The 70752-nt window shown below is 53.2% G+C and overlaps 2 protein-coding genes across 5 annotated transcripts; one reads left to right on the forward strand and one right to left on the reverse strand.

The window, feature by feature from the left end:
- Window positions 1-1344: 1344 nt before the first annotated feature.
- Window positions 1345-38385, reverse strand: SAMD4B (sterile alpha motif domain containing 4B). 3 transcript variants are annotated; one of them, XM_075917227.2, is made up of 13 exons: window positions 38262-38385; window positions 20648-21101; window positions 14174-14656; window positions 11826-12065; window positions 11242-11351; window positions 10694-10780; window positions 9591-9897; window positions 8707-8792; window positions 8296-8414; window positions 6848-7046; window positions 5726-5849; window positions 4205-4288; window positions 1345-3723 (listed from the first exon to the last, which is right to left on the reverse strand). In XM_075917227.2, exons 2-13 carry the CDS (start codon window positions 20841-20843, stop codon window positions 3695-3697), a joined length of 2064 nt encoding a protein of 687 aa, XP_075773342.1. In that variant the 5' UTR covers window positions 20844-21101; window positions 38262-38385; the 3' UTR covers window positions 1345-3694. The 3 variants fall into 3 exon arrangements, with proteins under 3 accessions (XP_075773342.1, XP_075773344.1, XP_075773343.1); XM_075917229.2 differs by lacking the exon at window positions 38262-38385 and adding an exon at window positions 32337-32403; XM_075917228.2 differs by lacking the exon at window positions 38262-38385 and adding an exon at window positions 30300-32296.
- On the forward strand, window positions 38348-48759 carry GMFG (glia maturation factor gamma). Of its 2 annotated transcripts, none has more exons than XM_025179981.2 (7): window positions 38348-38584; window positions 41117-41213; window positions 41720-41769; window positions 47140-47189; window positions 47736-47818; window positions 48023-48096; window positions 48575-48759. In XM_025179981.2, the coding sequence occupies exons 1-7, from the start codon at window positions 38363-38365 to the stop codon at window positions 48644-48646; spliced, it is 648 nt and encodes a 215-aa protein (XP_025035766.2). In that variant the 5' UTR covers window positions 38348-38362; the 3' UTR covers window positions 48647-48759. The 2 variants fall into 2 exon arrangements, with proteins under 2 accessions (XP_025035766.2, XP_075773347.1); XM_075917232.1 differs by lacking the exon at window positions 38348-38584 and adding an exon at window positions 39626-39679.
- The last annotated feature ends 21993 nt before the right edge of the window (window positions 48760-70752 follow it).

Here is a 70752-nt window from a genome sequence, read left to right on the forward strand (position 1 = left end):
GCTAGGGAGAGGCAACCAGAGTTGACATATGGTTCAACATGCCAGCCAGCAGCTCTCCACCCTCAGGTGGGCACGAGGCAGCACAACAGAGCCCTGCTGGAGGCAGAAACAAGAGGTTGAGTCTCAGTCTACGGGAAAAGAGCAGAGGGGTTACAGCCAAACTTCACTGATCCCTACTTGGACACACAGCCTGTTTGGCAAAAAGCAGCTGGCTAGGCTGTGGGAGAGACTTTTGGTCTGTATGCCAAGCTGGACTGTTGGCTTGGACTACATCTCCCACAATGCACCATGGAATCCAGCAATGCATGATGGGAAATGTAGTTCAGCTGGGGCGAACAGTGACATAGCTGACCTCTCAAAGTTGAGTTCTGCCTGCACACCTAACGGAGGGGGGAATCATTGTTGAAAACCATGTTATGCCCCCGCTGGCAGTGGAGATGCATGGCAGTGGCTACTGCAGAGAAACAAAACACAATTATGCCTCACAAACAGCTGAGCTGCTGCTACCTGAAGTGACTGACCCTGTCTCCCCTTGGAAAACCAAGCCAGCCCTCAGCATGCTTACGGGTTAGAGAGCACAGCCTCTGGCATGAAGGGGCAGGTGCTAGAGTGGGGGAGTGTGCTGAAGTGGCCCAGCAGAGTAGATTCACCTAAAGAGCTGTACTGCCTCTGGGTCCCTCCTACCGCTTCCCCAGTGCTTGCCCTGCATTGGGGAGGAACAAAATACAATCAAACACTGCCCTCCCTGCTTCTGGTTAGCAAAGGCCTCAAAATCTTGGTCTTAAAAATACCAGATGCCTGCCACCACCCAAAGTTCCCTCTACTTTTTTGCCATCCATGTTCAAAATAAACTTTGTTCTGTGCATCGAGGCATGTATGGATGTGCACCACTAGTAGAAACACATGCTGCCAGCTGCGAGCACCCTGCTAATCAACTGGGCAACACCTCAATCTCTCTTGGGTGGCTGCCCAAGCATTCAGGTTATGGGGAATACTACCCCCACCCCATCCAGCTCCACCTGGCCATGCCTGCAGGGGTGGAGGCATTAGACCTGCCAGCCCACAGTGTTCCTCTCTAGTGCAGCAGGCATTTACAGCAAAACCGCAGTTCGCCAACACTAACCACTGGGCCAGCCATCCCATCTTGGCCCTAACCTTTGTCCACCCAAGCCCCTCAAACAAATCAAGAATAAAAGCAGGGTTACAAAATAAGTACAGCTTTATCAGAGAGGGTATTTGGGGTTTCCATAGGGAGGTCTTGGACTTTGTTCAGGGGCACATTCTTTCACACAGACAGCAAGAGCCAGGGGTGAGCAAGACAAAGAGCCAGCTAACACGGGCTGATGGGGTTTTTGTGGTTTTTTTGTAAAATTTTTTCCGTTTTGTTTTTTAATAACGTATTCATGGTTACCAGCCATAGTCATAACAAAAGTTATCCATAATAAAATGTATCTAAAATAACATTTCTATCTGAAACAGGAATCTTGGCTCTCTACTGTAGAAATAGGTTTGGGGAGGTTGCCCCCTGAAAGGAGGGTGTTTTTGTACACACTACTATTCAGTATATACTTTGGAAAGGCCTTTAAAATTTAAACAGCTAGGGGTTTTTTTTTGTACCAAAGAGAGGGGCTCAGATGGTGGGAGTCATCCACTTTGGGGCATGCTCCTCTCCCCACACTGCAGAGGTCTGGGGAGACATCAGACTTTTTTGTCTTGGGGCAGCTCTCTGGAAAGAGACAAAATTGTACCTAGGTTTGGGTAGAACCCTGCTCCCCCCAAAACAAATCAATGGGGATCTTGCAAACCCCACTTCTCCCCCAGATTCCCTGCTGCCCCCTCAAATCCCCAGTGGGAACCCCACCCCGCTGCCCCTGGACATCTGAGGATTCTGCAAGCCTCTGGGTAACCCCAATTCTCTGCCCAGCTGTTGACTGCACAAGGTGGTAGAGATGGGGGGTCCCTTCCCTCAAGCCCAGCCAAGCTTTGGTGCCTTGTAGGAGCAGAATTTGGGGAAGGGAAAATTTGTAAGTTTTTAAATCTCTTTGTTTTGAAGAGTTGCAAATCAGAAGGAAATAAATAGGTTAATCCAATCAAAAGGGGGTTGGGATGGGTAAAAGCCACCCCCACTCCCCAGTCTCCATTCCCTGCCTACAGGCTCCTCCCACCCCCAGCCCATGTAGTGTTTTTGTTTGTTTGTTTCTCTCTCTCTCACACACACACACACACACACTCACACACACACACACACACCTTGGGGGTTAAGGGAAGGCTTGCTCCTACCTGATTTCCCCCCCAGCTCAGCAGGGCTCAATCCTTATCTCCCTCTATATCCCCATCAAGGCATTTAAGGAACAGCTCTGTCCCTCTCTGCCCCCCCCCCCAAGGGGTGTGTATGCATTCCAGACCACCCCAAAGGAGCTTGCAAACAACTCCCTGCTTCACAGCCCTTTCTCAGCCCCCCAGCAAGTTCATTAGCATCACGAGCCCCCACCCCAGTGCACTGCCACACAGACGCGGGCATTGCGGCTCCCTGGCCAGGACGGGGTGCTCTAATCCAGCTACCTGAGCTCAGCCTGACGGCACTGCCAACACAGACGAGCTGCAGGTGACTTGTGCATTCAGGGCCCAACAGGGATGAGCCGCCAATTCATCTGGGCGGGTCTGCCCTGTGCGGGAACAGCCTCTGCCAGGGGCTCACATGCGGGAGCTGGGGGGGAGGAACATACCCCTCAACCAAACTGACCTTGAAGGCCTCAGACACAGCTAAACCAACACCCACCAGCCTCCTGTTAAAATCCCTCCAATGCTCCAACCCCTCCCCCAGGTATCCCCCCCATCCCTCCTTTTCAGCCCCAACCCAACACCCCTTCTCTGGGGCATGGCTTCTCTCCCTGAATCCACTGCTTGTCCCATGGGGGAGGGCAGGGTGCCCCCAAAGGCCATGCCCCAAACCCTGCTCTTATAGGGAAGTGTGTGGACCCTCTAAAGCCACACCCCCAGCCTCCTTTCTTACGGAGGATGGCATGGCCCCGCCCCCAAGCAATCACGGAAGGGAGGGTGGGGATGGGAAGTTACAGGCACTTAACAGGTCCAGAAAAGTTACTGGCCCTATCCATGGAGGGGGTCTCTCCCCAATCTGCCCTCCATCACATGTATTGGGTGCAAAAAGCAGGCGGGTGGCTAACCCAGAAGAAACCAGCTCGCCAGGTTAGCCTCCCGGTGCCTTACACGGCAACCAGCATTGGCCAAAAACATCCACCCTGCCCCAGGATGCAGAGAAAAGTGAATGAGAGGTGTGCTTTATCCCTCCTTCCCCACTCCTCCCTCGGGCGCTTTCTTCTTCCCCATGCTGAGAAAGGATGGGCAGGAGAGATTGGGGGAGGACACACACATACGCATGACCCAAGATCCTGCTGCTTCTGGCTTCAACGGTACCCTGGGTGTTACAGGGCGCAGCTCAGTATTAAACCATAGTTAAAGTAATAATAAAGTAGAAAAATATTAGAACGTATAAGATGGTAAGATTGTAGTGAGAGCTTCTTCCAACCCCTTGCTGTGGCAGAGTTGATGGCAAATGCCAGGGAAGGATATGAGGGGGGTGGGGTGGAAGATTCAACCGCCCCTTTAAGCACCCCCCCCAAAAATAAAGATAAACCCCTAAAGCATGTCAGGAATCGCAGGTCCTCGAGGCTGGTCAGATGGTGGAGGTCTTGTCGGTGCCATCTGTTAGAAGAGAAAACAGGACCAGAGCATTGAATGCAGCTGCTGGCAGAAGTGGACAATTTGTTGTCCCATGGCTGGGTTGGGGCCAAATGGCCAGCAATTCTGCATGCCTGGATAACAAAGCCCCTTTAAGGCCGTGACTGCAGCTAAGCACAAGAGATGCCTTCTTAAAGGAATTTGCCAGGCCCCCTTCATTGCCAAGCACCATAGGAGGTCATGGCCTAGGGTCAGACTGCCGACTATGCCCAGCTGCAAACCCCATTCCACCACGCAAGCCCCAGTGCAGACAAGGACACTATTGGACTCTCACACCCCATGCATCTGGCTGTGACCCAGGTCTGTGGGAACTCACTCCGGCATGGAGTCAAGGGGACCAAGAAAAGGCTTGGGACCCATCTTGGTCTCCTATGAACCTGCGGTTTTGTATCTTCCTTGAACATTCCCCCCTCCCCACAACCCCAGGGCTAACCCTGTATCTCACCGCCCAGTGCATGCTCTGTCATGCTCAAGCATAGTGACTCCAGCGTGGGGTTGATCTCCAGGTCTGTTCCAGGGATCTGGCAATCTACAGAGGGGGGCAGGAGGAGGGGATCAGTCATGTGGACCCAAACTCCCTTCTGGGTGACAGACACTGGGGTAACACAGCACTCACACAATTGCTGTGGCAGCTCAGAACCTCAGCTGGTGGCTCATTGCATTAATCCCTGTACTCCCACTGTCTCCACTGAAAAACAGCCAGTGACTGGGCCGGGGAGAGAACCCAGGAGTTGTGGCTCCCAGCACCCCATTTTAACCCACTGGACCCTGTGCCCATCAGAGAGATGGGGGTAGAACTCAGGAGTCCAAGCTCCCAGTCCTCACTGTTCAACCCACTATATCCTGCGCCCCTCCCACAGCTGGGGGTAGAAGCCAGGAGTCCGGACTTGCAGCAGGTCGACACTGCTTGCCAACACATTCAGCATGCTCTGGGGAGGAACAATGCAGGCTTACACAGAGCAGCTGAAAGAGCCAGAGAGGAGGAGAGCGAGTTGATGGCACAGACCTCAGCAGGTCATCAAATCCAACCCCCTACCACAAGCAGGACCACGCCCAACTAAATCATCCCAGCCAGGGCTTTGTCAAGCAGGAACTTATAGCCTCTACGGATAGATATTCTACCACTTCCCTAGGGAACCCATTCCAGTGCTTCACCACTCTCCTAAGGTCTAGAATACCAGCCTCTTTTGAAAGAGATAGTCTTGACAGCCACAAGGGTTTCAAAAAAGAGATCCGCTTTTTCAAAAGAGAGCACACAGGCAATCTGGACGCTCTCTTTTGAAAAAGCCCTGTTTGCATTCAAGAAAGCCTTCTTTCGAAGAGCTCTTTTAATTAAAAAAAAAAAAAAAAAAACACACACACAAAAACGTTCTTCCTGGTAAAAGTAGGTTTACCAATCTCAAAAAACCTGCATCCTTTCAATTTAATTTAGAAAGAATGTAACGGCAGTCTAGATGCAGGTGACTTTTTTTTCCAAAAAAATGCCACTTTTTTTGGAGAAAACAAACCCAAAAAAACTCAGTAGTCTAGACACACCCCTAGTGAAATAGTTTTTCCTAATATTCTATCTAGACCTCCACCACTAACGAGACAATTGCTCTTTGTTCAGCTTTCTGTCTCCACTGAGAACAGCCTCTCTCCATCTTCTTTGAAACCCCCTTCAGGTAGTTGAAGGCTGCTAGCAAATGCCCCCTCATTTTTCTCTTCTGTAGACTAAAGAAGCCCAAATCCCTCAACCTCTCTTCATAAGTCATGTGTTCAAGCCCACTAATCATCTTTGTTGCCCTCCGCTGGATTCTCACCAATTTGTCCACATTCTTTCTGTACTGGAGGGCCCAAAATTGGATGCAATATTCCAGATGCCCTCCTGCAGGCCTGAGCTGGGCAAAAGAGACTCCCCAAGATCACATGCTGCCCAAAGCCTGCCAAGAACTGGCTCTGGAAGGAGAGCGACCTGGCTACTCACCCTGGGGGAACATGATAATGGCCTGCGGGGACGTGTGGACGGGTAGCGAATGGGTGCGCTGGACCGAGCTGCGGCTCTGGCCGGGCATGCTGTTGCTGCCCCCAGGATTGGCAAACCATAGGTTCTGTGGAGAGAGAGGGGAAGACAGCGCTAGAGGACACAGGCACAGACCCGTGGGATCCCCCAAGCTCGCCTGGCACATGGGAGATCCAGAGTCAGCGTTCAATAGCAGCAAAGGATTGGGGTAACTCGGAGTCCCACTCCCCTCAAAGATGCAATGGGCTAATGCCGCAGTGGGAGTGGGGACCAGGCTCCCATGCCAGAGCGAATCACGAGGCCCTTCCATACACACGGGAAGTCCCTGGCAACCCCCATGGGAGGGCAGGTGACACTGCAAGATTCTGCAATCTCAGGGCTGGCAGAAAAAACCTGCTTTGGGAAATCACAGAGCAGCTCTTCACCTGCTGTAAGGACCCCAACCCAAAACAGGGGGAACCCCATACCAGGCCATTTGGGGGGCAAAAGCTTACTTTAAAAGCAGGCCCCCCCATCAATTTATCCTGCTGCAACAGCTCCCACTCCCCTCCTACAGCCAGCAATGAGACTCAGAAGTCCTGCCCCTTCCCAAGCTCCCCTGCCATAATCACCAGGGCTGGGGATACAACCCAGCAGTCCTGCCTCTCAGTTTCATCTAAGATACTATCTCGCTTCCATCACCATAATATACAAGTGCCTCACAATCTTTAATGTATTTGTCCTCACATGCCTCCTGGCAGGCAGGGCAGGTCTATTAACCCCATAGTAAGATGGAGAAACTGAGGCAGAGCGCCAGCAATGGAGAATCTAATGGCTGGTCTGTGAACAAAACACAGAAATACTGGACTCTGAGGTGCCCCCATTCTAACCACTAGACCCCACTTTCTTCCCAGAGTTCAGATGTCGCTCTACAATGTGCCAAGTTAGACAGACAAGCCCTTCTAGATTTGTACACGCTGCTCCCGTTCATTATAAAACCCCCATCAGCTCATCTGGGGCTTCAGCCAGAGCCCCAGGGAAGTCTGGTCAGAGAAACCAGCCTGCGCTCCACCCCGTGGCTGCAGTGACCCATCCCACTGTACTCACCTGTCGTCCCTGGCTCCCTAGGCTGGGGCTGGTAAGTGCATGCCGGGGCAAGACCCCTCCAATCCCTGCTGGGCTTAGCAGCCCCAGGCGACTTGGAGGAATGGCTCGAGGGGGCATCTGGAACTGCCGCTGCCCTCTGCGGGCAACACCCACCCCCACAGATCCAGCTATGGGGAGAGAGTTGGAGCCAAAAGCCCATCTGGGAGGAACAGAGAAGGTGAAAAAAAATATAAGGGCTGTTTTGAAGTATCCAGAAATTCCAGCTACTTGCTGCACCTCTGGGATCGGCCCCCACTCCCCAACCCAGTTTTACATGGGGCATGTTGTACGTGCCCCCTCCTACAGCAATCAATGCATCTCAGCATCTTGGAGCATTACACACAGCTTGGCCTAGATCTTTAGAAGTGACATGGGGGAGGGGGCAAAGGGCCCCACTAGAGAAGCTTAGAGGATGGGGCTGGTTTTCATATGGTGCTTAGCTCCCTTCCACACTCCTGTATAAACATGGGTTCTCTAAAGGCAAATCAAGTGGCCTCCCCCACCTGCTGCTTAAAAATTTTGCCTCTGCAGATACAGACTGCCTCTCAGCTAGTCTCCTTTGAACCAGCCTTAATCCCCCTCAGCTCCCCCCAAATCAAGCCACTCGATGGGAGAGGCCCCAACAAAACTGGCTTTCCATAGGCCTGGGTTGCTGCTCACGTGCAGATGGATTCCAGCTGGTTATTAGAAGTGAAAAGCATTCAGAAGAAGAGTCAGCTGGGGACATCTGACAGGTGATTCTAGCAGCTCAGCCACACAGAGCAGGACTCTGAAACTCACATGAGCCAGCCAAGCCCACCAGGATTTCTGAGAAACTGCCCCCATGCTAGCCCCATCGGCTGGTGTGGACTGGGATCCCAGAACCTGCTCCTCCCTGGGCTTGTCAGAAGGAAACCATGGAGCTGGGGGGATTTCACAACATGGTGTATTTCAGGATTCTGTGCCCTTGGGAGTGACCTGCCCATAGCACTGGGACTAAACTAAAACCTAGTCCCCGTCACCCAACTGCTAGGTCCTGCTGCCTCCCTTTCACTGTCATTATAGCCTAGCAATCCAAGAGTCAAACGACTCCGGGGATGGGTGGGACCCTCCTCCCCCTTTACTCACCGGTTACACCATGCAACTACAGCTGAGATCGGGGCCCCATCTTGCTGGGGCTTAATTTTTTGACAAAAAACTTAGTCAAAATAGAGGGTAGGAGGGGAAACTGAGGAAGTCAAGGCCATATATCAAGGAAGAGCGGGGATAAGAACCCATGTCCTGGAGAGTCTGATCCAGTGGGCCATACATCTAGTCAGATCGCCCAGGGGTGCTGTTTAGCACTAAAGCACTTGTTGGCTCTCCCCCCACCTTACTCCTAAGCCATTTTACCAATGAGCCCAGCAAACACATCACACACTCCGGCCTACCCTTTTTGCTGGCGGTACCCTTGCATGTCGAGCACTGCCTTCCGGGGGAACGCTCGCAGCAGCTTCAGTACCTGCTGCTTCCAGGACAACAGCCTCTTCTTCTGTGTCTCTGTGAATGCCTGTTGTGCAGAGGGAGAGCGCTGTCAGGACGCCAGGCTGGTGCCAGGACATAGGGAGGGGTGGGAGCAGCCGGGGAAGGAGTGGCACAATGGTGCCTTGCTACAGAGAGCAGAGGATGGAGGAATCCGAGGGCACATCCAGCCCAAAACATTGGGGGAGGGGAGGAGAAGGTCCTTAAGAAAAGCCCTGGGGCCTAGCTTCTTGGGCATAGAGAAGCAGAACCTTCAAGCCCAGAGAGTAGCCAGTAGCCCCGCCCCTGGGAGCAGAGGGAGGGCTCCACACAGATGATACCTCATGAGTCAGGCACTTCTCTATGAGCTGGAGGTAACTAGTGATGTTCTCCTCGTCAGGCCGGGAGACCAGCAGCTGCGTGCACACTGCAAGGGGAACAGAGGGGTTACTCCTCGGGCCCTCCCATAGTCCCCTGCCCTGCCCCCCACACACGGCTCAGCATCATGCCCCAGAAGTGGGTCAATACACAGGGATGCTATGACAGAGGAAAAGGGACGCGCCCAGGGACAAGCAGTGAGCAAGTAGCAGAGCTGGAAAAAAACCCAAGAATCCTGCCCAGTCCATGCTCTATCCACTAAACCCCACACTGTATGTACAAATGGGACAGGACCCAGGGTTGAGGCCCCTGTGCTTTTAACCACTAGATCCCCCCAACTCTCCCCCCAGCCAGGAACAGAAGCCGTGATTGCTGACTGCCCACCCCGAGAGTCAGGCTGTCCTGTACCCAACATGCACAGCCACCTTCCCTCATGTGCATCATCTTGTTTCATCACCCAGAGAACCCAGGCATCCTGTGCCCAGTTCCCACCCCTCCCCTAACTGATGGGATAAGTCATCCCATCTTCTCTTCCCTCCCCCCCCCCCGCCTCCACGGGAGTTAGTGGCACCACCCACTTGAAACATGGCTGGAGACATCAGCCAGTATGAGCTAAGTGTACCAACGAGGAGGGAGCAGGCACATCTCCGTGGTCTATAGAGACTAAGGCCATATATCCGACAGCATGAGTTCCAGGAAACCATCCCTTCCTCAACACAAGAGCATGCCGTCGAATCCATGTGCCCCTCTTTCTAGCTTTCCCTGAATGCCACCGGGGTAGCAACAGTGCCCTCCAGACACTGGTGGCATGATTCACAGCTGATGCCAGGTACAGGCATGCCCTTACCTTTCCCCATCACCCGGGTGAACTGCCCTGGGATGTCTCCTTCTGCAATGGGTGCTGTGGCTGATTCCCCATCGCAGGTCGAGGCCGTCTGGGATGGGAAGCCGTCCACCGCTTGTTCCTTGTCCTCCGCCCCATTGGTGGCTTTGTCCAAGCATGGCCTGGGGGCTGCATGGTGCTCGGGCACTACCTGTTGCCCCTCTTTGGGCGTGGTCATGGCTTGTAGGGAACTGTAGGCTTTGATGGGTGTGATGATTATCTGCTGGAGCTCCTGGAGCGCGTTCCACAGGTTCCCTCCTTCCAGGATGTCCTGCCGAGGGCCCGGGAAAGGGGGGAGGGCGGCAGCAGAAAGGGCAAAGGAAGGGGAGAGTAGGGAGGGTGCCATGAATTAAGGGCAGCCCTATGTCTCAAAACGGACCGAGAGTAAGAGGACCAGTGGGCTAAGAATCAGGCTCAAGGCACCTGGGATCACAGGTTGGAGTCCTAGCAGCCCTTCGTGGCAGAAAGAGTTGCAGACAATGGAGGACAAGCCACTGAGCACAGCTCCCAGTCAGTAGGGTCCCTGCCCTGAGATCTTGAGTGTTAACCCCAACAGCATCGAAGCACACACCCTCCTGCAGGACACCCTTGACCCAGTTCAGAGGTGCTACCTGTCATTCCTCGATCCCATGGCCGCCCTGCTGGGGGAGGGAAAGAAACCAGCCAGTGCCAGTAGTGATGGTGGGCTGGTGAATAGCCCCTTTTCTCATCAGAGCCTGAAGCAGCGCACAGCCATGCACCTGCTCTCCTCTTGGTGCTCCTGGTTACGCACACCCCCGGCCACTTTCCCAACCAGGGGATACCAGGAGCTATGGGAACAGTGGCTAATGCCAAGCAGCGCCCCCACTATGTGAATCAGGGCAGCACCTCGAGGCCCTGGCTGGGTACTGCGCGGGTCCCAATCAAGAGGCACACGTCTCAAAGAGCTCACAGTCCCTGCCATCCCCGATTTACAGATGGAGCCTAACAAAAAGCCAGGAATCAACCCCAGCTCTCAGCTCGGTGCCTGGACCCCAGGCCAGTCTGCCTCCAGCTCAGGCCTCCCAGGGGAGGCTGTTAGTTCTTACCTTCTCCAGAGACTTAAGAACACTCTGCCTCTCCCGCAGCTTCTGGATGCTCAGGGCAATTTTGTGCCTGGCTCCTTTGGTCACATTCTGTGAGGGATCAAGAGATACAAGAGCTAAGGAGAAAGCCATGGATGCAACCACTCCTGACAGACTGACTCCCTGCAGGGAACAGGTTTTGGCTGCACGTGCCTGCCAAGTGCCAGGCATCCCAACAGGAATTCGGCACTTTTCTGCGGCATTCACCCTGCAGGTAGGTGGGAATTTCAGGCTCTGGGCTGAAGGTATCCAAAGAAGCTCCTGGAATGAAGGGATCAGATCAAACCAGAAGCTAAGGGACTATAGAGGTGGTGGCTGCAGTCCATACTCAGAGGTAGTCCCAAGAGACTTTCCCAGTTGGCAGGTGCTGAACTAGCCCCCCAAGTCTGTGAAAGACGCGTGTGCTAGGACAACACCCTCCTCTTGCCCCTGGCTGGGACCTGCCAGGTGGCTGTTGCCGAGGAGAAGTGCAAGGATGAGTGAAGGCTGAGACTCTATTTTCCCCTCCTCACCTGGGACTCCAGATGTTGCTCTGTGAGGGTCATCATTTCTTCATATGTCATCTGGGAGAAGAGCGCTGCGTACTTGTGCAGGCGAAGGCTCTTCAGCCACGAGGGAACATCTGTGGAGATGAGAGAGACCGGCCCCCTAGCGTGAGCTAGGCCATCACCCAGTGGCCAAGCATCTCTAGCCACAGGATGGTGACAAGACACTGCAGCTGGTTTTCGGGACTGCTGGTGTTATGCACTGGATGCTCTGGTGCTCCTCAGAGCCAGAGCAACATCCCCCTTTCGAAGCCAGGGATCCAGGCCTAAGGCAGGGCCTTCTCAAACAACAAAGGGCCTATGTAACAGAGGGCATCTGACCATGTTCTGAGAGGCTAGATTACAGACCAAGGCTAGCTAATTTTAAAGCTGTGCACTACCCATGTGAGACTGACACTGCCCTGGTCTCCCTGACTGCCCAAGGAAGCTCTGTGCAAATTGCTGGGAGCCCCTGTTAGGACTACACAGGTTTTCCAGAGTCAACAGGTGGAGCAAGGCAGTCAGGCCTCCTTCTGCAGCATGAGCGGATGACCCCTCCTTCCTCCATGTACCTTTCATGCCACTGCCATCCTCCTGGAAGGTATTGCGGCTGCCACTCTGCTCCTCTGTCTGCTCGCTGCCCGAGGAGGCCACGCTGCTTTGCGGAGACAGGGGCGCATGGTCCCCCGGAATGAATGCCTGCCGGGCACACAGCTCGTCGGGGCTCATCCACTCACTGGGGGCCTGTGGGCTGGTGGGGATGAGGGACATGGAGCGCTTGAGCGGGCTGGGGTGGATCTGACAGGGCAGAGCTGGAAGGAGAAAGACAGAGAACAGGACATTGTCAGGCCAGACACATTGGTGCAGCCAACGCTTCAGGGCCTTACACTCTGAAAATCCTGCATTGCCAGCTCCTGCGCTCCGCATTCAGGCTATGACCCCAGTGAAGCTCCCCCAGAACCACAAGGGCAGAATTCCCAGCCCAGCTATGGGGCCTTTCACCTTAGACACAACTGACAGAAGTCGAGACAATCTCCTCAGGAAGCGGCTTTCTCCAGGGCAGGCAGTTCAGCTGGAAACCAAACCCACATCCATTAGGGGAACTAACCACTAGACCAGCTCCCCCTCACCTGCGCAGAGGAACAAACAGTGTCAAAGGGCTTTGAAGGATCAGTTGGGGGTGTGTGTGGAGGTGCTGCGTCTGAACTGCACTGCCATCTGCCCTGCTCAGTGTGCCATCTGCTTCCCCAGCATTGTGAGCCAGCCAGGGAGCAGTTTGGCCCCAGTCTGGTCTCCCTGCGGTATTTGGCAGCAATGAAAAGAAGCAGGTATCTTCTACCCACAGGTATCTTCTACCCTCTCTCCCACACCCTCGCCACAGATCACCCACTTTCCTGGCTGCCTCGGCGGGGTTCACCAGCATGGTCCAGTTTGGCCAAGGGATCCAGACTGTAAGGTGCCACTATGGCTGGGGCGGGGTAAGTAGCAATTGCTGCTCTGGGATACAGATGGTTTTCCCCCTTAAATCTGACATCCTGGGCACACCCTTGGAGGCAGCTTTCAAGTTAAAGGGGACACTGGTAAGTCAAGTTTAGCAGCCTCTTTTTGATTCATGTAGTTCCTGTTTTTGTTTCAAAATAACACGTTTTCTTCCCTCCTACTCCCCACACAGCTACTGAAGTGTATGCTTGGGGGTGGCAGGGAGGGAAATCTGCCTGGAGCCATCCCAATGGGAGGAGGTGGAGAAGAAGAAAGGAAAGGGAAAAGTGTCTAGCAGGGATGAGTAAATCTGATTCGCTTTAAAAATAATTCCTATTTCTGTACCAGAAACAGAGGCAATTATTGGGAGGGGGGTCACCATCAAGTGATACTCCCAGCAGCGCATCTTGACACTCCCCTCACCATCTTCAATCTTCATTTATCTAATCAATCATTATGGCAGTTCTATGTATGTGTACACACACCAACTGCTTTCATAGCATGTAAGACTCCAAGAACTTTTCACTTCATATGCCCAGAGCATCGTGCAAACATAAGTGAATACCCCTTGTGATGGAGGAGCAATGAATATTATTAGCAGCCCTATTTCATAGATGGGGAAACTGAGGCATTGAGATGCAGGGCACTGATGGGCCAAGCCCTGCCTCCACCAACATCACAGCTTAGATTTCATTTGTCATCAACTGCTACCCTTTACCACCCAACCAAACCCTTTACTACCCCTCCACTCCACCAGCTGCTTGGTCAAAATATTTTCTTCTGGGGCCCACCCAGAAGCAGGACTCTGCGGAGCAGAATCTGAGGAAGGAAGCACGTCTCAGGGACTCAGGACTCCTATCTCCCTTGCTGACCAGCTGAGGGAAGCTAATTTGCCTGCTTTGTGTGTTTCCCTGTGGGTAAAACAAGCTTGTGACACTTCACCTTTCCCCAGCGAAGTATTTTGAGCTCTACAGGAGAAGAAAGCCACGAGAGTGATTGGAAAGCATACCTGATACTGAGACTCAATCTACTCCTCTTCAGGAGAAGGTTCTGATATTACTTGATCCCAGACTAGGTACCTACATGGGGATTTGACCCTGGACCCTTCAATATAGCAGAGGAAGGTTGAACACTCTCCAATGATTGGCTGCTGAAGCTAGATACATTCAGACTGGAAATCAGATGTTCAGTGAGCATCACTGATGCTGCAACAACTTACCAAGGGAGCATCCACCCCAACCCTTGGTGAGCTGTTGCAGTATCACTGGTCACCTGATTTCCAGTCTGAATAAAAAATTCCAACACTGGGAATTCTGAAATCACGATTGATGGTTTAGTAAAAGCTTTTTTCCAGGAATTACTTGGGGGCAGTTTTCTAGCCTTTTACATTGGCCTTTGCAGCTTCTACCTACTGCCCATGTTCCCGCTCCCTGCACCATACCTGCATTTGCATTGCTCCCGATGCTGTTAATGGCTGATGGTACTGAGCTGGAGGAGTGGAAAGGCAAGTGTCCATTTTCTCGGGGCAGCTTCTCCTGCCAGCTGTGTCCCAGCTCCCCCATGCCCGAGTCCACCGGGCCCTGCCACTCATCCGAGCTCTGGCGTGAATGGTAGGCAGTGTCAGGCCGGCCCCGGCCCTGGCCAGAGTAGCCGCTAGACAAGCGTTCCTCAAGGTGACTGAGCCACAGGGCCAAGGAGTTACGATCATCCAGCGTGGTGGCTGGGTGGATAAGGGCATAAGACAGCAGCTGCCGGCTCTCCTCAATGAACAGGTTGCTCTCGATGGAGTAGGCCAGGACTTTCTGCAATAGCTTCATGTATTCAGACTTGGCTTCTGTGTTGCCAGGCTGCAGCAGGGGCAGGTGAGACAGGAGCAGGGAGACCACCTTGTCCTTTGATTCCTGGTGCCACTGGCTGATAACAGCTGTTTGGGGAGAAAGGGCAGAGAGAGGTGAAGGACAGGAACAAACAGGAGCCTGCTCCTTCCTCCAGTACTTCTGCCATGAAGAAATCAATGCAGTCACCTCTGGGGTGGAACAAGATAGCTAGTGAAAAGGCATGGTGGAACACTAGCAACAGCTTCAGGAAGAAAGATTTGTACCCATAACTTGCTACACTGAAATACCACTACCCTGAGCTCTTTTCATCCACAGACCTCCAAGGACTCTACAAGCGTAATCTCATTATTCCTATTTTACAGATGGGGAAACTGAGGCAGGCAGCACTTGCCCAAGATCAGCAGCAGAGCTAGGCTCAGACCTGGGTTTAAAGAAAAGTGCTCCTCCCTCAGCTGAACTCCCCAGATCTCTCTGTCCAACGGCTCTGATTTCCAATGCCATACCCCGGACAGCACCAAACACTTAAAGATAGGAGTCAATCCGGGCGGGGAAGGTAAAAGACTTTTAAAAGGAAAGGGGGCTCCATGCTGAAGCAGACTTAGGCTTGGGGGAGGGGCACTGAGGGACTGATATTTCTCAGCTATTTAGGGATTGGATAAATAACCAAAGTGCACAGCCAGCCCAGCCCAAGAAGCGAATGGCACTGACTAGCAGAGCATAGGGACTTGTGAGTCGGAATAGTGCATCCCAGCTTTCTCCTGAGGAAGGGGCAAATTGTATAGGAGCGCCCCAACATCTATGGTGAGGCAGAGAATGGCTAGCGTCCACACTGCATATGGGGAAACTGAGGCACAGTGGCAGAATAGCTTGGTCAAGGCGTTTGTGGCAAGCTGGGAACTGAACCAGGTCCTCCCAAGTTAAAGGTCAGTGTCTAACCATTGGCAAAGGAGAGGAAGGATACAACTGAATGGTACAGGGAATAAAATCCCAAACTGATTGGTTAAGGGAAGATCAGAGGCATAGTTTGAACAAGTGCTGACTCGATGGGTAAAAACCAGTGGGTGCAGGAAGCACTGAGGGGGGAGGGAGGGAATGGACAGGGTTAGAGACACTTAGAAAGGACAGAGCAGCTGCCTCTGGGTGAGTGTCCCTTTCCCTTTCCCTCTCCCCCTCCCATTTTTAACCTGGAAATTAAGGCACAGGGAAGGGCTAGGCTGCAGAGGCTGAGGCCAACAATTCAGCATGTGTCTTCTGAAAGCTGTCAGCAGGCCCTGCATAAACTTGACAAGATTTACTTTGCTACCTTGAGGGATCAAGGACCATCCTCTCTCTCTCTCAGAACAAGCTGGGGCTAAAAAGATGCCATGCTACACAGGGCTTGCCACATTTCCAATTTCAAATCCTCTCATGGGGGAATTCTAGAAGGAAGCTGTTAAAATTCACATGCAAGCTGAAGCATGACACAAGTGGGAGGAAGGAGTCTTAGCTGAATCAAAAGCTCTTTCTTTAAACAAAAAAAAACACACACACAACTCGTCTGTTCTGAGGCCTGACACACTCCAATCTGACACTTCTTCACAGCTCAAAAGCCACACACTTTCCAAAGTTTACTTATTCCTTGTTTTTAAATCCAATAGTTCTTTCAATTCAGATCAGTCCCTTTTAGGAACAAAACATCAGATGCTCAAATTTTACTTTGCTTTGAAAACTGTCTACTGAATATGGGAATTGAGTATTTATTTTTGACTGAGAAGACCAGGGTTTTCCCATTATACATCCAGGGTTGGGATTACGTATTTAGCTTCAGTTGGATAGAAATTGTCTAAAGAGTTTTGATTGTGCTCTTTTCTGGGAGAGGGCAGAATTGAGTTAAAGAAAGAAGGAACAAGTTTAATGCCACAGAGAGAAATGATATGAAGTCAAAAATTTGGCATCCTTAGCTTCTGTTTGCCAATAGCTGAGAATCTGCAATAGGGGGGTGGTTTACTTGATGATTTCATTCCCTTTACCTTGCTTTGGCAAAACACGGTGGTTATGTCTAGACTGGCATGATTTTCCGCAAATGCTTTTAACGGAAAAATTTTCCGTTAAAAGCATTTGTGGAAAAGAGCGTCTAAATTGGCACAGATGCTTTTCCGCAAAAGCACTTTTTGCAGAAAAGCGTCCGTGCTAATCTAGACACACTTTTGCGCAAAACAAATCTGAGCTATCTACACTGGCCCTTTGCGCAAAAGGACTTTTGCCCGAACGGGAGCAGCATAGTATTTCTGCAGGAAGCACTGATTTCGGACAGTATGAAGTCAGTGTTCTTGCGGAAATTCAAGCGGCCAGTGTAGACAGCTGGCAAGTTTTTCCGCACAAGCAGCTGCTTTTGCGGAAAAACTTGCCAGTCTAGACACAGCCAATGAGCTCTTTTACTGGTAGACCTGCACTCACATTAAGACCATCGCTGATAAAAGGTCACCACAGATTTTAAATGCAGAGAAGCCCTTTCAGAGCATTCAGTTACAATCAAGCCCTGTTCCCTGCAAGCTGTATGCTTGTGCAAACATTTAGGAGAGCTTCCAATACCACACAGCTGATTAGCAAAGCACTTATACAGTAAACTTCCGATAATCCGGCACCTTTAGTACCCAGGGGGTGCCAGATTATCAGATATGCCGGACTATTGGAAGGGGGGGCTATGAGGGGTCTGGGGTGGGGTGATGCCACCCCAGACCCTTCATAGCCCCCCCTTCCAATAGTCTGGTATATCTGATAATCCAGCACCCCCGGTCCCCTCTTCCGATAGTCTGGCTCTGCCCCAGGCATCCCCAATTCAGCCGCTGCTGGTCAGTTTCAGCAGCGGCTGAATCGGGGATGCCTAGGACAGAGCAGCTGGGGTGCTGCCATGTTGGTACTGCAGCACCGAGGGCGGGCGCTATGAGACCAACCCAGCAGCACCCCAGCTGCTCTGCCCCAGGCGTCCCCACATCAGCCGCTGCTGAAACTGATCAGAGGCTGACTCCAGGAAGCCTGGGGGAGAGCTGCTCTGCCCCGGGCTTCCTGGAATCAGCTGCTGGTGAGTTTCAGCAGCGGCTGAATCAAGGACGCCTAGGGCAAAGCAGCTGGGGTGCTGCCGGGTTGGTCCAGCAGCGCCGAGGGGCAGCACTATGGGACTAACCCAGCAACACCCCAGCTGCTCTGCCCCCGGCTTCCCCGATTCAGCTGCTGGTCAGTTTCAGCAGCGGCTGAATCGGGGAAGCAGGGCGCAGAGCAGCTCCAACTGTCCGGCAGCCAGAGCACTTCCGGGTTCCTGATGGTACCAGACCATCAGGAGTGCCGGAGCATTTGATGCCGGACCAATGGAGTTTTACTGTAGTTAGGTTTGCATTTCTCCTGGTGATGCACGTCTCAGTGCACAAAATTTATTCCACGCATGGACAGAAAAGATTAGAGGGAGCAATAAGTCATTTTGCTAGGACCAGCTACATAAGCATAGGGTGCCTTTGAGCTTGTCTGTACACAGTTAAAATATATTAGTATAATTACAGTGGTACACACACTGACACTCCCGTCTCTTTATATGTATGCACTTTACCAGTATCAATGGTTTTATATGGTTTCATACCACTGTGGCCAGTTCTCCATTAGGAGTGCTTTGCTGGTGGAGCTAAAGCAGTAAAGCAATCCTAGTGCAGATGCATCTTATACTGGTACAAAGCACAGTTTTACTGGAATAGCCTCATCTACTTTGTGGCTTTTGTGGCAAAGCTAGGTTGTTCAGGGACCATACCCCTTCACAACCCATGCTGATTTAGCTATACTGGGAGGTGTCTGTAGCTCATCTGGCCTATAGCTAAGAATACCCCAGTTAGGATAACAGCATCCATACTAGGGACTGCCTCCACAGAATTACAGAGATGTAAAAATTAAACAAAAAAAACCCCTATAACGAAATGATCACACCCCTAATGACAGCTATACTAAAACTAAAATCTGTGTGTGGAGCAACACTTAAAAAAATAACTTGTCTACTAGGGATACTCTTCAAGTAAGCTGTATGTGTAAATTCAAAATGGATTAATTAAACTGCCCTAAACCCAGTTGGATGCTCTCATTAAGAATTAAAGTGGCCTTAATTCTGATTAATTTAATTCAATTCCAAAGCCTCATTCATAATTCATTTCCATAGTTAATTAAACTAAATCAAATTAAGGTCACTTTAGTTTACAATGGTGTCCACCCAGTGGTTTAAAGTGGTACGACTAGTTTACAACTGTGGTTAATTCAGATTAATTTCCTGAGGAAGCCCATGTAGACAAGTCTGAAGTGTGCACACTGAAGCTTTTGCCAGTTTTATTTCCTCATTTATTCCCCACTCCCAACACACAAGGAAGAAGAGAGAAGGTCTTAACATGGCTGCAAACAAGACTTTAGACAAGGCATCTCTCAACCAGGAAGGCCACAACCTTCGGGGGTAGGAGGTGAGTTACAAGTTTTTGAAAAGTTATATTGCAATCTACAGAAGGAAAATTTCACTTCCCCATTCCTGCCACATCCTGACCTTTTTCAACATCAAGCATTCTCTGATTAACCTCTTGAAAAATACAAATAAACTGTATAGGTTTAGCATGATTATTATAATTTTTTTACTCATTTATAATAAGTATGAGATGCTCAGGAAAACATTTGCCTTCAAAGGGGGTCACCAGCCAGAAGGCTGAGTAATGCTGCATTAGAACAAGTAAATCTGCATTAAAGGGAACACTGATCTACTAGATCTACTCTAGAAAAGCCTCAAACTTTTTTGCTTCCCAGATGCTTAAATGATCAAGTTCAAGGGACACAGAGAGAAAGGCACAAAAGCTACTGGGTCTCAGGGAGGAGAGTCAAGTCATTCCAATGCACTGCAATTGCTCTCCGAGAATCTGAAGAATGTGACCAGTAAAGGCGGGAGAGTGGCTGGGGGTGGGAACAGGAGAAAGGGGATGAAATCCAGTGGCAGGGGAACGAAGGCGGGGTTGAAGCTATAGAGCATTCTCCTTCCATGGAAGGAGCTCTGGTTCCTGGAATGTTTAGAACGAGGTCACAAAGATGACTGCACTACAGGAGAGAACAGTGCCCTGATTACGTGAACCAATTGTCTATTTCAATCTTAGGTGTAGGATAATCCACGTTCCAATGTTAGTTACCAAGACCTGGTACAGTGGTTCAGGCTCAATAGAGGGTGCTCTGCCCTTGGCTGCCCTTTGTCCCAATGCCCCAGCACAGCATTAAGTGGCGCAGCCATCTTGCAGAGAGATATACCATCTCAGAACTGGAAGGGACCTTGAAATGTCATTGAGTCCAGTCCTCTGCCTTCACAGCAGGACCAAGTATCATCCCTGATAGATTTGCCCCAGATCCCTAAATGGCCCCCTCAAGGATTGAATTCACAACCCTGGGTTTAGCAGGTCAATGTTCAAACCACTGAGCTTTCCCTCCCCCCAGAATCAGAGAAAGACAGGTGACTCTCCTCTCTGAATCAGGGCCCACCCCTAGACAGCATCTTAGGGCTAGCTGGCGCTGTGTTGCCACAGCTGCGGTCTTTGGGGAAGCCAATGAGCACAGACTACAGACAATTGTGCCCAGCCATGAACCAGGAGCTCATTAATATGGGGAGTGTACAAGTGTATAATGGTAGCACCAAGGAGCCCCAGTTACAGACACCATTGTGCCAGATGCTGCACAAATTCACACACACACACACACACACACACACACACACACACACACACACACACACAGAAAGTCCCCTAACCCAAAAGGGTTACAATCCCAAGGGCTATAGCGTGCCTCCTTTCCTACCCTAAGCCTCTGCACAGCATTATTGCTTGGCTGTTAACAGCTGGCCTGTCTCGCCCCAGAGGTGGCTGCATTTCAGAGATGGGATAATCTCCCATACCACAACAAAGGAACTACTTTTAGATTAAGAGAAGGGAGTGTCAGATTAAAACACCCTGATCTAAACCACCCCACTCCTGGGGCTAATTCTTGGGGGCAAACGGCCTCATCTGACCAACAGCCACCACGTCCCAAAGCCGCATCAAACTCACCTGCGCTATTGGCCTCCGACTCCACAATGTGGATCTCGGTGCAGTCGGCCAGCGAGTGCTCCAGGCACAGCTGCAGGAAGCGGGCTTGGGTGCGAGTGACACGCTTGAGGAGAGAGAGCAGAGCCACTGTCTGCTCACATTCATTCCAGCCTTTGAACCAGCCAGCCAGGATTCCCACCTGATCCCGGAACATCATGGTGGCAGGCGCGTCAAAGCAGCTCAGCAGTGACGCGCCTAAGGCTGGGGGAGGGAAGGGGGTCAGGGGAAAGGGGGGAGCACAGGAAACCCCCTCACATGGTTTCAGCTTTAAAGTCCTACAGTTTGGCCTGAAGGTGGAGGAGGGCACAATCTGGAATGCAAATCCTGCTGCCAATGAAGCTGAAATCAGATGAGGGAATGGTCAGTCTAGATCCTTTTGCAGAGCTCTCCTCTAAGCAGACTGCCTTGAAGATCCCTGCAAGGAAAGAGAAATATGAGATTGATTTAAAAAGTTTGGTCACCCTGGAGTACGGCCTGCATGGTTCTAACCAGGCCTCAGACCAAATGTTCCCTCTAATTTTTTCCATCCATATGCAGAATATTTTTGTGTGTACTGAGACGTGCAAATGTGAACCACCAATAGACACACAAAACTTAGCTGTGAGCACTCTGCTAATCAGCTGGGCAGCATCTGAATTTGAATCTTTCCTGAATGGCAGCACAAGTGCCCAGCTTACAGGGAGTACTGCTAAGGCCTCTCTTGCTTAACAGCAGCAGGTCGGTGGGACATGCCATAGTCTAAGCCCAGAAAGCCAACCTGTAGAACTCAATGCCACAGGAGAATCAACTATTCCATCTGGACAGCTTTATGACCAGCAATGTTGGTGCAAATCAGACCTCAGGTGGGAGCAACAAATTCACTTTTCTTCCCCTTTTTTCCATTCATGGTACTGTGCAATTCACAGATTCCAAGGCCAGAAGAAACTGTTACAATTACATAGGCCAAGTCTACACTGGCACTTCACAGTGCATTAACTTTCTAGCTCAGTGGGTATGAAAAAACACCCACCTCCCCCCAAGCACAGCAAGTTAACAGATCTGTAAAGCACCAGTGGGAACCAGGCTGCAATGCTGTTAGCTACTCTCCCTTGTGGAGGTGGTTTACATAGAGCTCTCCCAGCAACCGGATCATGATCATACTTTGTTTTAAATGCTGCTGCGGCTGCGCTTTAAACTGTTAAAAGTAGACAAGACCTAATCTGACCTTCAGGACAACATAGGCACGAAAGAACAGCCCCAAAGTGATTCCCTGAGCAGATCTTTCCCAGACTGAAGAACCCATTGTTAAATATCTATCTCCCTGTTACCCCTTTAGTTTAACAAAGAGAAAATGAACAGATGGAATTGGCTGGGTGAGGAAATGATTCACCTTAAGTATCAGACACTGGGCACTGATAGAGCCTGAATACCGGTCAAAGTAAAACAGCAGTGCAACAGGAATACACCAGACAGAATGGAAGAGCAACCAAGCAAGGCAGGATAGCAATACAAGGGCAGGGTACCTGATCAGAAAGCCCCAACCAATCAGTGCTGGGCTCTAGTGGCAGAAGAGCAGCACATTGTGGCTACAGTACCATAAATCCTCTGCTCCTCTCCCAACTGCAAGTTCATCTTTGATCATTTCACATGCAGCCAACCAACCCAAGCAGGTCCAACTCCCCCCAACCCCAGGGCTGCTCTAACAAGATGTGAAGCAAAATATGAAAGCAGCACTGAGACATGTAAGTAGATAGCAAGAGCCAGCTGATGATGATGGTTTGGGGCCAAAGTTTAGGCTTTTGGCCTCTCTCCCGCCCTCCTCAATGAGACACATACCTGGAAAGCCAAGGAGAGGGGATTTTTACTGTTAAAGGTCTTCTCTTGCACTTTTTGCTGCCCAAATAGCAGAACTAACTGCATTCAAGAGGTAAAATGGTCCAAGCTGAAGAACATACATTATAAACACACAGAGGGGCTGCAAAGTCAGACTGAGGGCTTATCCACACTACAAGTATATGTGCATCCACACCAGATTTTCTGGCGCAGCTACACTGGGTAGGGGCATGATTTTCCCCACACACCCTTAGCTAATGTAGCTATGCTGACAAAATTCTGCAGCAGATCAGGTCTTAAGGACTGTGTTTTCTTTCTGATAAGAGACATTCCCTTCTCAAAAAAAAAAAAAAAAAACCTAAGCATGGAAACTTCCCTTTTTAAGAATGTCAGGAATGTTGCATTCTGCTTTCCTGGAGGTCTCCTCTGAGGACTCAGGCATAACTTGTGAGACCTCTGCCTTTGGAGAGCCAGTGTTTGGTTTGCTTGGTTGGTTTCAGGCATTAAGCTAACTTAGGCATCACACAAGTACAGTTCTTATTTGGGGACCCACGAAGATACAGTAAGGGGCAGTTAGGATGTTAACATGGGATTCTGGAATTCAATATCTTGCTCTGGATGACCTCAGATGAGTCACTTAGCCTTTCTGGGTCTCTTCCACTGTAAGGATGTTAAATATTGAGTAATTTACTAGTCGAGTAGTCGATGGAATTTCCATCGATTACTCGACTAGTTGATAGGCACTTCTGCATTCCTCCTTTGAAATGTACAGGCTCTTGTACATTTCAAAGAAGGAATGCGGAACTCCACCTGCAGCCCAGGGCCAGCGGGAAGTCCTGCTGATTCCAGGTTACACACTGGTGCCAGCTTTGAAATGTACATGAGTCCCCACCAGGGGCTCTTGTGCATTTCAAAGCAGAAGCGCCCTCATGGAGCCTGAGGCCAGTGGGGGACTCAGAATCTCCCACCAACCTCGGGCTTCATGCTGCGCTGCTGATTTGAAATGCCACACAGAGCCACTCTCCAGCTGATCCTGGGCTCCACGCAAACACAGCAGTGTTTTAAAGGGGCAGTGCCGCACAGCTGATCCCAGGCTCGGCGTTTCAAAGCAGCACTGCACGGAGCTGACCCCGGGCTCCATGCAGTGTTGCAGCTTTGAAGTACCCGCACTCCCCCCTCCCTTTGCTGCCTCTATCTGACAGAGGCAGCGGGGGCGGGGGGATGACTAGTCAACTCGACTATTGAATAAGCATTTGCTTATCAGATAGTTGACTAGTGCTTAATATCCTTACTCTACTGCACATCTCAAAAGCATTGTCCTGCCTCTCAATGGAGTTGTGGAGATAAACAAATTCAAGACAGTAAGGTGCTTTGAATCTATGGCAGTGGTTTCTGTAGCCTACCCCTAATATTCCCAAAGGGGTCTGCAGCTCCTTTCAAAAGTTTTTATGTGTTCTTACGAACAGGAAAACCACTATTCTATGGTGATGTGGATAATTCAGGTACCTTGGAGGAGACCTTTCCAAAGCTATGTTTGACTTTTGTACTCAATTTACAGCAGATTCTGTTTTCTCCTCTTTACAGTCAGTTCCACTCTCTGGTTCTCATACACAGCAGAAGACTGCAATGTCAGGTGGTATGCATGGCAAGGGAAGATCTACATCTAATAAACCCTAAGTGAAACTTACAGTCGAGGCACATTTCTAATACACCACTGACTTACAATTAAGTCATTTCTGTCTGAAGATATTTTAGCTTATAATAAGGCAGCTAAGATCAGAACCACAAATGAGGGAAGGTGTGTTTTTGCCCTCAATTTCCTTGGAACATGGCTGTTTCCCCATTTTATTCTACCAACTCCTCCTATGCTGCCACACAGAAGATTGAAACACACGAAGGTAGAAAAATGCAACTGTAAAGCCTCAAAAAGGGAGCATTTTCAGGGCATGCCTTAGGACCCACAGATGCTTTTAACTTTTTTTTTTTTAAACCAACAAGATTTCAAGTTGCCCATGTCTCTGAAGATTCACCTGCTCCTGGCATGCAAGCATAATACAGTAAAAGCTCTGCCATTCATATGTTGGAAGAATGAGGGATGCTGGTTAGTTGATTAATATGGTTAACGGAGAGTTATTCTTTATCAACAGAATACCAATTTTCAAAGAATAAGAATACAATAAAATAAATCAAGTATAAAACAGCACACAGGTACTCACCAAGCCAGTAGTAGCACTGCACTGCAGAGTGGTTGGTTCCTTGAAGCACTTAGATGTATATAGTAAAATGTTCTTTACAGTAGGCTCTCATATAACACTACGTATCTCCAAGAGCAGCACATACACCCAGATCAATACAAATAATACACCAAACAAACACTACATGAGACTGAACAGAATTTAATCTTTTTTTGATACTTCAGAAAGCACTTCAGGCTCTTGCAGTGCCTCCAGGTCATCATTAACACCATTAATCATCATTATAGATGTCGAAGATGTAGAATTGGGCTGAATCTGTACTGATCCTATGACTAGTGCCCTGCAAATCCACGGATATCTGCTTTATATCTGTGGATATCTGCATCCGTGGCTCATTTTTGTAGATACAGATACAGGTTCACTTTTTTAAATCCAGAACTCTGCAGATATCTGTGGATATGTCCAGATCATTTTTGCAGCTGCAGATAACAATTTTGTATCCACACAGGGCTCTAACCGTAACCTATGACACACCCAAAAACTTTTTTTAAAAATAAATTCCTGATTTCAGCTTGCTTATTTGTCTTTGCCTCTTTTGCACAAAAGTAGAGTGCAGAATATGCAACTGCATAACATGCTGGGCAGTACACTAGTCCCAGTTACTAGACTGAAGATACATATTGGGAGGTACCAGAAATACCAGTTAATTGAGCTTTCTGGTTAAGTTAGGGCTGGATAACTGAGCTTTTACTGTAGTGAGGATCAACGCTGCACAAGAAAGGCACATAAGAGGAATAAGAGGGACAGCAGTAAAGGAGCAGAAAAAGAAACTGGATTTCAATGCCTATTCAGCAAACAATTAGAAACCCATTTTCTCTTACCACAAGACTCCTCATTAACTCTCTGGCCATTGGGACAGCCACACAACGTGGATTACTGGTGAAACCCTAAATTCCCTGCCCTTTTTTGCTTCAAGAGGGGATTAACTAATTGCGGAGAAAGAAATCTCCCTTTAGGAAGGGACTGAGGGGGTGCTCTCAAAGGCAGGGAAGAAACATGCTAGCTGCAGTAAAGGGGGGAGGGTCGCAGACATCAGCTCTGCGGCAGCAGTTCTGCAGATATAGCATTTCAGAACTGACAATGCTGAAGGCTGTGTAAGAAAAAGCTGTGGCTAAGTGAAAGGACAACAGGTGTTTCATATTCCAGCCACGTAACTGTCTCAGATTTTTTTTTTAAAAAGTCTTACGGTTGTGAAATTCTCATACAAGACATCTTGAACGCCTGAGCCACTGCGACCTCTGACTTTCCCGCATTGTTTGCACACCTCCATCTTCAGTTCGAAGCCATGGCTTTCTAAAGCTCAACAAAGCATTCAGCCAGCACCTTGCTCTATGTATGAAGGTTTATAGACTGTGTCTGCACCAAGAAAGGCATGTTTGCTGGCTCTGTCTGCAGTGGGATTAGCTCTGCCTCCATGGATTTAAAAAAAAAAAAAAAAAAAAAAAAAAAAAAAAAAAGGGAAAAGCAGAGATGCTTTCCCAGAGCCCAGGGGTAATGGACAGAGACCAGCTGTTAGAGAGACATGCCTGGTTTCCTGGCTGGGCGGCTGAAGTGGTCAGAGCATGCTTCATTTTGGCAAAGCAGTACGTACCACACAAAGAATGCAGCCTTTGGGAGCCATCCAAGGCTATTTGCAGCATCCCCTCTCTTTAATATGGACTACTGTACAATGCTGCCACCTTGAGTGGGCAGTAAGGCCTAGTGCTCAGAGCAAATGATTTGGAATTAGGACTCCCACACCTTAATCCTAGCTCTGCTACTGATCCCTTGTGTTCATTCGCAATTCTATGGTGCTTAGGGATGTCAATGTGTAGTTGACTACACGATTAACCGACAAACCTGGGCTTATCAATTAATCTTGTCAACTACATGCACTCCCCCCGCCCCCGCCCTGCTTGCTGCCTTTGTATCAGAGGCAGGACTGGATTAACATGTTAATTTTTTTTTAACGTGTTAATCGCAGGCGTTAGTGCTGTTTCAGTGCTTCAAAGGGGCAGTGTAAGCGGAGCCCCTTTGAAGCTCTGAAGTGGGGTTGTACAATGCACAGCCAGGGATCAGCTGGAGTCCCCAGCTGATTCCCGGCTCCTAATGCGCTGCCCCTTTAAAGCGCCAAAATGGCACTTCAAAGGGGCAGCACAAACAGAGGTGGGGATCAGCTGGAATGCCAAGCTGATCCCTGGTTCTGCATTGCAAAGCCCCTTTGAAATACTGATCCTACACTCCTAATGCACTGTCCCTTGGAAACACTGCTGTGGCACTTCCAAGGGGCAGCGCTGCATGGAGCCTGGGATCAGCTGGAGACTTGGGTTGCCAGGTGTCCGGTTTTCTACCGGACAGTCCGGTATTTACACCATCTGTCCGGTAGAAAAATTCAGAAAATATCGGACACATGCAATGTCCGGTATTTTCTGAATTTCCGGCTGGGTGTTCGACCAAAGCCTGGCAGGGGCGGGGGAGCGATTGGGAGGATGGGCACGATTGGTGCTGGGAGCCTGTGGTTGCGTGCAAAAGCCAGGTGGGGCGGGGACTGGGACTCCTAGGCCCACCCAGGTTCTGCTCGCAACTAAAGAGAGCGCCTGCCGGGGGCGCAGCCCCTTGGACTCTGGCTGCAGCCAGTGACTGCACACTCCCCCCCCCTCCTCCCGGTCTCCTCCCAGCCAGTGCCGCAGCCCTTGATCCACCCCCAGCTCTGCTTCCCGCCCCCCCACCTCCTGTCCCCCCCTTCCTCCCGGCTGCCCCCCCCCGCCAGCCTCCTTCCCCACTCAAGCGTGTCCAGTTTTTTGGCGGGGTCTACCTGGTAACCCTACTGGGGACTCCAGCTGATCCCGGGCTCCATGAAGCGCTGTCCTGTTGAAACACTGCCATAGCGCTTCAAAGAGCAGGTACACGCAATTAATCGTGATTAAATTTTTTAACCATGCGATTAATCACAGTTAAATTTTGTAATTGATGGACAGCCCTACTGCAAACCCCTTCTGACAAAAAAGTTTCTACAGACCCAGGAAGAGGGACTGAAACCTGCGCCCTGCTGCCCTGGGGACACAAAGTCCAAGGGCTAGAGCCCCAGGCAGGGGCGACACCACCCTTTCACTTCAGCTTTGGCTCTAGTGGGTGGAGTTTGGGTTTCAGCTTTGGCCATATGTTCCAGCAAGTCTAAGCCAGGTCTGGCAGTGACCCCATTAAAATGGGAGCTGTGACACACTGCTTGAAAACTGCTGCCCTAAAGATTGTGAGGCATTCAAATGTGTATACAAGATAGTCGCAGCCTGAGGAAGCTGACCAATAAACAGACGTTGAGATGGCGACCCTATAAAAGTAGCTACAAGCAGGTAAACCCTAACATCACAAGAGTGCAGTCCACTTCTTTAGAGGAGCACACCCTTTTCCTCTGGCGCTCAGCACCTACATACTGTGCCAATCTCTACAGCAAGCTAAAACAAAAGCAAGACGAGATCCACGTGTCTTGGATCTCCACAAAGGAATCTACTGACCCCATTAGTGTAGGACCTGAATGTCTCAATCCAATATATTTGTGTCCTGTGAGAACTCAATTTTATTTTTTCAGGACTTTGACAGATTACAGAGGTTTATTTTTAAGCATGCTCCCCCCATGTTTATCAATTTAAATTTTCACAGCTGTAGGTAATTGGGGAGTCAGACATTTAATTTCAGTACCTGCTGAGATCCAAAAAGCCAAAACTGGTAAAACACAAACTGTCAACACTAGATGTAAAAAACAGCCTCAAATCAACAAATACTACCTGATTCTACTGTTCATTCGTTTGTGACAAGCCTAATTCAAAAAAGTCTTGGTAGCTGAATTTTGATCCTAAGAAAAATGCTCCCTGCCAATTTTGATTGTCAGTGGAAATTTTCTTTCTGTGTTTCAGAATGCAGTGAAATCAATGTTTGCTGACACTTAATGATTAAAATGTAATCCCTCCAAGCCTGCCTATGAGGGAGCAAAGTGCTATCATGCATCACTGGGGGAACTGAGGCACAGAGGGGCTGGGTGACACAAAGTCACACAGGAGTCCATGGTATAAGTAGAACTTGAACTCCCAAGTCCTAGACTAATGTGCTAAATGGAAGCAGCATCTGGACCCTGCTGAATGAAGCATCCTTCATCCCGATGCTTTCTCCTCCGCCCATTTGGTCTGGGTGTGGATTCCTGTCAGGGAAAATGTTGCACCAACAGAGGAGCCCAAGTTACAATGTGTTGCTGGCTGTCCCTGTGCATTGCTGTCCATCTACACTAGCCATGGGGACTCAGTGAAGGGAGAAGCAGCAATTTTTAAATCATGCTGCAGTCAAATCCTTCTGAAAAGGGGCGTGTGAGAGAGAAAAGAGCCAATGGGAAACTGCTATCTGGGTCTCTCTTAACTGGATGCTATCATTAGAGCCAAACTAAGAATGCTCCCAGAGGTAAAGAGACAGGAGCAATCTGCTGGAGCAGCAATGCAGCCCTGTAATTAATTACACCTTAGACGGGAATGCTGGCCACCAGCAGCCTCAGCTACAGAAGGGACTCTGCCTTCCATGCAGCTGAGCAGACTTAAGTGGAGCACATATCACATCCCCACTAGAGGAAGCCAGTGGTTTGAATTTCTACACCCCCAAAGGTGCTTTACCAATAGGCCATCCTGGGAGGTGCCAACCCCCAGTAATTCCAGCTGCATCACAGCTGGTGAAAGGAAACTCAGACTCAATGACCCATCCGCAACAGCCTCTCCCTGCTGAGGCTGCTTCTAAGGGAGCCCCCCTAGGTAGTTCCAGAGGACTCTGGGATTTGGACATGTCCCATTGAGAATTAGGCTGGCAACAGGTTTGGGGCTGCCCTGCCCTAGATCAGAACCAGAGATCTGGAGACCTAAGACTTGCACTCATGTCTCGAGTTATCTAATCACTAAGTCTGACCCTCAAAGAATGACCCCGTGCAAGCTTCCCTGCTGGCAACCATAACGCTTCTTAGTTTCCAGGCTGGCACGGAGAAGAGGGAGAAATGTCATACCAGCTTCTGTTATCCCAAGTCTGAAGGACTTATCTATGAGCTGGCAACTCCTGCCATTGACTGATGTAACCACCATCTGGAAATCCATTCTACATGCCACACTCCACCCCCTGCTTTAAGAAGTGACCATTACACCACCTAACTCTTCAGCTATAGACCACAAAGCATTTTACAAAGCAGTGTACCTCCATTTCCCCCACAAAGTGGGGAAACGGAGGCTCGGCGGGAAGTGACTTTCACAGGTCACCCTGCAGGGGACAGAACCCAGCTCTCAGGTCCCATTAAAGTGTCCTACCCACCAAGTCACAATGCCTCTCTGAAATGAATGTGATGGGTCTCAGAACAGAATTTAACAGGGGGCATGCCACAAATGCCACCACAAGAGACAGCAACCAATGCTTCAGATAGATGAGGTCTGAATGGACCATGGAGGCTTGTTCCCCTAAAGTTGGTCATTCCACAGTAAAGCTAAGACACGAGTGGGAGGGGGGTGGCATATAAGGGGAAGCTCCCGCTAGCTATACCAGGACCATACCTGCTCCAAAGATAAACAGAGGATTCAGTCTCCAAAGGATGTTAGTGGTTTGTAAGTCCAATCCCTCTGCCTATATGGCCTCCATCACCATGGCATCTGAACACCTCACAATGGACTCATCCTCCCTAACCATGTGAGCTAAGGCAGGGCTAGTATGTCCATTTTACAGATGAGGAAAGTCAGGCTAAGGAGGCTAAGTGACTTATTGCCAGGAACAAATTACATGCTTGTCCAATAACCACCAGGCCATCCTCCCTCTTCAACAATGCTAAAATTCACTACAGTCCTCCTGCCCCTCACGAACCAAGGCAAATCCTGGAGATTCAGCTACAGGCATGATTTAGCCCCGATAGGCTACTTGGGCCACAGCATGCTTTTCTACCACTTAATGCTTCAGAAGAGCCTCTGTGTTTGCCTCATTCAGAAAAGACTGAACTCCGAGAAACCAGCCCTCTTATCTTCCTCGGCCTTCTGGCCCATGTCACCCTTCCCTCTCTGCATCCCTCCAAAGGCTCCCCTCCATTCAATCAACTTTAAAACTTGATGTCCTTGCCTTGAAGACCCTACACAACTGCATTCCAGCCTACGCCTCCAACGGGGCATACCAGCGCATACTGCCAAGCTATCTAACTCTATAACAGCATCCAGGGCTAGCTACAGGCTTTCTTGTGCTTTCTTTTGAAGAAGGGGACATCATCCACTCTGCCCACCTCGCACCAGCAGTTTTAATGCCTCGTGTGTCTGCTCTCACCCTGTCCACTGCTGCTTTCCCCATGTTCAACACACCATCTGGACATCTTGCTCCTTCAGGGTAGCTGTGAGCAATGCGATCTATCACCAGCAGGATGGCAGCTAGGGTTCCCAACACTTCCACAAGATCTCTTTGGAGCCAGGAGTATCTTAATTTCAGACAATATGGTGATACTGCTAAACAGAGAGATTTCTTAGCCTAGATATGAGGGAGGTTCTCTCTGTAAGCAAAAGCGGTTTGGCACAAATCAAAAAAAGCATCCTCTCAGAAGGCTTTTCAAGTCCTCAAAGAGAGGGTGAGAATTTTCCCCAGCCCCCAGCATCTTGGCACATCACAGGAGATGATGGAAGAGCTCTCTCCGAATCACACATTAGTTCATCCCTAGGGTTTATTCCTCAGCATTTTGTCCAGACTGATTTCCAGAGGAACAAGCCTTGGGACATCTACCACTCCAAGATGTCTTCTCACTGATTTTGCCCACCTGGCTGTAAAGGGCAGACAAGTTCTCCCACCAACCCCTGTGACAATTGATAGAGAGGATTCTAAGTAGCACAGTGCTAAGAACCATGGGGTACAACAGCCCCACCATCTCCCAAAAGTCCTAGCACCTTGTACAAGCAAGGATAGCGCCAATGTGGACAAAGTGTGGCAGCTTTCAAACTAGGCCAAATCAAGGGGTCGAATTGTGCAGTGAAGACAAATACAAAGAGATCGCCCCTGCCCTGAAGCATTTCCCCTTTGCTGAATTATCAGCCCATGCACACACAGGCCACAATTCTTGTCTCTTGTTAGGTTCCCCCCTACACCCAACCCTTGGTTGCAGCATATTTCATCTTCCTTTCTAAAAGCAATGTCCCTGGTCTCCAAAACACTTTTGAAACCCAACTTTGAAGGGCAGTCCATCTCACTGACAGGGTTGATACGGATGCAGTCCGAGGGCTGGAATGGAATTTGCTCTTCAGAACTTAATCCAGTTGGGTTCGACAAACAGGTCAAATTGGCGCACTTATGAAAACAATGAAACAGCTTCCTCTCTCAATCATTGCTGCTGGTTCTCTCAGAAACTTGGAATAGCTGACGGGGATGGATTATGTGATGATTACTTATTCTGTTCATTCCCTCTGAACAGGGAATGAACAGAATAAGTAATTGGCTACTGGATAGACAGGATACTGGGCTAGATGGACCTTTGTTCTGACCCAGTGTAGCTGTTCTTATGTTCTCTATAGCTGCCCCCGTCGTCATAACAGGGGCTCCTCATGATCATCTATAGGTTTCATTCCTACCTTCCCGGTGTGATATGGGGTAATATAATCCTCATGTTACACCTGGGGAACTGAGACACAAAGATCACACAGGGACTCCGGCTAGGTCCTTCCCTGCAAAAGAGGGGAGTTTTGATGCTGAGAAAGTTAAATTGCATTACTAAGACTTTACACTGAGCTAGCTAAAGAGACAGGTAGATTTTTGCCTCTTACTGGGAGACTGCCTCAGCTGGCCACAGAAGAGTATAGGATAGAGCTCACCTATCCTACAACAAAATTGCCTGTGTCCTGTCTCCACTAGGATTGGCTGTTCAGCCCATGCCTTTCCGGCTATGAAGATAGTCTGTCTGTGACAGAGACAAGAGAGCTGAATTTAGTTCCTGAATCCCATGCCCAGGTTATACCAATGTCCCCAATCATAAACTAACAGAACTGAAAGGGACCTCAAGAGGTCATCAAGTACAATCTCATGACTCACAGCAGGACCAAGAACCATCTAAACCATCCCTGATAGATGTCTGTCTAACCTGCTCTGAAATATTTCTAGTGATGGAGATTCCACAACCTCTCTAGGCAATATATTCCAGTGCTCAACCACCATGACAGTTAGGAAATTTTTCTTAATGTCCAATCTAAAACTCCCTTGCTGCAATTTAAACCCATTGCTCCTTGGACTATTATCGAGATTAAGAGGAATAATTTTTCCTCCCTCCGCCTTGTAACAATTCTTTGTCTTCCCTCATAGGTCTTGTTTTCTAGACCTTTAATAATTTTTGTTGCTCTTCCCTGGACCTTCTCCAATTTGTCCACATCTTTTCTGAAATGTGATGCCCAGAACCGTGTACAGTAGAATGGAAGAATTACTTCTCATGTCTTGCTCACAACACTCTTGTTAATGTATCCCAAAATAACATTTGCTTTTTTTTGAAACAGTGTCACATCGTTTTCTCATATTTAGCTTGTGATCCACTATGACCCCTTGATCACTTTCTGCATTACTCCTCCCTAGATGTGTACCCCAATCTCCCGCAACCACTTCTTTTCAGCTTAGTACTGCCTCCAAGTATTTATGATGTGTGGAGACCTTTGTTATTGTGCAGCTGGAAAAAAACAGACTTGAGTGCTTCTCTTTGTGAAGTATGACTGAACCCACCTGGACAAAGTGTGAGCTATGAAACAGGGTTGGGTGGAAGAGCCAGGAATGGAAGCCAAGAGTATTAACTCCCACCTCCTTGCTATAGCCACTAGACGCTGCTCTTAGAGCCAAGGACAGAAACCAGTGTCTGACTCCCAGGAATGTGCTTTGACAACCACACACTGCGCTGTTAAGAAAGTGATGGAGAACAATAAGAAAGTAGTGACAATGTGCACACATACTGCAGTCAGTTTGTTAATTTCAGTTCAGAGTAAAGACAGAGAAAGCCAGCAAACAAGATCCAGTGTACAAGGCAGAAATTAAAATAGGAAGAGACACAGACTTATGGCACAAGGAAAGCCACAGGGAAAGCCAGTTCGGTTCTCCCTGTGTATTCTGACCTGAAATAGGGCAAACAGAATAAAAAAAAAAAAGAGAGATATTTCTAACCTGAAAAAGGAAAGATTGCTAACGTAGTTTGCAATTAACCTGTGGAACTCACTGCCACATGACAGTAAGCAACTGGATAGGGCACTAAGGTTCCAGAAAGAAAGATATTAGGAAAAAATTGCAGCTGTACTAAGGATGTTAAGTATCGGGTAATTGACTAATCAAATAGTTGATGCATTTTGCATCAATTATTTGATTAGTTGATAGGGCGCCTCCACCTGTAAAGCGTAGCAACAGCCATAGGGTTGCTGTTGCTACACTTCAAAGGTGAATGCTCCGTGTAGAGCCTGGGGTCAGCTGAGGACTCCCCCACTGACCTCAGGTTCCATGTGGCCCTGCTGCTTTGAAACGCTGCAAGAAGCCTAACATCGGGCTCCCTGTGGCGTTTCAAAGCAGCAGCACCGCACGGAGCCCGGGGTCAACTGGGCTCCACACAGCGCTGCCACTTTGAAACGCTGCATGCAGCCTGGGGACACCCCAGCTGGCTCCGAGCTGCACACAGCTTTTCAAAGCAGCAGCGCCACGTGGAGACCAGGGTCTGGCCCCATGCTTCAAGCGGAGCTGCCAGCTTGAAGTACCCTCTATCAGATAGAAGCAGCAAGGGGGAAGGAGTGGGGGGGAAGCGACTAGGCGACTATCCTGTTGGCTACCCAATAAGCAGTCTTTCACATCCCTAAGCTGTACAGGATAAAATCATAAGGACAATCAGCCCTAAAGCATAAGGACATACGATAATCAGCTGGGAATGACTAGGAAGGAAGTGCATGTTCCAGAGTGGGATTGCACAAGAAGGAATGTTGGGAAGGGAGGGTTATACCAGTCTCTGAAACATCTAGAACTGGCTACTGGTACTGGTTAAAGAGAAACCTAGGACCAGAGAGGCAGGATACCAGAGTCAATGGACCATTAGTGGCACTTGCAATGGTTTTGCATAAGGGAGCCAATGCGATGCAAGGATAACCACTGGAAGCATTTCAGGGATAAGAGGGTTTGCGGAGCTAGAGAGCTGGATGAATGCAAGGACCTGTGGGGAATATTTCCATAGAGGGAAAGAGAACAGACCTACGTGGGAGCATCTCAGGGACATACAAGGAAAGAAGGCATCGCAGCCACCCAGCATGACAGGGAAGGGAGACCTTTAGTTAGAGTCTAATGGAGAAAGAGGTCAGTATCTTAAAGATATCAGAGCATGTAGATGACAGGTGTTGTGTCTGGTACATAGAAATGGGGAAGAAATTTGGCTGGAGGATCTCCGTGTGCATTTTGAGAAGTGGAGAAGAGATGGGGTGTCTAGCAAGAGCACTCTGGAATCCACAGGGAAAGTAGTGGTGGGGGGAGCATTAAGAATTATGTCCCTGGCAGGAGGAACAGGGGAAGATGTGCTGATCAGGGCCGGATAAAGGGGGGAGGGGGCACTAGCCAAGCAGCTGCCCTGGGCGCCAACCTATGGGGGGCATCCGATGGCAGCTGTAAGGGGCGCTGCGCCCCCGGCTGCACAGTGCCCCTTAGACCTGCCATCAGGCACCGCGCGCCCAGGGCCAGGGCCCACGCAGCACCCCTTACAGCTGCCATCAGGCGCTGCACGCCCGGGGCCTGTGTGGCACCCCTTACAGCTGCCACCAGGCGCCGCGCGCCCGATGGTAGCTGTAAGGTGCGCAGCGCGCCGGGGCTGCGCATGCACTGTGCGCCCAGGGGCAGAGCCGCGCACGTGTCACACGCCCGCTGCCCGGGATGTAGGAATGGCTCAAGCCGGCCCTGGTGCTGATGGGTTACATCTGGGGAAGGGAAAACACAACGGGGAGGGGAGGGAGAGTCCCTGGTTTAGAGTGAGGCAGATCACTGGAGAGATGTGATACATAGGAGACTGAGATTGGGGAGTGGATCCCCAGCCAGCGGAGGGCGCTATAATGATTCTGCTTTGGAAGGAGGATGCGACCCTTGGCTCGGGGGTAGCTGAACTGAGCACGGCGACACCCGGAGCACGAATGACAGAACACACGGGATCCCCAGCCAGAGGAGGGCGCTATAATGATTCTGCTTTGGAAGGAGGATGCGATCCTTGGCTCGGGGCTAGCTGAACTGAGCACGGCGACACCCGGGGCACGAATGACAGAACACACGGGATCCCCGGCCAGAGGAGGGCGCTATAATGATTCTGCTTTGGAAGGAGGATGCGATCCTTGGTTTGGGGGTAGCTGAACTGAGCACGGCGACACGCAGGGCACGAATGACAGAACACACGGGATCCCCGGCCAGAGGAGGGCGCTATAACGATTCTGCTTTGGAAGGAGGATGCGATCCTTGGTTTGGGGGTAGCTGAACTGAGCACGGCGACACGCAGGGCACGAATGACAGAACACACGGGATCCCCAGCCAGCGGAGGGCGCTATAACGATTCTGCTTTGGAAGGAGGATGCGATCCTTGGCTCGGGGGTAGCTGAACTGAGCACGGCGACACGCAGGGCACGAATGACAGAACACACGGGATCCCCGGCCAGAGGAGGGCGCTATAACGATTCTGCTTTGGAAGGAGGATGCGATCCTTGGCTCGGGGCTAGCTGAACTTAGCACGGCGACACCCGGGGCACGAATGACAGAACACACGGGATCCCCAGCCAGAGGAGGGCGCTATAACGATTCTGCTTTGGAAGGAGGATGCGATCCTTGGCTCGGGGCTAGCTGAACTGAGCACGGCGACACCCGGAGCACGAATGACAGAACACACGGGATCCCCAGCCAGAGGAGGGCGCTATAACGATTCTGCTTTGGAAGGAGGATGCGATCCTTGGTTTGGGGGTAGCTGAACTGAGCACGGCGACACCCGGGGCACGAATGACAGAACACACGGGATCCCCAGCCAGAGGAGGGCGCTATAACGATTCTGCTTTGGAAGGAGGATGCGATCCTTGGTTTGGGGGTAACTGAACTGAGCACGGCGACACCCGGGGCACGAATGACAGAACACACGGGATCCCCAGCCAGAGGAGGGCGCTATAATGATTCTGCTTTGGAAGGAGGATGCGATCCTTGGCTCGGGGGTAGCTGAACTGAGCACGGCGACACGCAGGGCACGAATGACAGAACACACGGGATCTCCAGCCAGAGGAGGGCGCTATAACGATTCTGCTTTGGAAGGAGGATGCGATCCTTGGTTTGGGGGTAACTGAACTGAGCACGGCGACACCCGGGGCACGAATGACAGAACACACGGGATCCCCGGCCAGAGGAGGGCGCTATAACGATTCTGCTTTGGAAGGAGGATGCGATCCTTGGCTCGGGGCTAGCTGAACTGAGCACGGCGACACCCGGGGCACAAATGACAGAACACACGGGATCCCCAGCCAGAGGAGGGCGCTATAACGATTCTGCTTTGGAAGGAGGATGCGATCCTTGGTTTGGGGGTAACTGAACTGAGCACGGCGACACCCGGGGCACGAATGACAGAACACACGGGATCCCCGGCCAGAGGAGGGCGCTATAATGATTCTGCTTTGGAAGGAGGATGCGATCCTTGGTTTGGGGGTAGCTGAACTGAGCACGGCGACACCCGGGGCACGAATGACAGAACACACGGGATCCCCGGCCAGAGGAGGGCGCTATAACGATTCTGCTTTGGAAGGAGGATGCGATCCTTGGTTTGGGGGTAGCTGAACTGAGCACGGCGACACCCGGGGCACGAATGACAGAACACACGGGATCCCCAGCCAGAGGAGGGCGCTATAACGATTCTGCTTTGGAAGGAGGATGCGATCCTTGGTTTGGGGGTAGCTGAACTGAGCACGGCGACACGCAGGGCACGAATGACAGAACACACGGGATCCCCAGCCAGAGGAGGGCGCTATAACGATTCTGCTTTGGAAGGAGGATGCGATCCTTGGTTTGGGGGTAGCTGAACTGAGCACGGCGACACCCGGGGCACGAATGACAGAACACACGGGATCCCCAGCCAGAGGAGGGCGCTATAACGATTCTGCTTTGGAAGGAGGATGCGATCCTTGGCTCGGGGCTAGCTGAACTGAGCACGGCGACACCCGGGGCACGAATGACAGAACACACGGGATCCCCGTTCGCGGGCGTATTAGAGAGCGCAGGGGTCAGTGATGGAGGGAAAGGGGCTCTCGGGGCGGGAGGACCCCAGGCTGGGCGAGGGGGAGGGGCCGGGATCGGGGCGGGGTGTAGCACGCCGGAGATGCCAGCGTCGGGGGACCCCTGGCTGGGGCAGAAGTGGGAGGGGCCCTGGGTCGGGGTGGGGGAGGGGCGGAGGCAGCACGCGGGAGCTGCCAGGATCGGGGCGGGAGACCCAGGTTGGGGGAGGGGCCCGCGTCGGGCGGGGGAAGGGCGGTGACGCGGCCCGCACTTACCGCCGCTGCGGCCCGTCCGGCCCCGGCCCCCGGCCCCGCCAGCCTCACACCGAGGCGCCCGTACCGTAGCCACCGCGCAACGTCAGCGCGCACGGCACGCAATGCGTCAGCCCGTAGCCGTCCCCCATTGGCTGCAGACGGGCGACTGGCAGCGTCCTGCACCAACCACAAGCTCGCGCCTGCCCTCGGTGGGCGTGGTTTCACGCGCGCGCGCCTGCACACATGCGCAACCCACCTCCTCCCACCCAACCTTGGACTCAGGCGGAACTCTGGAGCTTCTGATTGGCTTGTGGTCCTGTCACTCCGGGGCGCCTTGTCCAACGGTATGGCAGTAACACGTTGATGTGATAAGCTGGGCTGTGGCGTTTGAGCGTCGCTTGGCCGGGACGAGGACCCGCCCATTTCTCACCCTCCTATCTCCTCCCCTTACTCCTCCCACTTCTCCCCTCCCCCATCCGCTCTATTCTCTCCTCGCCTCCCCCCTTCTCCGCCCGCCACTTCTCCTTTCTCCTCCCTTCCCTTAGTTCTCTCCCCTCCCGCACAGCCGGGCCTGGGCAGTGCCAGGCGTTGTGGGACCCTGGGCTTGGTAAGGGCCTTTGTATGCAGCCTTGAGCAATCCCCTTGATGTGGTGAGGGGCAGTCAGTTGATTTAGCACATTGCCCTAGTGTAAAGGTGCACACAAGGTGCAGTGTGTGGCGGAAGCCATGCAACCTGAGTGCCTCTCTGGTGTGAGTGAAACAAAAGACAGGACTATGCAGCACTTTACAGACTAACAAGATGGTTTATTGGGTGATGAGCTTTCGTGGGCCAGACCCACTTCCTCAGATCAAATAGTGGAAGAAAATCGGCACAACCATAGGTACCAAAGTGATACAATAAAAAAGTGAACGCATGTGAAATTAACAAATCAAATTTAAGAACAGAGTGGGGGTGAGGGGGGAGGTAAGTTTCTGTGAGGTAGTGACATAGGGGTGATAATAGGGGAAGTTTCTGTGACTGATGTGAAGCTGGCTGGGGGCAGGGCGGAGGTGGCAGTTGGTTCAGCTTATCCAAAACAGGATGTGGTGGCACAAGGAGATCCATGAGCGCCCTGGGACAGTAATGGGCCACCTCTCCCCTTTTGATTTCCACTCACCCTTTGTGCTGTCCTGTCCTCCACACACAATGTTCCATTCCCCCTTCCACCCATGGAAAGCAAATCTCTTCCTCTTTCCACACCTGCCCTTCCCCGCCCCATCCTCCCACACTTCCCCCCGCAGATCGACCGGAGGCACTGAGCTCTGAGCATCCTGTCACAGGATCAGTGCTGGCCCAGCCCACAGTGAGGAGAGCCGAGAGTCAGGCCGCCCGGAGCTGGGAGCACAGAGACCGCAGCAGAATGGTCAGGCTGAGCATTGCTTCCTGGCAAGGGGGTCAGGTGGGGTTTTGGGGGGCTGCATTGGAGGGGGGTTGCGGAGCAGGAAATGCGTCCTCTTCCTCAGTTCCCCTGCAAAGCTGGGATCCAGAATTTGGGGTGTGTTCAAATTGAGTCTGCCTCTCCAAGGCCTAGCCCAGCTGGAGGACATGTGCCCATGAGATGATAGCTCTGGGCCCCCCACCCAGGGTTTTTGAGAGGCGTTTGCAAGCTCCGAGGTTTCAGCAGCATTGAGTGATACCAGCAGTATGGTGGGAGGGGTGAAAAGGTGGCTACTACTTAGAAAGTCGGGTAGCAGTCATAGATCCTGCCCATGGGTCGGGGAGTTACCCATCTGGTCCCTCTGGCATAGGAGGGGGAGCTAGCAATTAGATTTGGAGCTCAGTATTTTACCACTGTTTGCCTGGCTGTGGGAGCTGCCCCACAATCCTGGCATCAAAGGCGGTCTGGAACAGTGGCTGGGCACAGGAGAGGGTCTTCATTGTTCATCTGTCAACCCATGTGTATGTAAGCTGTATATATTATAGTGAGTTGTGTGTGATAATAAGTGTGTGTATAACAGTGGTTGTGTGTATGATAAGAGGTGTGAGTCTGTGTGTGTGACAATAGGTGTATGAGACAATGGCTGTGTGTGACAATAAATGTGTGACAACAGGGATGTGAGTGTATGACAATGACTGTGTGTGTGATAATAAATGAGTGTAACAGTGGCTTTGTGTGTGATAAGTGTGAGTTTCTGTGTGTGTAACAATGATGTGATAAGTGTGTCTGATAATGGCTGTGTGGGACAATAAGTGTGTGACAATGGCTGTGTAGGAATGGGTGTGCCCGCAAAATGACATATGTGAAACTGCGCGTGTATGTGTGTGGGAGAAGTGTGTGTGCGTGCACTTCTCAGCTGGTGTCTCTCTCTCCATGCACAACCTGAAACTTTTTGGGCCCACAATCATGATGACCATCCCAGGTCTTCCCCACCACAAGGGGGCCGTGACCTACATGCACCAGTGCTCTGCCTTCCCCATCCCTCGGCCTAGGCCATCCCCTGCAACTGTGGGCAGGGCCAGAGTGGTCTATGCTTCACAATGGGCAGGAGGCCATTACTTGGAAACAACCCCGATACACCAGTCCTGGCCTGTTCCAGCAGGGGGTGCTGTAAGGACCAGGGCAAGCACACTGGCTATGGGGGGAGCTCCCAGTTTCTGCCAGCAGGGGGCACTGAGGAATGCAGGGCAGGAATGCTGGCTGGGGGCGGGCCCCCAGCCTCTGCCATCAGGGGGCACTGTGGGGGTGCAGAGCAGGAATCCTGGCTTTGGGAGCAGCGCCTCTCCTCTTCCCTCAAGGTTGGGGTTGGGAGTCTGGCCGGGTGTAAAGGCCCTTGGCTATAGCAGCGAGCCAGGGGGGAGGCTGCCCCAACCCCTCTCACAGCTGGTCTCTCTCTAGTCGGATTCCCTGGTTGTATGCGATGTGGACCCCATGCTGACGGAGATGCTGAGGAAATTCCGCTTCCGGAAGGAAACCAATAATGCGGCCATCCTCAGTGAGTGTCCCCCGATTGTGTCCTTGTGGGAATGATCCCCAGCCCTTCTCTGTCTGCTTGTCCCACCTTGCTGGATCTGCACCCCAGACAGCACAGAGCATTGTGAGAAGCAGGGCAGAGGCACTAGTTGTGGGGGGACTTTCAGCAACTCCAAGCATGGCCTGTCCCAGCTCAGGGCACTGTGGAGTATGTGCACTGACTGTGGGAGGGAATTCTCAGCTACCCCAGTCCCAGCAGGTAGATATGGGGAACAGGGCAGGAGCTGGTTGGGAGGGAGTTCCCAGCTACTCCAATCTCAGCCTGTCCCAGCAGGGAGCGCTATGGGGTAGGTGTGCTGTCTGTGGAGGAAATTGCTGGCTACTCCAGTCCCAGAAAGGGGTACTTGCGGGGTACTGGGTCAGCACACTGGCTGGGGGTTGTTCAGCGTTCCCAGGGGAAGGAAGCACAGCTTAGGCACCTGCTGGCCCATTTGAAGATGGTGACCGGAGCTCTCTCTCTCCCCGCAGTGAAGATTGACAAAGAGCGGCAGCTGGTGGTGCTGGAGGAGGAACTCCAGGTAGGGGACCTTTCTGTCTTTTCAGCCAGCCACCTTCGAAAAGCCCAGCCCAGTTCTGTTAAAGGCCCCACTGTCAGCAGGCCTGCGCCTAGCTCCTCCCATGAGCCACTGTTCTGCAGGGCCCCCTTGGTGCCAATGGGTCTACAACTAAGGTTCTCCTGCTTCTGAAGCCCCCTGCCACTGGGCTAGAGAAGTGACCCGTGAGCACTGTGGGAGGTATGAGGTGCGGGGGTGGCAGCCTGATTGTCTGCACTTGAAAGCAGTGTTCTCAAGCTCTGGCACACACACAGAGCAGGTGTCAATTGCTCCAGCAGAGGGCAGCACACACACAGAGTAGGACTCATTCCCTCCAGCAGGGGCAGCATGCAGAGCAGGGCTCATCCTCTCCAGCAGGAGGAAGCGCGCGCGCGCGCACTCACACTCACACTCACACTCTCTCTCCTTCCCTCCCTCCAGGACTATGTAGCACACACAGATTCTCATCCCTCCAACAGGAATACACAAGGAAGCAGGAGCCAATTGCTTCAGCAGGGGACAACAGGCACACAGATCAAGGCTCATTCCCTCCAGAAGAGAGACAGATGCAGACACACATGCACACAAGACCTAGACTCCCAGTTGCTCCAGCAGTGTGTAGAACACATGGGCGTGCGCGCACACACACAGACACAGAGCAGATGCCCAGTGTTCCAGCAGGGAGCAGCATGCACATGCAAATGCACACACTTGCACATCCATACAGAACAAGTGTCCAATGCTCCAGCAGGAGGCAGCAGGCACATGCACGCTTGTGCACATACACACTCTCTCCCTCTCTCTCTCTGCCACTCAGCATGTAGGGATTGAGTTCCTGGCCTTTCATGGGGGAGGCATGCAGACCTGACACAAGCTCCGCTTTCTCAAACAGTTGTTTGCCTTCTGAATTCCACGGCCTGCCTGAAAGTTACAGCAGCGCATTGAGAACCAACGTGGGCAGGAGGAAAATAAATTGAATTTACCATCAAATGAAGTAGCCCCAGGGAGGTGCTCCTGCTTGCATCAGTTGTTTTCATACTTAATGCAATCCAAGCCTGCGGTTCTTACAGTCAGAATGAAGTTGCCACACAGTTTCCGGTTCGTTGCACTGGAATAAGGGTTCACTGCAGTGCTGAGGCTAGACCTACCATGCGGTACGTCTACACATACCAGAAGTATCCCAAAATAGCCACCCCACATCTTTTAAAAGTGCCCGTTATTTCAAAATATTTTTCAAAATAACGGGCGTGCTATTTTGGCGTCCCTATAACCCTCATTCCACAAGGGTTATGGGATGTGTCAAAATAGCGCACTACAGGCAGTCCCCGGGTGACGTACAAAATAGGGACTGTAGGTTTGTTCTTAAGTTGAATCTGTATGTAAGTCGGAACTGGCTCCAGATTCAGCCGCTGCTGAAACTGACCAGCGGCTGACTACAGGAAGCCGGCTTCCTGGAATCAGCCTCTGATCAGTTTCAACAGGCTGAATCTGGATGCCAGTTCCGACTTACATACAGATTCAACTTAAGAACCCAGGCGTCCCCAAGTCAGCTGCTGCTGAAACTGATCAGCGGCTGATTCCAGGAAGCCCGGGGCAGAGCAACTCTGCCTCGGGCTTCCTGTAGTCAGCACTGGTCAGTTTCAGCAGCGGCTGACTTGGGGACGCCTGAGGCAGAGCAGCTGGGGTGCTGCTGGGTTGCTCCAGTAGCGCCGCTCCTCGCTCCTCGGCACTACTGGACCAACCCAGCAGCACCCCAGCTGCTCTGCCCCGGGCGTCCTGATTCAGCCGCTGCTGAAACTGACCAGCAGCGGCTGAATCAGGACGCCTGGGGCAGAGCAGCTGGGGTGCTGCCGGGTTGGTCCAGTAGCGCCCAGAGCGGCGCTGCGGGACCAACCGGCAGCGCCCCAGCTGCTCTACCACAGGCGTCCGGAGAAAAGCCTGGTCTGTTGCTGCCCCCCCCCGAGCAGAACAGGGAGACACGGGCGGCGGACCAAGACGCACCGCGGTCCCGCTACCCGGGTCCTCCGCGGCTTTGCTCCCCATCTCCCTGGTCTGCTGGTCTTCAGCAGACCGGGGAGACAGGGAGCAAAGCCGCGGAGCACGCGGGCAGCGGACAGCCCAGACGCGCCGTGGCTGTCCTACTGCCGGCATCCTCAGAGGCTTTGCTCCCTGTCTCCTTGGTCTGCTGGTCTCCAGCAGATCGGGGAGACGGGGAGCAAACCCCGTTCGTAACTGCAGATCCGACGTAAGTTGGATCCGCGTAACTCGGGGACTGCCTGTATTTTGAAATTTGGTGCTGTGTAGACATGCCATATTTCAAAATAAGCTTTTTTGAAATACAATAGAAATAAGATACGTAATTTGCGTGGCGCAAATTGCATATTTTATTCTGAGTTTAGGGTGCTATATAGATGTACCCATGGCGAATATGAGGCCTCAATTAGTTACTGCCTGAGAACTGGGACTGACCCAGAACCAGCTGAATGGGCCCCATTGAGCTAGGTGCCATATGTAAGAAATGCATAGTAAGTTCAGTCCCCAAAGTGCTCGCAGTCCCTGATGAGAGGAGAATGAGGGCCACTTTACATGAGTGGAGACAATAGCTTTAGCCCCACAGAAGAGGAAACTGAGGCACAGAATGGGGCCATCATTCACCCAAGGCAAGAAACAGAAGCAGAGTGATGATGTCCTGGCACTCTGGCCATTAGGTATCACTGCCTCTTGCTAACAGTTTCTCCCATTGGTTTCAAATCAGGTTCTCCGTATAACTTATATTTCTCCCTTCTGAGGTCTCTGTAGAAGACAGCAACTTACTACTGGTGCCAGTTAGTGGAGTAACTTCATTATTCAGAGATTCTAAGGCCAGAAGTAATCTTCGTTACCAATTAGTCTGACCCACCTGTACAGTAGGAATGTTAAATATCGGTTAATTGAATAGTCGATTAACCTCATGAATTAGTTGACTATTCTATTGTCATCGGGCAGCCCCTGTCCAGGGGAGAGGTCTGAGCTCCCAGAACCAGCATGAGCTGGAACTGAGCTGGACTGCCTGCCCGCCTGGCTCCTAATACACTTTAAGTGCAGAGCCACAGTGAGGTTAGGTCCATGACCCAGTGCAAGCCAGGTCTGAGCTGGGCTACTGGCCAGCCTGCTAAAAAATTTACTGGCAATGGGGGGAGGGGGAGATGTGTGTAATTTATAGCATTAACATAAGCTTTTGCTTAGCAGTTAATCGACTGTACTATTACATCCCTACTGTACAGCACAGGTCAAAGACCTACCCCCAAATAATTCCTGGAGCAGAGTTTTAAAGAAAATGTCTCATCTTAAAAAATTGATTAAAAAAAATTTCAGTGATAGAGAATCCACCATGACCTTTAGTGAGGCATTCCCCTACCCTGTTAAAATATTACCCCTTATTTCCATGCTGGGTCGGACCACAGTTCCATCCAGCCCAGTATCCTGTCTGCCAACTGTGACCAATACCAGATGCCCCAGAGGGAGTGAACACAACATGTAATCATCAGATGATCTCTCCCCTGTCATCCATTTCTAGACAAACAGAGGGTAAAGACACCATTCCTACCCATCCTGGCTAATAGCCATTGATGGACTTAACTTATCTAGCTCTTTTTTGAACCTTGTTCAAAAGTCCTAGTCTTCACAGCATCCTCTAGCAAGGAGTTCCACAGGTTGACTGTGCACTGCGTGAAGAAAAATTTCCATTTGTTTGTTTTAAACCTGCTACCTATTAATTTCATTTGGTGACCCCTATTTCTTATGTTATGGGAACAAGTAAATAACTTTTCCTTGTTCACTTTTTCCACACCAGTCATGATTTTATAAATTTCTATCATATCCCCACCGTAGTCTCCTCTTTTCTAAGATGAAAAGTCCAAGTTTTTTTAACCTCTCTTCATATGGGACCTGTTTCAAACCCCTAATAATTTTTGTGAAGCTTCATCTTCTAGCCATTGGGTCATATTAGATCTTACTCTGCTAGTTTGAAGAGCCCATTATTAGCCTTCACCTTTTTGTTAAGCTGCACAGAGAGAGCTCCTTGCCTCTGTCGCTACAGGCAGGTTTTTTAACCCTTTGGTTATTCTTCTGGCTCTTCTCTGACCTCTCTCCAATTTATCAATCTCCTCCTTGAATTGTGAATCTCAGACCTGGACCAGAATCCCAGCAGGGCCAAACCAGAGGGAACAGAACCTTTGTGCTGCTACCCGACACTCCCCTGTTTATATATCCCAGGTTGGCATTAGCTCTTTTGTCTCCCACATCACACTGGGAGCTCTTGTTCTGCTGATTCTCCAGCATGGCCCCTGGCTCTTTTCCAGAGTATGGCATCCCAGAAGAGAGCACCCCAGCCTATCTGTCTAGCTCAAGTGGTACAGAGCAGTGTTGGAATCCAAGGTTCAGGAAAGCCCCATTAGGGAACTAGACTCTCCGCATGAGGTTAACAGACCCTAATAAAACCAGAGGATTTCTCCCCTGATTGAAAAGCTTAAAATGGGACCAGACTCACCCAGGGCAATCTGCACACCCCATATTTCAAACAGGGCTGCTGGCAGGACTGGACCCATTCATGTCCCCACCTCCGGCTGTTTGGTCCAGATCCACAAAGGTGCTCCTAACTTCCACAGAGACCAAGGGGAGCTAGGTGCCCAAAGAACTTTGTTCCTGAAGGGAACATGGCTCCATTTTCCTCATAATTGGAGCACCACCCCGTGCCCCTCGGCTGGGCTCAGAGAAGATTTGCATTCAAGCTAATTCCAGGGCACATGGTGATCCTAGGGCTGACTCGAGGGCCAGATGCAGACTCAGATTCCTTTCAGTGCCAATGATTTCAGACAGGAGCTCAGCAGGATCCTGTTAATTCAAGATTGTGGGGTGTCTTTGGGGGAGCCACAGCAGAGTTGGTCTCCAGGTGGCAAAATGTCACAGTAAAGCAGTGCCTCTGCCCGCCAGCATTGCCTCTGGGTTGGTGTCCTGGCAGCTGCCAGAATCTCTCAGCCCCTCAGCTCCTGCTTTTCTGTATGAAGAGTGGCCCTTTCTGCTCTAATCCACTGGGCCAGGGACAGAACCCAGAACGGGTGACTCCTTGCCCTCCCTGCTTTAACCACTAGTCCTCACTCCCTGAATCCTGTTCTAACCACTTTGCCAGGTAGAGCAGGGAGACAGAAGTCTTGGGTTCCACACTGGGCTCTGCCACTCACTTGCTGGGTGACCTAAGTCAAGTCCTTGCCCTGGTCGGTGCCTCAGTTTCCCTAGCTGTACAATGGTGGCTGGTGGGGATGCTCCTTGTCCCCTTCCCCACCCCAGCTGATGCAGGCTTTGGTGTCTCCCCCACAGGACGTCTCTCCAGAGGAGCTGAGGAGCGAGTTGCCAGAACGCCAGCCCCGATATCCTTCTGCTGTGGGGTGGGGGAGGGGCCATCTGAGCCACCTGGCAATGCGTGGGCATCACTGGAGGCAACCCCCTGCCTGGGGGTTATGTGGGTGGGTGGGTCCTCTGGAGCCATCCAGGGCTCCCTCACCCCCAGAAGAGAAGGGGTGCCTGGGTTGTGGGCAGCCCATACAGCTCTTCCCCTTGCCCCATCCACACTATCTCTCTGAGCATGTCAGTGTCTTGTGATGGCCCATGGGAGACTGCCCCCTTCTGGGAGAACAGGGAAATGGTTCTTCATCCCTGCTGACCTGGGCTGGGCATGGAGATGAGGTGGATGTTCTCCCTGAAGAGCCCTCTCATGCCCCCCCATGTGACCCTAGCTGGAGAGCCCAGGATCCATTGCCCATCTCCATCCTGAGCTCTGGGCTTGCTTGATGGGAGCCATTGGTGTGCCAGGAGATTTTCAGTGTCCTAGGTTGGACAGCCCCAGCCCATTTCCCCTCTGTCCCTCTCCTGACCCAGCTCCACAGAGATGCAGCTGCCTCCTTGACTGGGGTTACCTTTGTGGTGTACAGTTACAAATATGTCCATGATGACGGGCGCATCTCATACCCTCTCTGCTTCATCTTCTCCAGTCCAGCTGGTGAGAACCAGGGGGAGCAGGGACTAGTGTGGGGGGGGAGGTGTGGGAGTCAAGACTCCTGGGTTCATGTCCCTGGCTGGGATGGGGGAAGAGGGAGCCAGGATTCCTGGGTTCTTTCCATGGCTTACAGGGAGTGGGGTCTACTGGTTAGAGCTGGGCACCAGGACTCATCATGGGTTCTCTCTGTCTCTCCCCATGGGGCAGGATGCAAGCCAGAGCAGCAGATGATGTATGCAGGGAGCAAGAATAGGCTGGTGCAGGCAGCTGAGCTCACTAAGGTACCAGGGCAGTGCCATACCCTTGACTTCTCCCCATGGACAGTACTGCCACCCCTGGGACACCTGCTCTTTACAGGCCCCTTCCCCATGCTGCCAGCTGCATACCCATGCCAGGAAGAGTGTCACCACTACTTCTCCCTCTGTGTTCCATGTTGGAAGGGGCTGTCACTGTCCCTTCCCATACACCCTGTTTTGCCTCATCCCAGGGCTGGAGGGCCACCCTCAGGCATGGAGTCTTATCACTGCCTTCCATCTTCACCCATACCTGGAATCTAGCCAGGACCGTTCCTGGATTGCTCCAGAGCTGGGATGCCTCAGCCCCTATAGATGAGATCAAGCTGGGACCCGCCCCAGCACTCCTCCAAAGCTCGGATTTACTGGGCTCCCCATTCAGCATCTATGCCTTTGAATCGAGGTTCCCTTTTGGAGGAACACCTGTTAAAACCCAACCCAATTCCATCCACCTCTTCTCCCCCAGGTGTTTGAGATCCGGACCACAGAGGACCTGACTGAGGAGTGGCTGCGGGAACGGCTGGCCTTCTTCCGCTAGGGCTCGAAAGGCGCCCCCAGGCTTGCTCTGAAATCCCCTTGATTCCACCAGGCCTGAGACATACACACCCCAAGCTACTGGCAGGGAAGCAAATAAACCACTTGGGAACCAGCCTGGGTGTCTGGTTTGTGTCTGGGGGTCTGTCCCTGCTGGGGAGGCAGAGGAGATAACACACACAAACACCTAGCTGATAGGTCACAAAATGTACCTGTAAACGGAAAACTGTCACTGATGGGGAAAAAATAGTAAAAATGCCTCTGATGAAGTTTGCAGATGACAACGATCGGGAAGGGGTAATCATTGAAGGTGATTCAGTGGACTCGGGATTGCCTGATAAACTGGACACAAGCACACAGTAAGGCTATGTCTACACTCACAGCTTCTTGCGGCAGAAATATGCAAATGAAGTTAAGCGTGGACTATTGCCGAGCCTCATATGCATACCTAATGAGCCGCCATTTTTGCAGAAGAGGCTCTGCGCCAGAAGGAGCAGTCTACACTGCCTCTTCTTGCACAAGAAAACCCCTCTTTCGCAATGCCGTTATGCCAATTATTTTCATATAGCCATTGGCTACATCTACATTGGCAAGAGTTTTTGTGTTAAAGTATTTGCGCAAGAGAGCGTCTACACTGGCATGTGCTTTTGCGCATGAGATGTGCTTTTGCGCAAAAGCATCCATGCCAGTGTAGACGTTCTCTTGCGCAAGAAATTCATGTTGCCTGTCTATACTGGCCTCTTGCGCAAGAACAGTTGTGCAAGAAGGCTTCTTCCTGAGCAGGACCATCACAGTTCTTGCGCAAGAAGCACTGATTTCACACATTAGAACATCAGTGTTCTTGCGCAAGAACTCCCCGCCAGTGTAGACAGGCAGCATGTTTTTGCGCAAAATCATGCCAATGTAGACACAGCCCCAGTGTCTGAATATGGCTCAGTGCCAGTGGAGACACCCAGAGACAAAAACCATCAGACAGGGAACCCTGCCTGCATGTAAAGGCGCTTGTGCAGCTGCTCGTGCAGCTGCTCAGGAGAGATTCCAATGCTGCCCAGCTGGTTAGCAGAGAGCCCCCAGCCAGGTTTTGCTACTATAGGTTGTGCACATTGGCACATGTCTTGGGGCACATCAAATTTATTCCACATAGGGATAGAAAAGGTTAGAAATGATATTGCAAGCTAGGGATTTCTCTCCTGGGAAAGACCTAGTGGCTAGGGCGGATCCTCAGTGGAACAGAAGCTTCTGGTCCAATACCAGGGCCTAAAGAGCTAATGCCATCCTGGGGTATATAAGCTCAGGAGCTTTGGGTAGGAGTAGAGGTGCAGCTCCACTAGCACTCGGGCAACCATGGCTGGAATCATGTGCCCACAGTTCAAGAAGGATGTCAGGCCCATGCATGGGGGCTGTGTCTACACTGGCAAGTTATTCTGGAAAATCAGCCGCTTTTCCGGAAAAAATTGCCAGCTGTCTACACTGGCTGCTTGAATTTCTGGAAAAGCACTGACAATCTAATGTAAAATCATCAGTGCTTTTCCGGAAAAACTATGCTGCTCCCGTTCGGGCAAAAGTCTTTTCTGGAAAACTGTTCCGGAAAAGGGCCAGTGTAGACAGCACAGTAGTGTTTTCTGCAAAAAAGCCCCGATTGCGAAAATGACGATCAGGGCTTTTTTGCGGAAAAGCGAGTCTAGATTAGCCACGGACGCTTTTCCGCAAAAAGTGCTTTGGCGGACAAGCGTCCTGCCAATCTAGACACGCTTTTCCGAAAATGCTTTTAACGGAAAACTTTTCCATTAAAAGCATTTCCGGAAAATCATGCCAGTGTAGACGTAGCCGGGGTGTGTGCGCGCGAAGGGTACAAAAGCACCCCTCCATGGTCACCCTAAGTAAGCATGCTCCGGCCAGCCAGGGGAAGGCAGGAGCTGTGTGCTGCCCGAATCTCTCTCCCCCAGGCTCTGACAAGGGGAAGGCTGGGGCTGATTTTCCCACTTACTTGGGGGACCATGAGGGATGGATTCACACCCTTGGGCTACGTCTAGACTGACATGATTTTCCGTAAATGCTTTTAACGGAAAAGTTTTCCGTTAAAAGCATTTTCGGAAAAGAGCGTCTAGATTGGCACGGACGCTTTTCCGCAAAAGCATTTTTTGCGGAAAAGTGTCTGTGGCCAATCTAGACGCGCTTTTGCACAAAAAAGCCGCGATCGCCATTTTCGCGATGGGGCTTTTTTGCGCAAAACCAATCTCAGCAGTCTACACTGGCCCTTTTGCGCAACAAAAGGGACTTTTGCCCAAACAGGAGCAGCATATTATTTCCGCAAGAAGCACTGATTTCTTACAGTAGGAAGTCAGTGCTTTTGCGGAAATTCATGTGGCCAGTGTAGACAGCTGGCAAATTTTTCCGGAAAAGCGGCTGATTTTGTGGAAAAACTGGCCAGTCTAGACACAGCCTTGTGGTCCACATTTACAAAAAAAAACCACCCCCTACAGAAATTTCTGCGGATGGGCCTAGATGCTGAGGAATTGCTGAGGGGTTGGAGGAGAGCCACAAGTGTGATTAACAGGTTTGAAATCCTTCCTCCCAGTTATAGACACCAGAAGCTCGTTTACCAAGGAGAAGGCAACAGGGGGAGCTAAACACCTCTGGATTTTTTCTGACCAGGAAAATAAATCCAGAGTAACGGCCCGATTCTACTCTCATTTGCACCAGAGTGACTCTCTTGAAGTCAGTGGGGCCAAATCTCCAGCTGGTGTCAATTGGCCTTAGCTCCATTGAGATCAGTCTGCTCCCACACATTGACTCTGAATTTACCCTGCCATCAGTATCTGTCCTCTTTCCTCTGTTACTGCCTTTTGGCCCATGGGAGAAGGGTGCTGATACATTAACCCCCTCTCCTCCCAGTGTTTCATGTGTAATCTCTGGTGTTCCCCATTGGACTAGAACAATGGGTCTGTTGGTTACTATGGCAACCAGCTGACAGGCCAGCCTAGTTACAAGCCAAACAGCATCCATCAGTCACCGGCACCCACAGCGCTTCCCCCCCAGCCTTCCTGGGGTCTCCTAGGGCAGGGGTCGCCAACCTTTTCAAACCAAAGAGCCAAACTATCCAAATTCAGAACAAGTGGTCAACAGAAAGCCATATACGAATGCCCTTGTGCATGACTGAAAATATACAACTTATTGCTGATAATTGACATGATGATAAATAGCATAAATGAGACATTATACTCACAGTTTTTATTTTCTGGGACTTCTGCTGCTGCATCTTTTCACGTCTTTGAAGTTTACATCATAAATGGTCAAATTCAGATTCATGCATGAATTCAAGCAACATGCCTAATTATGCGTTTTTAAAATTTTGAATTAATTTTTCATTTTAATTTTTAAAGTCACATGAATTTTGGGAATGACAGAAGAGCCATATTTGGTTCCATACTGAGCCATAATTGGCTCAAGAGCCATAGGTTGCAGACCCCTTCCCTAGGGGCTTCTAGCCCTATGCTCACTGCCAGAGACTACTGGCCCAGGCAGGCAGGACAACTGGTACCCTTGGGTTCTGTTCCCCCCTCCTGCCTCACAGCCTCCTTTGGGCCCTGCGCCTCCTTGCCCCAGATCCAACCCTCACCCCGGCCTCATGGCACAAGAATTCATTGGGAGGGGGGCTCTGCATTGACTGGTGCTGGTATGAGGGAGTGTCACGGGGCAAGCACTGACCCCATGGCACCTCCAGGCAATCACCTGGAGAATTAGCACTCCTGTCTCAGATAGCCCTCTGCTGGCCCATGTCCCAGTCTCTGTTGCAGGTCTTCTTTCAGTTCAGCCCCATGTCCCTTCCTGCCCAGTGCCCTTTCCTCCTCATACTGGCCTATGTCTGGGCCCCTGCACTCTGGGGTCCTCCCCTCCCACCTTGGAATCCCCAATTCCCCTACACCCACCTTGCCTCAGTGACCCACTGCCAGTCATCAGCTCGTCCCTGCTTCAGGGGCAACCTGCAGTCTGAAATGGCCACTCATCATTGGCAAGGGCTGTGGACCTGCTGCCTTTTCCTATCACTGGCTGTTTCCCTGCAGCCCTAGTACACTCAGGCCTTGCCTCAGGCCCTGCAGCCTGGGAGTAAGGTCAGGCCAGAGCTCCCAGCTGCAGTTCTGCTGCAATTTTTAGTGGGCTGGTACATGTAGGCTGATGTGCAATGTAATGCCAACTGCCGATTGCAGCATGGACCTTCCCATGGAGGCAAAGACCCTTTGACTTTGACTCCTTTCCAACCAGCTGCAAAGCTTAATAATGAAAGGGCATTTTACAAAAGCTATTGGGAATATTGAAGTTAGGTGCCTAGTGCTTCACCTCATCTAGACCTGGCTCTACCAGGCGCCTGCCCCCTCCTGAGTGATGCTGGTGGTCCCCAGAGGCCAAGCACAGCTGCAAAAGTCAGCCAAGGCCCGAGGAGCTTTCCCTTTCCTTGCATGCAGGAAAAGGTCAGAGGCACTGACTAGGACAGGCTATGATGCATGGGCCCCGTCAGGCACAGGTTGACATTCAAGGAAACAGCTGGGAGGATGGGAAGGAAGGGTGATTGCACTCTGTGTGCGCACGCATGTGTGTGTCGACGGGAGGGGTATGGATCCGAAGAGCAGAGAGCTGTGCAGTGCTGGAGGAGACAGTGGAGGATACAGCTCCATGGGAGAGGTTACTTGAGGAAACCAATTTGAGGGGTGCCCTGGTAGAAGGGAGATACAGGATGGGCTAGTGGTCAGTGGATGAGGGCTGGAAGTCAGAAATCCCGGGGTCTAGTTCTCGGTGGGTAGTGGGCTCCAGCACTTAGAGCGGGAGAAGCTGAGAGCTAGGAAGCCTGGATTCTATTCCTGGCTTGGGAAGGGGTAGCTAGAAGGCAGAACAGGTGGAACTGAAATGGGGTGTGATGTGCAGGGAAATTAATGGGGACTGGGTTCTAAGCTCAGGGAAAGGGGTGTTGTCTAGTGGTTAGAGCAGCCCTACTGGGTACATGGGAGGGACACAGCCCTGCTCCCCACTGGCTGGGCTCAGCCTACCCATGCCTGAGTTGGGTGCCTATGGCCCTTAGCTGTCCACAGCGCAGGCTGTGCTGTTCCCTGGCACATGGTAACTAGCCATGTCCCCTCTCACTGTGCCGCTGGCAGCCATGAGAGATGCCCTTCTATCCCCACGACAGTGCCGTAAGGGTGATGGAGGAGGAAAAGGCTGGAGCCCTCAGGCTATGTCTACACTACAAGGTTTTTGTGCAAAAACCAGTGGAGTGTCCACACCTCAAGCACGTTTTTGTGCAAAAAAAATAGAGTGAATCAACAGGACAGAGGGCTTTTGCTGGTATTCCTCTCCCCATGAGGAATAATTCCTTTTTGTGCTACAGCTCTTGCACAAAAAGGCATGTATGGACACTCCGCAGGGGTTTCTTGCACAAAAAGAGCCTATCAGAAAAAGCACAGGTGCTCTGATGGCCATTCTTGCGCAAGAGCGTCCATGCATTGTGGATGCTCTCTTACACAAAAGCACATGGCTTTTGCGATGCGCTTTTGAGGTGTGGATGCACTTTTCCACAAAAACTTTTTGTGCAAGACCTCTTCTGCAAAAAGCTTCTTGTACAAAAACCCTGCAGTGTAGACAAAGCCCAAGTGAAGCCAGCCAGACACAGCCAGGGCACGTGGACATGCCCACACAGTCAGTCTCAGGTCCTGCAACAGAGACAGACAGACACGCTCACACAGGGGTTACGTCTAGACTGGCATGATTTTCTGCAAATGCTTTTAACGGAAAAGTTTTTCTGTTAATAGCATGTGCGGAAAAGAGTGTGTAGATTGGCACGGACGCTTTTCCACAAAAGCACTTTTTGCGGAAAAGCGTCCATGCCAATCTAGACGCTGTTTTGCTCAAGAAAGCCCCGATCACCATTTTCGCCATCGGGGCTTTTTTGCGCAAAACAGTTTTCAGCTGTCTACACTGGCCCTTTTGCGCAAAAGCATTTCAGGAAAAGGGCTTTTGCCCGAACGGGAGCAGCATAGTATGTGTGCAAGAAGAGCTGATTTCAGACAGTAGGAAATCAATGCTTTTGGGAAAATCAAACGGCCAGTGTAGACAGCTGGCAAGTTTTTCCGCAAAAGCAAGTGCTTTTGCGGAAAACTTGCCAGTCTAAACACAGCCAGGGAGTCTCCCTCCATCTCTCCAGCATCCTCATTCCTTCACCTTTGTCCATGACAAATTGCAGCTCCCACCATGTGTCCCTTTCAGGGCCAGGGGACTCATGAAGACACTCCATGGTCTTACTGCTTTTTAAAAGGACTCAGGGGCTATGTCTACACTGGCATGATTTTCCGGAAATGCTTTTAACGGAAAAGTTTTCCGTTAAAAGCATTTTCAGAAAAGCACGTCTAGATTGGCAGGACGCTTTTCCGCCAAAGCACATTTTGCGGAAAAGCGTCCGTGGCCAATCTAGACGCGCCTTTCCGCAAAAAAAGCCCCGATCGCCATTTTCGCGATCGGGGCTTTTTTGCGGAAAACACATTTCTGCTGTCTACACTGGCCCTTTTGCGCAAAAGTTTTTCGGAAAAAGACTTTTGCCCGAACGGGACCAGCATAGTATTTCCGCAAAAGCACTGACAATCTTACATGAGATCGTCAGTGCTTTTGCGGAAATTCAAGCGGCCGGTGTAGACAGCTGGCAAGTTTTTCCGCAAAAGCAGATGATTTTGCGGAAAAACTTGCCAGTCTAGACACAGCCAGGAAGAGAGATCACATGCTGGGGCCGCCAATCTCCATGCCAAGGGGCAGCTTTCTCTGGCCTCCACTGGAGGGTACATGAAAACTGGAAGTCCTGAGCCTGCTGCCTGCCTAGATCTGAACACCCTGGAGATCTGAGGGAGATCAGGTCTTGGGAGGGGAGGCAGTCCCCACCTGTCCTGCTACAGCCTGATGTCTCAAGCATGAGAAGATTGGTTTTTGAGGAGTGGAGCCAGGCAGTTTTACTTCTGCATTTGATTCGTTGCCTCCAGCATCTAGAGACGTGTAAGGAATGTATGAGGCTGAAAGGAGCATGCACAGAAGACATGAAGGGCAAGGAGAGTGAATCAAGTGTGCAAGATGCATGGAGCACACATGGGACGTGCAAGGCAATGGGGCACACGAGGTATGATAAGCATGAAAAAAAAACCAAAGGTCATCTGGAGCATGTACAGAACATGCAAGGAATCTGCATGAAACACACAAGGAACACACATGAAACACCCACAGAACATGCCAGGAACACACATGAAACACATGACAAGACAAAGAAATCTCATTACCTGCACCATACCAGTAGGGAAACTCAAGGAGCTGTCTCTCCCCACCCCTGGCTCATGTGCACCAGCCCCCCAGCAGATCAGAACTCCCCATTCCCTTGCACTAGCATTGCATGCTCACTTTGCACAAGTGCAAGCCATGGAAAAGCAAACAGGCCACATAAAGCACTTCCCCTGAGGCCACACAAGACAGCCAGGGATTGCATCCAGGTGTCCTGACATCATTCAGAAGGCCAGCAGCACACCAGCTGCAGAACTTAGAGTGGTTCCTATCAGCAACTCTCCCCAGGTCCCCCACATGCTGGCTTCATCAGCCAACAGGTTTCTGTGCCCACAGTGGGCAGGAGGTGGCTGATCCTTAAGACGGAACAAATGGTGTTAAGTTAAGCAGCTGGCGTATGATTTACACAGAGACTCCCCGAGTTCCTGGCTGTTTTTCAGTGGACAAGCTGGCTTGGCAAGGAACAGGGGAGCAGAGCCACCAGATTTATTAAAGCCACATTCCTAGCTGCCCTTCCGGGAGAACAAGAAATGATAATGGGAACGTGCACATTCTTCCCTGGGAGCTTGTCCCCAATTACCCACCCTGCTGGAGTCAAGCTGGCAAGGGAGGTCGCCAAGGCAAGGGGATGGCCAAGGAGCCCATGGTGCTAAGGCCATCAGGACAGTCAATGTTATCATAATGACATCAGAGAGGAGGAAGGTCATTGTGGCAACAACATTACAGGGAAGACCTGGCCTCATGGTGATGGCATTGCAAGAGGTGGAAGGTCACAGCAGTGATGCCATCGCTGAGGGAGGAAGATCACTATAGAGATGACATCCTGGAGATAGAGCAGCTGCCATGACTATGCTGGGATGGCAATTGGAGAGAGCCAAGGTTGCTATTTCAAAGCCATGAAGGAAGGAGCAAGAGGTCTCCATGGAGATGAGTGATGGAGGTGATGACATCATGTGGTCACCAACACACTGATGACATCATACAGGGCGCAAGCCAATGAAAGCTCACAGCTGGAGACCAAAGCCGCTGACAGTGGCTAAGTGAAATTTGCCTTGGGGGTTTCTTGGAGCCGGACAGTCCCAGCACAGTGGTGGGGTGCAACCCCCTAGGGTGAGCATGGACCCACCAGGACCCTCTCCAGGAGTCATTTGCAGTTATTTCCACAGTTATTTCCTTATTTCCACAGTTCCACCCCACCCCTCCTGTTTTCCATCCAGTTGGAACCATGTTGCAGCTATCCAGGGAAAGCAGCGCACAGTGGAACGAGGCATCTAGCCCATGGGCAACTCACCGAGAAGAACCCTTCCTCTGCCTTGTCTGTCTAGGCTGGGAGCTCTCTGGGGGTCAGGGGCCATCTCTTGTTTGGGTCTGGGCAGCACCCAGCCCAACAGAGACCCCTGCTTTTGGTTAGGGACTGCACAGTGCCCAGGCCACTGGGGGCCCCTGATCTTAGTCAGGGTCTGCACCGTGCCCAGGCCACTGCGGGGGTGGGGGGGGCTGATCTTCGCCACAGACTGCATGGTGCCGAGCCCGATGGAGGCCCCTGGGTAAATGTGCAAAATCTCTGTCAGGGCTTCGGGTTCTTGACAAAGCTCCATAAGGGGGCACTGCACCACCCTGTGGTGTGCTGTCATTCTGAGCACTGGGACTCCCCTGCCAGCTGCCCCCCTCCCCACTTAGCCACCCACCCACCCAGGCTCTGTTCTGCATGAGTGCACCGGGGAATTGTTGGCACAGAATTCGTGAGCAAATCCCCCTGGTTACGGCAGCCTCGTGCCCGGCGCAGGCCGACAGCCTGTAATTATGGAGATAACGAGGGAGTAATTATTGCTCAGGTACAACTGCAGCTCCCTAATAAGCTCTTTTTTTGCCTAAACATCTGCTGGAGACGTAGGTGGGAAGAGAAGGTATAGGAGATGCTCCCCGAATGTACCTGATGGCAGACTGGAAGTCAGAACACCTGGGTTCTCTTTCCAGCTTCAGGAGGGTAGTTGAGTCTAGTGGGCAGAATGGGGGATGGATGCAAGTACACCAGGTCTGTGTCTACACTGGCACAATCTTGTGCAAAAGCGGCCGCTCTTGCGCAAAAACTTGCTGCTTGTCTACATTGGCTGCGTGTTCTTGCGCAAGTAAACTGATGTTCTAATGTATGAAATCAGGGCTTCTTGCGCCAGAACTCTGACGCTCCTGCTCAGGAATAAGCCCCCTTGCACAACTGTTCTTGCACAAGAGGCCAGTGTAGACAGGCAACAGGAATTTCTTGCGCAAGAAAGCCCTATGGTTAAAATGGCCATCAGAGCTTTCTTGCGCAAGAGAGCATCTACACTGGCATGGATGCTCTTGCACAAAAGCACATTTCGTGCAAAAGCACATGCCAATGTAGATGGTCTCTTCTGGAAGAGTTTTTGCAAGAGAACTCTTGCGCTAAAGAGTTTTTGCGCAAGATCACGCCAATATAGACGTAGCCCAGGGTTCTCTTCCCAGCTCTGGGATGGGAGTGGGGCCTAAGGGGTAAAACAGGGAGGGGCAGGGATAGGTATTAGGACACCTGGTTTCTCTTCCCAGCTCTGGAAAGAGAGTGAGGTCTGGGGGGGCGGGGGGCGAAGGGATAGATGCCAGAACACCTGGGTTCTTTTCCCAGCTCCAGGAGGGGAGTGATGTCTAGTAATTAGAGCAAAGGAGATACGTGTCAGGACTCCTGAATCCTAGTCCCACCTCTGTCACTACCTTGCATGATATTGAACAAAACCCTTTGTCCCTCTTCTTCTTGCAAGTGGTTTTCCCCATCACCAGAGTGGCGTTAGTGGCTGGGGTACGTGTCCACTTAGCACGCCCAAAGTCGAGCAGGTCATGGCTAAAAGCTCAATCCTCCTACCTCAAGTGGAAAGGGGTTTCCCCTGGCAACATTTGCCACATGCTCCAAAGGGAGCAGATCCCACTCCACATCTCCTAGGACGCCTCACCACAGGCCACGTTGAAGCCAGATGTTCCCAGCCCTCCCTGATTCTACCAATAAAAATGGATCAGAAAGGTCCGTTGAGCCTGACACACTGCCGGAGCCACCCAGCCACCCAGCTCGGGGTGGAGAACTGCCAAAGCGTGGGAACCAATGGGCCAGTTCTACTGAAAGGTGCCTGGCAGCTGGGGCAGGCAGAACAGGTCCCATTGGCTCACTGTGCTTCTTGGAGATGCAGGCACCTCTGGGGTGGGGTGAGACGGCTGTTTGTGAGGGAAATCTCATGCCCAGTGCAAAGATGCAGCCACCTTTGGGGTGGAGGTTGGGAGTGAAAATGATTCAGGGAGGTAAAACATACTTACCTGCCTTGAAATGTCATTATTACAGTAGCACACCCAGGTCCCCTCCTCGCCATCACGCTGCATGGGCCCAGCCCAGAGACAGTGCCTGTCCCAAAGTGCTCCCCATCTTGCCAGACAAGTCAAAGGAAGGAATCTGGATGGGCCCTTCCCAGCTGGCAGCTTGTCATTGTGGTACAGGAATTCCTCATTTAACACATGCCTGCTTAACACTTTTTTGTGATAGCACGATTTTTTTTTAGGGAACGTTTTTTGAATTACACAACCGTCTCGGAATAACACGATTTCTCCAGCCAGCCCGTTGCCGGCAGCTGCGCAGGGCTTCCCCCGCCTCCTGCAAAGCGGCAACAGGTTCGCCGCTTGCCGCGCCGTTCCACAGCGACCCCCCACCTCACTGGACGCAGTGCAGATCCTGGCACACCCGTCACAGGGGCATACTCCCAACCCAATCCCCCTCCATTCTCCTCCCCTTCCCTTCCCCAGAGCCAAACACCTCCCCTCCCTGCTGTAACCCAGTCCCCTTTCTCCCCCAACCTTATGTCCTGGTCCCAACAGACACCACCGCTTGAAATGCAACCCCCACCTTTTCCATTATTTTCAATGGGAAAACTGACCCCGCATAACACGTTTTCACTTAACACAATCATTTTTTGAAACACATCTATAATGTTAAATGAGGAATTACTGTACGCTGCTCTCCTTGGCTACGGATGCCTGGGGGTGCAGCTCTCCCTCCTCTTCCCCTTCGTGGAGGCTGAGGGTCAGCTAGTGACAGAGAGTTCCTGCCCTAAGTGCTCACAGTGTAAACAGGCCGGGGTGCGGACAGCCCCTTCATCTGGGCATTCAGCTGGCTGCACCTGGACACAGAGCCCAGTGGGCAAGGAGCCAGCTAGCTGTTGTAAGGAGAAGAGGTTGGTAGCAAAAGGGGGCTGTAGGTTACAGAGTCCCAAGCTGGCCTCATGGCGAGGGAAACCTAGGGTTTCCCTGCCAGACAAACTGGTATCAGCTGAGGGCCAGGGACTTGGTCTGGGGACTTGGAATTATTTTCCAGACTTTTGTTGTGTGAACAGTGTTGTCCTCCAAAAAGGGTTGCTGTAAATCTGGGGAGAGACACCATCATGAGCACCCGAGTGCAAACCAGGGGCACCACCATGCCTGGCCTTGAGGAGGTGCTTCTGCCATGAGTGAAAACCCATTACAGGACCCGATCCTGCTGGGCACCCCAAGCCAATTTTTGGGAGCTTCCTCTTGTCCGCCACACATGGGTCGCCAGCAGAGACCCCCTCCTCCAGGCAGGAGAGTCTGAGCTGCCCTCTTGGGATGGGGCAGGAGTAGCAGGGAGGAGAAACCCCCGTGGCTGCTGATTTGGGGAAGGAGTCACCATAGTCTAGAATCCCCACCACATCCACAACCAATCCCAAGATTTTAGTCAATGTCAAATTCCAGGGTTTATGTGTCCACCCTCTGCTGTTTGAGCCCATGGAGGTCATGTCTTTCTGCTTTGCCCTGCACCTCCTACCCCTTCCAGGACTAGAAATGTCCTTCATAATGCCCAGACTTGGGGAACTGGAGCTTGAAGGAAACTCAGCGGCCAGGATGAGGCTGGCTCCATCATGGTGCTGGCTCCAGCCACTAAACAAGCTGGAAACAAGAGGCAGAAACACCCTCCCCTAGGGAAAGGGGACCCGTTTGCACAGAGAATAAGAGGATCCGGAGCTAATCGGGGTAGACGCTACCTTTCCGCCCCCCCTTTCCCCCCCCCCCACACACACTTCTTAGCAGGACCCAGCCAGGAAGCATCCAGCCCTGGGAACTGTGCCCTGCCTATGAAGCGGTAAGTACCATCAGAGATGAGATACTAGGCTAGATGGACCCTTGGCCCAATCCGGAGGGGCCGTTCCTGTGTAACTTCACCTGGTGCCCCTATCTGATCCCATTGGCTGTCTCCTCCAGCCCCGGTTGCTTAGCAGCCACCTGGCACTGCAGCGGCTCGTCAGAGCGCTCAAATTTCCAGATCAGTGTGAGGCTGGACCCAATTAGCCCCCCCATTAAGCTGGCGGTGCAGGGAGCAGCTACAGATGGCTGCCCAGCAAACGCACCACAGGGGGATGTGCTGGGGGATAGCCAAGGGGTGTGGATGGGGATGAATGAATGGATCTGTAGGGTAAAGCTTTCAGTGATTCAGGGTCCTCCTGGCTCTCTTTGGCTTCCAATGGGACTTTGGCTCCTCCACCATTTCTGCCAGTGGCGTTAAGGCGAACGGCCCTGGCCCTGCATGTTCCGGGGCTCTTAGCCCTGCCCCCAAACCCAGGGGCGGCAATGGAGGAGTTTCACCCCCAAACTATTCGGCAGCTGAGCACCCACTGCACCCTAGACCCCAACAGTGGCGCCGACTCTCTCTCCGGCTCCCCTCACTCTGAGCAGGGGTTTGCAGGGTGACTCCAGCAACCTGCACCTTTCATTTGCAATGCTTGAAGGGTTGCTGAGGCATTCTCTGGCACTGTGAGGTTTTGTGATGTGTGTAAATCATCAAGGTATTTTCACTGGGTCACTGCCCGAATCGCTTCCCTTATTCTGGCCTTTTGCGCTCTTACTGTAACACCCTGTAGAAGTTCTGGCATTTACTTTTGCAATGGTGCTGCAGCATTTTGCAGCACGTCAACAATAATTTTCCCAGTATTAACTATTTGCACCGCAGCTGCAGCATGTTGCAGCATTACATAGCAGCACTGCAGCATTTTGTTGCATGAAATGCTAGTGCCACGGCTGCAGCTTGTCGCAGCATTACATTGTTGTGAAACCCACACACCTAGGCTGTGTCTAGACTGGCCAGTTTTTCCGGAAAATCAGCCGCTTTTCCGGAAAAAATTGCCAGCTGTCTACACTGGCCACTTGAATTTCCGCAAAAGCACCTAATTCCTACTGTAAGAAATCAGTGCTTTTTGCAGAAATACTATGCTGCTCCAGTTCGGGCAAAAGTCCCTTTTGCGCAAAACTTTTGCGCAAAAGGGCCAGTGTAGAAAGCTGAGATTTGTTTTGCGCAAAAAAGCCCCATCGCGAAAATGGCGATCAGGGCTTTTTTGTGGAAAAGCACATCTAGATTGGCCATGGACGCTTTTCCGCAAAAAGTGCTTTTGCGGAAAACGGTCCATGCCAATCTAGACGCTCTGTTCTGAAAATGCTTTTAACGGAAAACTTTTCTGTTAAAAGCATTTCCGGAAAATCATGCCAGTCTAGACGTAGCCCTACTGTGGTTCACTGTCCCATATAGTGACACTGAGGCCACGTACAGCAAGAGATAGGAAAAAGGGAGCTCTACAGCCTAAGTTAGGAGCCAGCTGGCTCTACAGCTCAAGTGGTAGCAGCTCTTCTCCTATGCTCCAGGGGTCCTAAGGTCAAATCTTGCCCATGGTGGTTATAGTTGCACTGTAGCATTTCATTGCATTAAATGCTAGTGCTGCAGCATTACATAGTTTCACTACAGTGTTTCGTCACATTAAATGCTAGCACTGCAGCATTCCATATTTCGGGCATGGTTTCTGTAGAATACTGTTGTACTTTTAAAGCAGGAGCTTTGCTACCCCAGGTGATCCAGACAAAACACCAATACTCTCCACTAACCTGCCCCACCCTCCATGGTCACACGCTACTAACCAAAAGCAAGCAGGCCTCTGAACAGAAGTTGGATGCTTTTCGCCCTGCTGTTTCCAATTAGCCTGCTTAATGGCTGCTGTGGCACGCAGAGTCACTAGTGCATCACAGAGCGACTGGGGGAGGCATTGGGCCAGCATGGGGCTGGTGTCTCTTACAGACAGAATGTCCTTCTGAGGGGGGGGAAGAAGGAAGGCTGGAGCTCCCCTCACCTCGGCATGCCCCAAGCAGACCCTCAACGTAGGGGGTGAGGTGGCACTGGGCTCCAGCTCTTTAAAGGACCTTTCAAGATCAAGATCAGTTTCCCTAGATTCTTATTTTCCTTCCCCCTATTCTTTAGCTACAGGCCCCAATGATTGTGCTCCTTTACCAGGCAGGGAATGGGGGGGCAGCTCTTGTTGCCATCAGGGCTTGAGTAAAATAATCTAGTGCCTAATGGCAAACCTTGGCTGGTAGCCCCCCCCCCCCAGGAGCCCCTTGACTCATAGCCCCCCCCTGGGTACACCCCTTGACCTGTAGCCCCACCCACAGCACACCATGACCCGTGGGCCCCCCCCGGCACACCCCTTGACCTGTAGCCCCACCCACAGCACACCATGACCCGTGGGCCCCCCCCGGCACACCCCTTGACCTGTAGCCCCACCCACAGCACACCATGACCCGTAGGCCCCCCCCGGCACACCCCTTGACCTGTAGCCCCACCCACAGCACACCATGACCCGTGGGCCCCCCCCGGCACACCCCTTGACCTGTAGCCCCACGCACAGCACACCATGACCCGTAGGCCCCCCCGGCACACCCCTTGATCTGTAGCCCCACCCACAGCACACCATGACCCGTGGGCCCCCCCCCGGCACACCCCTTGACCTGTAGCCCCACCCACAGCACACCATGACCCGTGGGCCCCCCGGCACACCCCTTGACCTGTAGCCCCACCCACAGCACACCATGACCCGTAGGCCCCCCCCGGCACACCCCTTGACCTGTAGCCCCACCCACAGCACACCATGACCCGTAGGCGCCCCCCCCGGCACACCCCTTGACCTGTAGCCCCACCCACAGCACACCATGACCCGTAGGCGCCCCCCCCCGGCACACCCCTTGACCTGTAGCCCCACGCACAGCACACCATGACCCGTAGGCCCCCCCCGGCACACCCCTTGACCTGTAGCCCCACCCACAGCACACCATGACCCATGGGCCCCCCCCCGGCACACCCCTTGACCTGTAGCCCCACCCACAGCACACCATGACCCGTGGGCCCCCCCGGCACACCCCTTGACCTGTAGCCCCACCCACAGCACACCATGACCCGTAGGCCCCCCCCGGCACACCCCTTGACCTGTAGCCCCACCCACAGCACACCATGACCCGTAGGCCCCCCCCGGCACACCCCTTGATCTGTAGCCCCACCCACAGCACACCATGACCCGTAGGCCCCCCCGGCACACCCCTTGATCTGTAGCCCCACCCACAGCACACCATGACCCGTAGGCCCCCCCCGGCACACCCCTTGACCTGTAGCCCCACCCACAGCACACCATGACCCGTAGGCCCCCCCCGGCACACCCCTTGACCTGTAGCCCCACCCACAGCACACCATGACCCGTGGGCCCCCCCGGCACACCCCTTGATCTGTAGCCCCACCCACAGCACACCATGACCCGTGGGCCCCCCCGGCACACCCCTTGATCTGTAGCCCCACCCACAGCACACCATGACCCGTGGGCCCCCCCGGCACACCCCTTGATCTGTAGCCCCACCCACAGCACACCATGACCCGTAGGCCCCCCCCGGCACACCCCTTGACCTGTAGCCCCACCCACAGCACACCATGACCCGTAGGCCCCCCCCGGCACACCCCTTGACCTGTAGCCCCACCCACAGCACACCATGACCCGTAGGCCCCCCCCGGCACACCCCTTGACCTGTAGCCCCACCCACAGCACACCATGACCCGTAGGCCCCCCCCGGCACACCCCTTGACCTGTAGCCCCACCCACAGCACACCATGACCCGTAGGCCCCCCCCGGCACACCCCTTGACCTGTAGCCCCACCCACAGCACACCATGACCCGTGGGCCCCCCCGGCGCACCCCTTGATCTGTAGCCCCACCCACAGCACACCATGACCCGTAGGCCGCCCCGGCACACCCCTTGATCTGTAGCCCCACCCACAGCACACCATGACCCGTAGGCCCCCCCCGGCACACCCCTTGACCTGTAGCCCCACCCACAGCACACCATGACCCGTGGGCCCCCCCGGCACACCCCTTGACCTGTAGCCCCACCCACAGCACACCATGACCCGTAGGCGCCCCCCCCGGCACACCCCTTGACCTGTAGCCCCACCCACAGCACACCATGACCCGTAGGCGCCCCCCCCCGGCACACCCCTTGACCTGTAGCCCTACGCACAGCACACCATGACCCGTAGGCGCCCCCCCCGGCACACCCCTTGACCTGTAGCCCCACCCACAGCACACCATGACCCGTGGGCCCCCCCGGCACACCCCTTGACCTGTAGCCCCACGCACAGCACACCATGACCCGTGGGCCCCCCCCGGAACACCCCTTGATCTGTAGCCCCACCCACAGCACACCATGACCCGTAGGCCCCCCCCGGCACACCCTTTGACCTGTAGCCCCACGCACAGCACACCATGACCAGTGGGCCCCCCCGGCACACCCCTTGACCTGTAGCCCCACCCACAGCACACCATGACCCGTGGGCCCCCCGGCACACCCCTTGACCTGTAGCCCCACCCACAGCACACCATGACCCGTGGGCCCCCCGGCACACCCCTTGACCTGTAGCCCCACCCACAGCACACCATGACCCGTAGGCCCCCCCCGGCACACCCCTTGACCTGTAGCCCCACCCACAGCACACCATGACCCGTAGGCGCCCCCCCCCGGCACACCCCTTGACCTGTAGCCCCACCCACAGCACACCATGACCCGTAGGCGCCCCCCCCCGGCACACCCCTTGACCTGTAGCCCCACCCACAGCACACCATGACCCGTAGGCGCCCCCCCCCCGGCACACCCCTTGACCTGTAGCCCCACGCACAGCACACCATGACCCGTAGGCCCCCCCCGGCACACCCCTTGACCTGTAGCCCCACCCACAGCACACCATGACCCGTAGGCCCCCCCCGGCACACCCCTTGACCTGTAGCCCCACCCACAGTACACCATGACCCGTGGGCCCCCCCGGCACACTCCTTGACCTGTAGCCCCACCCACAGCACACCATGACCCGTAGGCCCCCCCCCGGCACACCCCTTGACCTGTAGCCCCACCCACAGCACACCATGACCCGTGGGCCCCCCCGGCACACCCCTTGACCTGTAGCCCCACCCACAGCACACCATGACCCGTAGGCCCCCCCCGGCACACCCCTTGACCTGTAGCCCCACCCACAGCACACCATGACCCGTGGGCCCCCCCGGCACACCCCTTGACCTGTAGCCCCACCCACAGCACACCATGACCCGTGGGCCCCCCCGGCACACCCCTTGATCTGTAGCCCCACCCACAGCACACCATGACCCGTAGGCCCCCCCCGGCACACCCCTTGATCTGTAGCCCCACCCACAGCACACCATGACCCGTAGGCCCCCCCCGGCACACCCCTTGATCTGTAGCCCCACCCACAGCACACCATGACCCGTAGGCCCCCCCCGGCACACCCCTTGACCTGTAGCCCCACCCACAGCACACCATGACGCGTAGGCCCCCCCCGGCACACCCCTTGACCTGTAGCCCCACCCACAGCACACCATGACCCGTAGGCCCCCCCGGCACACCCCTTGACCTGTAGCCCCACCCACAGCACACCATGACCCGTAGGCCCCCCCCGGCACACCCCTTGACCTGTAGCCCCACCCACAGCACACCATGACCCGTGGGCCCCCCCGGCACACCCCTTGACCTGTAGCCCCACCCACAGCACACCATGACCCGTAGGCGCCCCCCCCGGCACACCCCTTGACCTGTAGCCCCACCCACAGCACACCATGACCCGTAGGCGCCCCCCCCGGCACACCCCTTGACCTGTAGCCCCACCCACAGCACACCATGACCCGTGGGCCCCCCGGCACACCCCTTGACCTGTAGCCCCACGCACAGCACACCATGACCCGTGGGCCCCCCCGGCACACCCCTTGACCTGTAGCCCCACCCACAGCACACCATGACCCGTGGGCCCCCCCGGCACACCCCTTGACCTGTAGCCCCACCCACAGCACACCATGACCCGTAGGCCCCCCCCGGCACACCCCTTGACCTGTAGCCCCACCCACAGCACACCATGACCCGTAGGCCCCCCCCGGCACACCCCTTGATCTGTAGCCCCACCCACAGCACACCATGACCCGTAGGCCCCCCCGGCACACCCCTTGATCTGTAGCCCCACCCACAGCACACCATGACCCGTAGGCCCCCCCCGGCACACCCCTTGACCTGTAGCCCCACCCACAGCACACCATGACCCGTGGGCCCCCCCGGCACACCCCTTGATCTGTAGCCCCACCCACAGCACACCATGACCCGTAGGCCCCCCCCGGCACACCCCTTGACCTGTAGCCCCACCCACAGCACACCATGACCCGTAGGCCCCCCCCGGCACACCCCTTGACCTGTAGCCCCACCCACAGCACACCATGACCCGTAGGCCCCCCCCGGCACACCCCTTGACCTGTAGCCCCACCCACAGCACACCATGACCCGTAGGCCCCCCCCGGCACACCCCTTGACCTGTAGCCCCACCCACAGCACACCATGACCCGTGGGCCCCCCCGGCACACCCCTTGACCTGTAGCCCCACCCACAGCACACCATGACCCGTAGGCCCCCCCCGGCACACCCCTTGATCTGTAGCCCCACCCACAGCACACCATGACCCGTAGGCCCCCCCCGGCACACCCCTTGACCTGTAGCCCCACCCACAGCACACCATGACCCGTGGGCCCCCCCGGCGCACCCCTTGATCTGTAGCCCCACCCACAGCACACCATGACCCGTAGGCCGCCCCGGCACACCCCTTGATCTGTAGCCCCACCCACAGCACACCATGACCCGTAGGCCCCCCCCGGCACACCCCTTGACCTGTAGCCCCACCCACAGCACACCATGACCCGTGGGCCCCCCCGGCACACCCCTTGACCTGTAGCCCCACCCACAGCACACCATGACCCGTAGGCGCCCCCCCCGGCACACCCCTTGACCTGTAGCCCCACCCACAGCACACCATGACCCGTAGGCGCCCCCCCCCGGCACACCCCTTGACCTGTAGCCCCACGCACAGCACACCATGACCCGTAGGTGCCCCCCCCGGCACACCCCTTGACCTGTAGCCCCACCCACAGCACACCATGACCCGTGGGCCCCCCCGGCACACCCCTTGACCTGTAGCCCCACGCACAGCACACCATGACCCGTGGGCCCCCCCCGGAACACCCCTTGATCTGTAGCCCCACCCACAGCACACCATGACCCGTAGGCCCCCCCCGGCACACCCTTTGACCTGTAGCCCCACGCACAGCACACCATGACCCGTGGGCCCCCCCGGCACACCCCTTGACCTGTAGCCCCACCCACAGCACACCATGACCCGTGGGCCCCCCGGCACACCCCTTGACCTGTAGCCCCACCCACAGCACACCATGACCCGTGGGCCCCCCGGCACACCCCTTGACCTGTAGGCCCACCCACAGCACACCATGACCCGTGGGCCCCCCGGCACACCCCTTGACCTGTAGGCCCACCCACAGCACACCATGACCCGTAGGCCCCCCCCGGCACACCCCTTGACCTGTAGCCCCACCCACAGCACACCATGACCCGTAGGCGCCCCCCCCCGGCACACCCCTTGACCTGTAGCCCCACCCACAGCACACCATGACCCGTAGGCGCCCCCCCCCGGCACACCCCTTGACCTGTAGCCCCACCCACAGCACACCATGACCCGTAGGCGCCCCCCCCGGCACACCCCTTGACCTGTAGCCCCACGCACAGCACACCATGACCCGTAGGCCCCCCCCGGCACACCCCTTGACCTGTAGCCCCACCCACAGCACACCATGACCCGTAGGCCCCCCCCGGCACACCCCTTGACCTGTAGCCCCACCCACAGCACACCATGACCCGTGGGCCCCCCCGGCACACTCCTTGACCTGTAGCCCCACCCACAGCACACCATGACCCGTAGGCCCCCCCCGGCACACCCCTTGACCTGTAGCCCCACCCACAGCACACCATGACCCGTGGGCCCCCCCGGCACACCCCTTGACCTGTAGCCCCACCCACAGCACACCATGACCCGTAGGCCCCCCCCGGCACACCCCTTGACCTGTAGCCCCACCCACAGCACACCATGACCCGTGGGCCCCCCCGGCACACCCCTTGATCTGTAGCCCCACCCACAGCACACCATGACCCGTGGGCCCCCCCGGCACACCCCTTGATCTGTAGCCCCACCCACAGCACACCATGACCCGTAGGCCCCCCCCGGCACACCCCTTGATCTGTAGCCCCACCCACAGCACACCATGACCCGTAGGCCCCCCCCGGCACACCCCTTGACCTGTAGCCCCACCCACAGCACACCATGACGCGTAGGCCCCCCCCGGCACACCCCTTGACCTGTAGCCCCACCCACAGCACACCATGACGCGTAGGCCCCCCCCGGCACACCCCTTGACCTGTAGCCCCACCCACAGCACACCATGACCCGTAGGCCCCCCCGGCACACCCCTTGATCTGTAGCCCCACCCACAGCACACCATGACCCGTAGGCCCCCCCCGGCACACCCCTTGACCTGTAGCCCCACCCACAGCACACCATGACCCGTGGGCCCCCCCGGCACACCCCTTGACCTGTAGCCCCACCCACAGCACACCATGACCCGTGGGCCCCCCCGGCACACCCCTTGACCTGTAGCCCCACCCACAGCACACCATGACCCGTAGGCGCCCCCCCCGGCACACCCCTTGACCTGTAGCCCCACCCACAGCACACCATGACCCGTAGGCGCCCCCCCCGGCACACCCCTTGACCTGTAGCCCCACCCACAGCACACCATGACCCGTGGGCCCCCCCGGCACACCCCTTGACCTGTAGCCCCACGCACAGCACACCATGACCCGTGGGCCCCCCCCGGAACACCCCTTGATCTGTAGCCCCACCCACAGCACACCATGACCAGTGGGCCCCCCCGGCACACCCCTTGACCTGTAGCCCCACCCACAGCACACCATGACCCGTGGGCCCCCCGGCACACCCCTTGACCTGTAGCCCCACCCACAGCACACCATGACCCGTGGGCCCCCCGGCACACCCCTTGACCTGTAGGCCCACCCACAGCACACCATGACCCGTAGGCCCCCCCCGGCACACCCCTTGACCTGTAGCCCCACCCACAGCACACCATGACCCGTAGGCGCCCCCCCCCGGCACACCCCTTGACCTGTAGCCCCACCCACAGCACACCATGACCCGTAGGCGCCCCCCCCCGGCACACCCCTTGACCTGTAGCCCCACCCACAGCACACCATGACCCGTAGGCGCCCCCCCCCCAGCACACCCCTTGACCTGTAGCCCCACGCACAGCACACCATGACCCGTAGGCCCCCCCCGGCACACCCCTTGACCTGTAGCCCCACCCACAGCACACCATGACCCGTGGGCCCCCCCGGCACACCCCTTGACCTGTAGCCCCGCCCACAGCACACCATGACCCGTAGGCCCCCCCCTGGCACACCCCTTGACCTGTAGCCCCACCCACAGCACACCATGACCCGTGGGCCCCCCCGGCACACCCCTTGACCTGTAGC

This window comes from Pelodiscus sinensis, chromosome 18 (assembly GCF_052426305.1).
Source record: "Pelodiscus sinensis isolate ZL-2025 chromosome 18, ASM5242630v1, whole genome shotgun sequence".
In the NCBI taxonomy this organism is placed as follows: domain Eukaryota; kingdom Metazoa; phylum Chordata; order Testudines; family Trionychidae; genus Pelodiscus; species Pelodiscus sinensis.

What these genes read in the sequence shown, in the direction of transcription:
- GMFG (XM_025179981.2), top strand. Translation starts at nt 38,363, where the DNA reads ATGCGTCAGCCCGTAGCCGTCCCCCATTGGCTGCAGACGGGCGACTGG. An exon ending in CAATAATGCGGCCATCCTCA is followed by an intron (nt 41,214 to 41,719) that starts GTGAGTGTCCCC and finishes CTCTCCCCGCAG; the next exon opens with TGAAGATTGACAAAGAGCGG. An exon ending in TGCTGGAGGAGGAACTCCAG is followed by an intron (nt 41,770 to 47,139) that starts GTAGGGGACCTT and finishes TCTCCCCCACAG; the next exon opens with GACGTCTCTCCAGAGGAGCT.
- SAMD4B (XM_075917227.2), bottom strand. Translation starts at nt 20,843, where the DNA reads ATGATGTTCCGGGATCAGGTGGGAATCCTGGCTGGCTGGTTCAAAGGC. An exon ending in CACCCGGGTGATGGGGAAAG is followed by an intron (nt 8,793 to 9,590) that starts GTAAGGGCATGC and finishes TTCCCCTTGCAG; the next exon opens with TGTGCACGCAGCTGCTGGTC. An exon ending in CATTATCATGTTCCCCCAGG is followed by an intron (nt 4,289 to 5,725) that starts GTGAGTAGCCAG and finishes CCCCCTCTGTAG; the next exon opens with ATTGCCAGATCCCTGGAACA.